At 39.4% G+C, this 60,948-nt stretch overlaps 2 long non-coding RNA genes across 3 annotated transcripts; one reads left to right on the top strand and one right to left on the bottom strand.

Annotated features, from left to right (window-relative positions):
• Positions 1-1,114: 1,114 nt before the first annotated feature.
• Positions 1,115-9,281, bottom strand: LOC135180748 (uncharacterized). Of its 2 annotated transcripts, XR_010304549.1 has the most exons (5): positions 9,208-9,281; positions 8,905-9,065; positions 4,477-4,578; positions 3,719-3,851; positions 1,115-1,247 (listed from the first exon to the last, which is right to left on the bottom strand). It is a non-coding gene; the product is annotated as an uncharacterized LOC135180748 (long non-coding RNA). The 2 variants fall into 2 exon arrangements; XR_010304550.1 differs by lacking the exons at positions 1,115-1,247; positions 4,477-4,578.
• Positions 9,282-32,034: 22,753 nt separating this feature from the next.
• Positions 32,035-38,272, top strand: LOC135180744 (uncharacterized). The gene is made up of 3 exons (XR_010304548.1): positions 32,035-32,069; positions 36,380-36,435; positions 38,018-38,272. It is a non-coding gene; the product is annotated as an uncharacterized LOC135180744 (long non-coding RNA).
• Positions 38,273-60,948: the final 22,676 nt, after the last annotated feature.

The raw sequence follows: 60,948 nt of genomic DNA, 5'->3' as shown, positions 1-60,948 counted from the left end.
AATAGGTGCTGAATTACAGGTCTTTATAGCCTCCAGAGCAGCACAGTGAATAGCTGCCTCAAAGATGTAATAAGCTACCAATGCCTAAATAATCATTACAGATACTCCATTAACAGCATCTAACTGTGTGGCTTTTAACCATACAAATTGTTTTTTGACAGCTTGTAACCTTTCCAAACAGTTTCCTTTGGGCATTGTACCACATTCACATCTCATTTTAACTTTTGCTTTGTATAATTTATTACTTTCTTTGGAGACACATAATGTATTCCAGTGAAATGGATAAATTCAAATGAAAGATTAAAAACAGAAGAAGAAGAAAAATCAATTGCTGTCTTAATCTGTGAAATCCTTGCTCTCTGGAAGATAACTAAAATCTGATGGAAGATACGGAAGATACCAGGGTGTTAAAAAAGGCTAAATGGGCTAGAATTCCTGGGGATATCTGTTTCACAACAAGCAACATCTTTTTCCTCAAATTATTTAAAGTAGGCCATAACCAACTAAATATTTTCTTTAATTAAAATTTTGTTTTAAAAAAAAAAGTAATAACATATATAAATAAAATATAAAGCATTTAAGGCTGGTCCTAAGAGCCACAGACTAACATAATAAATAACATGTTCTAAAAGAGTTTAATGATGTATTGCAATGGGATAAAGAATTAAGGAAGATCACAGGATCACATTAGGGGTTGGAAGGGACCTCTGGAGAGCTTCAAGTCCAGCCCCCTGCCACAGCAGGAACATAGAATCTAGAGCAGGTCACACAGGAACACATCGAGACAGGACTGGAAAGTCTCCAGAGAAGGAGACTCCACAACCTTTCTGGGCAGCCTGTTCCAGTGCTCTGCGACCCTTACAGTAAAGAAGTTTCTCCTCATGCTGAGGTGCAACTTCCTGTGCTGCAGTTTCCATCCCTTGCCCCTTGTGCTACCCCAGGGCACAAGTGAGCAGAGGCTGTCCCTGTCCCTTCTTTCCTGACCCCCAGCCCTCAGGTATTTATAGACATTGATCAGATCCCTTCTCAGCCTTCTCCTCTCCAGACTCTCAGCCCCAGGTCTCTCAGCCTTTCCTCATAAGGAAATCAGGACCCATGAATAAAGTACCTGCTTCATATTATTAAAACCATGTATTTTAGGGCTGTCCTGGAATAACAGCTGTGTTCTTCCATTTGGAATTTACTTCTGTCAGTTTCTTTTTCTGGTTTGATATCCTTTTCACTGTTCCTCTTCTGGCAGTTTTCTTCTTGTTTCCCAGACAAAAGAAAGAGTTAAACATGGGACAAGAACAGCCACTTGCAGATTACCTTCAGTTTTCTCTACACATTATTCTTATTGTAAAACTTTAAATGAAATTAAATGACTGCTAGGTCACCTAGAGGAGAGTAAATTAAACAGAGAATAAACAAAGTCTTTCACAATAAAGAAAAATGATGGAACACAGATTTTTCTCAGCATAACAAGGCATGGGATCTGGCTTGGGTACTTCACCACAATAGTCTAAATTAAGAACAGCGGAGAACAAGTTATAATCATACATGGTTAGGAAAAAAGAGTTTGTTTATAAACCATAAAAAATAGGTATTGCTATCAGTTGGAAAGCTGCAGTGTTCTGAGGTCAGTTTAAACAAAGTTTCCCTCACAAGACTTTCCCTTTCCCCGTTTGTCAGCCACATCCATCTTTTAACATCAGTTTTATCCTCACTTTAACCCACAGAAATTTCCGCTCTCCATATACAAAGCAGAGAAAAATATTACAGGGCTTTACAACTTGAAGGAGTGTGAGCGAAAAAGTATTACTGCAGTCATACGCTACACAAGGAGATCTGCAGCTCAGATTTGGACTGCATTTTGAGTTAATCTTCATTTCCTTGGAAAATAGATAAAAATATATATATTGCATGGGTTAAAATAATTTAAATTAATAAGGAAAGAATGAGAAAGAGGGAAAGAGGGAAAGAGGGAAAGAGGGAAAGGGGAAAGAGGGAAAGAGGGAAAGAGGGAAAGAGGGAAAGAGGGAAAGAGGGAAAGAGGGAAAGAGGGAAAGAGGGAAAGAGGGAAAGAGGGAGGCAGAAAGAGAGAGGGAGGACAAGAGAGAGGGAGGACAAGAGAGAGGGAGGACAAGAGAGAGGGAGGACAAGAGAGAGAAAGAAAAAGAAAAGGATAGAAAGGAGAGAAAGAAAGGAGAGAAAGAAAAAGAGAAAGGAGAGAATGGAGAGGGAGAAGGAGAGGGAGAAGGAGAGGGAGAAGGAGAGGGAGAAGGAGAGGGAGAAGGAGAGGGAGAAGGAGAGGGAGAAGGAGAGGGAGAAGGAGAGGGAGAAGGAGAGGGAGAAGGAGAGGGAGAAGGAGAGGGAGAAGGAAAAAGAAAGGAAAAGGATAGAAAGGAGAGAAAGAAAGAAGAGAAAGAAAAAGAGAAAGGAGAGAATGGAAAGACAGAAAGAAAGAGAGAAGGAAGGAAGGAAGGAAGGAAGGAAGGAAGGAAGGAAGGAAGGAAGGAAGGAAGGAAGGAAGGAAGGAAGGAAGGAAGGAAGGAAGGAAGGAAGGAAGGAAGGAAGGAAGGAAGGGAAATAAGAGAAAGGCTGTCAGTCATTGTCTACACATTTCAGCTTTTAGTTTGAGCTTTTTGTTTAAATTACAATTGAGTAGTGATTTTTAATTAATTCTAATATTGTACTTCCCACAGTCATGTTCTGACTTTGGTAAATTCAGCTCCCCCCTTGCACTGTTCAATTTCTAACTTCTCTGACCAAAAAGCATTGGCTCTTTCCTAATGTTTCTAAATAATGACAAATAAAATATTAATCCTGGAGTTTAGAAAGACCTAACTAACTTAAGGTCACTATTGACAAGAACAAAATAAGAGACAAGAGCAGAAAAAACCTGCACCAGTTAAGTAAATTTAGCAGTCTACAGGCAGTAGGAGGATTTCAGCACACTTATCTTTATTTGACTTCAATATTTAAACTATCTGACTTCCAGAAGCAGTTCTAAGGAGAGTGGTCAAATAAGACAGCCCAATCTCACTGTGAATTTTCTTCTTTCTCAAAATAATGAGATAATGTTTCCAAGACAGGGGGAAGGATGCTTAGAATTTTAGTCCACAATTAAACAGCACTGTAGAGAAACTTCTTCCAGTTTAATGTCATTTGTCAGGAACCTCTTTTGCTGTTATACAGAAGGAAATTATCTGAGGACCCTGGGACCTCTGAGGACGCATGAAATCCCACCTTTTTATTCATTCACCATACTATAAAGCCACATACAGACCTTCCTATTCTTTAAATATCCCCTATCAGTGGCACAATTTCAGACTTCCAACAACTGCTAACAAAAGCTTTGCACTTAGCAGTTAAAGTAATTTACACATTAACCAGCAACCATGAATAAATACCTGTAAAAAAATCACTGAGGCTGCTCAGAATAAGAAGGGTTATTTTGGTTTTAATCAGAATACTCCACAGATAGATACAGAATACAATGAATTGAAGTTAAACTTAAAAAGGAACTCAATAAATTTTAATAGCAGCCTTCTAGTACCTGAAGGAGGCTACAAGAAGGCTGCAGAGGGACTGTTTGCAAAGGGCTGCAGTGACAGGACAAGGGACAACAGCTTGGAATGAGAGCTTCAGCCATGTAGATGCAGATGCTTTTGACTGCCAGATCCTACAGAGTCTAATGGAAGTTGAATCCCAATTAGCACTGAGCTAAGAACCATACCTGACTTTTGCAGCTTCAAGTTCAGCACTGAGTTGATGCAGTTTAATGTGAAGATCTCTATTAGAAGTCTTTAACAGTCTTGTCAAATTCACACTCATCCTTTGCTGGTTTCTGAGCTAAACACCTTTACCATCTGCAATACAAACACTTTTGATGTGACTGTGAAAAAAAGTGTAGGTAAGTGTCTAACAACTACTGCTCATGTGACACTGTAAATAGATCCAAAGTTATTTAATGAAGAAAGTTGTCATCAATGTACCTGCACTGCTCTGTTCCAGTAAAGAGCTTATGTACCATTTGACTTCAGAGAATTCTGGGTTGGAAGGGACCTCTGAAGATCATCCAGCCCAACCCTCTCTGCAGTCATCAGGGACATCCTCAACTAGATCAGGGTGCTCAGAGCCCTGTTGATCCTCACAGTGAATATCATAAGGGATGGGGCCCCAACCACCTCCTCGGGCAACTTCACTGCACCTAAGAACTGGGGTGTTATCTAGCAAAGTTCCTACACAGATATACAAAATCTAACAAAATAAAGAAAAAAAAAAGTCTCAGTGCCCAAACTAACTGGGCTCTAATCTCCAACCTACAGCCTTAAATGGAAAGAGTACACAAAAATGCTAGACTGCTAAGAAAATAAATCTCTATCCCCTTTTTTTTTTTACCTCTTCCAGGTTTTCTATTGCACTACCTGATATTCCAACCTGCCTGCTTGCCTTTATATGTATCAAATGCTACTTGAATACAGTAAGCATCACATTCCCATAATGATTGACAGATGTCCAACCAGGTTCTTGTTACTGAAGAAGTCTGGAGCCAGGTGGGATCAGCAAAGCAGCTGCCAAAGACTATAGGCAAAACTGCAGGGAAGAACAACACAAATTCACAATTAGGAAGTCTCTGGAGTGTAGGGGAATGATTTTAGCCTCTGTAGATTGTTGAAGACCTGTTTTTGTTTAGGGAAGAAAAAAGCTCCATGCACTTTCAAGTTCCTGATCATTTTTTTCTGTCCTGTAACTGTTCTTTAGAACCCCTAGGCCACTGTATCAAGCTGCCATATGTCCCTCACGTTAGATAGTCTGGACCATTTCCATCAGCTGCGAGAAACTTTTAACACATCTGGTGTAGGCTTTTCTCATCATCTGCTGTAAGCCTCTGTGCTATTGACTAACAGTTCCTTCTGTTGGCCACTAGGCTATTGGTGAGCCCTAGTGAATCTCTCTTAGCAACTACAGCAGCCCTTCACAATATTTAATTAAATTAATATTTCTAGCCAGCATAAATCCTGTGATAAAGAAGTTTCAATTAGCCCTTCTCCGTTTTTTTCTCACTCCTTGCTCTTGTCCCTCCCTTCCATGAGTAAGACAAATTAATTTGAATGAAAACTAGACTGGGGGGGGGGGGGGGGGGGAAGAATAAAAAAATCACAGAATGTCAGGGGCTGGAAGGGACCTCAAAAGTTCATCCAGTCCAACCCTCCTGCCAGAGCACACAGGAACACATCCAGGCAGGGTTTGAGTAGCTCCACAACCCCTTTGGGCAGCCTGTTCCAGTGCTAAATCAGTTCATATAGTGGTTGATTTTATACAATTATGGTGTTAAGAAAACAGCCTGCCCCTGGGAAGAATGGCTGAGGATAGGGTCATGGTGCTTTTTTCTTTCACAACTATGGCAAATCATTCCAGCTCAAAATTTTAGCTGAACTGTAGCCTCAGGCTGTGATTCCACAAAAGTTTACATCAACCTGAAATGTCACCTTTGGAGTCCCCTCTTCCTTGACCTCATTCAAGCAATGAACTAGCAGGAAGCTGCCTTATGAAAGTAGACAAGACAAGTGAAAAATGCCTGTTGATTTTCTTTGCCTGTGCTAGTTCACCAGAAGATCACATGAGGATCAGTGTCAAATCAAACAGACAAAGGGTGAAGGGTTGTACTGAACAGTCTCAAATTGTGCCGGGGAAAGTATAGGCTGGGTGTTAGGAGGAAGTTCTTGCCAGAGAGAGTGATTGGCATTGGAATGGGCTGCCCAGGGAGGTGGTGGAGGCACCGTCCCTGGAGGTGTTCAAGAAGGGACTGGATGAGGCACTTAGTGCCATGGTCTAGTTGATTGGATAGGGCTGGGGGATAGGTTGGACTGGATGATCTTGGAGGTCTCTTCCAACCTGGTTGATTCTATGATTCTATTCTACGAAATCTCTAGGCTAAGGTGGGCAGGGCCACAAAAGTGCTGTCACAGCTTGGCTTCACAACCAACAGAACTGCTGCTCATTTTTTCTTTTGCTAGAAATTTTATCCCATCACTTCACTGAAGACCTACTCTGCTTTGGATTCTGTCACCTGTAAAACTTTCTTTAAAGAGACTTCAGGAGCATGACCACAGGGCCTTTGGTAAGATCTACTGTGCCTGTTTTAGATGGACAGTGATGAAATTTAGGTTCATCAACACAAACTGAAAAAAATAATTCAAAAAAGTATAATCAAAGTCCATTGTGCAAATGAAAAAGCATTTTCACCCCCAAATAAAAACCTCTACACATAACTACATTAAGTGGTATTTAGAGAAAAAAAACACAGATGGAATGGAATTTTCTCTATCAACAAGCAAAAAATACAGAGAATGGCTCGGGTTGGAAGGGACCTCAGAGATCACCTACTTCAACCTCCCTGCCACGGGCAGAGACACCTCTCAGTTAGACTTTGGTGCCCAAGGCTTCATCCAAATTTGCCTTAATTCCAGGGAGGAGGCATCCACAACTTCCCAGGGCAGCCTATCCAGAGTCTTACCATATTTGTATTGAAGAATTGACTAAGACCCAGTCTAAACCTACTCTCCTTCAGCTTCAAACCATTCTGGTGCTCCCTCTACCGCTCTTCTTTAGGCTCCCTTAAGTACTGGAAAGCAGCTATAAGTTCCATAAGTTCCTCCTGGAGTTTTCCCATCTCCATCCTGAACAACCTCAGCTCCCTCAGCCTATCCTCATAGTAGAAGAATTCCAACCCTTAGATCATCCTTGTGGCCCTCCTCTGGACTTATCTTCTGTGTTCTTACGATGGGGACATTGGAATTTGTGCAGTATTGGAGGTGAGATTTCACAAGAGAAGAGCCCAGTGGCAGAATCCCCTCTCTTTCCCTGCTGACCACACTTGTCTCAATTCAGGACTGCTGGCTCATGGGGAGCGTCTCATCAATCAATACACTCAAGTCTCTTTCTTCAGAGATACTCTAAACCCACTCTGACCCAGGCTGGATTTGTACCTGGGGCTGGCCTGACCCGACCCAGGTGCAAGACCCTGCACTTTGACTTGCTGTACCTCATACAATTGCACTGGCCCAATTCTCAAGCCTGTCAAGATCCTTGTGGGTGGATTCCTTCCCTCAAGTGAGTCCACCACAGCACACAGCTTGGTGTTATCAGAAACTTGCTGAGGATGCACCCAATGTCACTGTCCACCTTTTCTGCAGGGCTGCTCTCAATTTCCTCAGTCCCAAGACTGTACTGATATCTAGGATTGCCCCAACCTAGGTGCAGGACCTTACACTTTGCCTTACTGAACTTCATGACATGAGGAGACTCAGCCCACCTCTACAGCCTGTTCAGGTCCCTCTGGATGCCATCCCTGTCTTTATAAAGTATTACCCAGTAACTGACCTTACCTGATAAAGAGCAGCTCAGAACACTAATGAGGAAAGATTTATCAAGTAGGAAGAAAGAGGGGAAAAATAAAAGTGTACAAAATATTTTAATTTAGAAGTCCAGAGATTTTATTGTTCTGTTGACACATGTCTGAATTCCATAAAAGAATGGAGCAATTGTTCTTTCAAAAAGGTATTTTTTAAATACACAAATAAATCATCTAGCTTCAAAAGAATCACTGCTGTGAAACACAGACATTAAAGTACAATGACTGTGACTGGCAGTGGCTGGCTGGAGAGCAGCCCTGAGGAGAGGGACTTGGGGATGCTGGTGGACAAGAAGCTCAACATGAGCCAGCAATGTGCACTTGCAGCCTGGAGGGCCAAACAGATCTTGGGCTGCATCAGGAGAAGTGTGGCCAGCAGGTCCAGGGAGGTGATTCTCCCCCTCTACTCCGCTCTACTGAGACCCCACCTGGAGTACTACATCCAGTTCTGGAGCCCCCATTACATGAAGGATGTGGATGTGCTGGAGTGTGTCCAGAGAAGGGTCATGAGGATGCTCAGAGGGCTGCAGCAGCTCTGCTGTGAGGACAGACTGAAAGAGTTGGGGCTGTTCAGTCTTGAGAAGAGGAGGCTCCCAGGTGACCTTCTTGCGTCCTTCCAGGATCTGAAGGGGGTCTCCAAAAAAGCTGAGGAGGGACATTTTAGGCTGTCAGGGAATGGAGCAAAGCTGGAGGTGGGGAGAGTCAGCCTGGAAGTGAGGAGGAAGTTGTTGAGCATGAGAGTGGTGAGAGCCTGGAATGGGTTGCCCAGGGAGGTGGTTGAGGCCCCATTCCTGGAGGTGGTTTAAGGCCAGGCTGGATGAGGCTCTGGTCAGCCTGATCTAGGGTAGGGTATCCCTGCCCATGGCAGGGGCGTTGGAAATAGATGATCCTTGTGATCCCTTCCAACCCTGATTGATTCTATGATTCTATTTTATATATATATATATAAACATCTGTATATAATATAGATTATAATCATATGTTATATATTGTATGTATATATAATATATATATGTTAAATGAAATATACTATAATATTATACATAGGGATAACAATTAAGAATGGCATGACAGCAGTTCCACCATGGTTTAAATCAATCTGTGAACTCTGTTATTAACAGTCTGATTTATTACTCTCATAAACTATTTGTTTTTCTGAATTTCATTCAAGTCAGATTTCAGTTTTTCTGAATTTAAAAAGAAGTGTCTCTAAAAACCTTGGCCTGATCACCTATTACATAACAAAATACACTAATACCAGGAAGAAGAGAAAGAATCAATTCTTTTCCTCCCATCTTCTTCATATGCTTTTGTTTGCATCCTGATTATGAACACCTATCCATGCTTTCCATCACACGGCACTAATCAGCTGCCACCTGAGCATCCAGGTTCTTTTCTGTTTAAAACATGCAGCAGAAATCCTGCAAATAATTATCAAAACCTATCCAAAATGTTGATGCCTCCTTCAGCGTTTCTCGGACGTTCTGACAATGCATTCTACTCACCCAGCTCAGCTCAGGAGCTGACAGACAAGTCTCATCAGACCGCGTGTTTGCGAAGGAAACCTGCTTTCATCTGTCAGATCTGAGTTCTGCAGGATGGCAACACTGTTTTGTTCTGTTGTTTAATAACTTCAATAGTGCAGCTGACTGTAATCTCACAAATCCTGTTTTGTCAGAGGAAAAAAAAAAAAACAACAACAAATAAATTCACATAAAATTAGTCTTCAGATATTAGTTTCTCCCTAAAATCCTGCTTACTGCTTTTCTTTGTTAAAACAGAAGCTTGCAGACAAATGCATTGCTCACCTTCTTCCTGAAAGGAAAGAGAGAATGATGTGATGGCTCTCATACAGAACTTTATGCTTGATAATATCCTGTTTCATTTAAAATAGATTCAAAATTAATTCAAATTGTTATTCAAAACTCAGAATCAAGTTCTAGGTTTTCTCTCTCTTTTCATAAACAGAATTTATATCAAAATATCTATTTATTTTTTCTTTTCATAAACAGAACTTATATCAAAATATTGAATCATAGCTTTTTTATACACATAACTTATATCATATGTAACTATTTTAATACACAGAACTCCTATCAAAATATCTACTCATGTTTTTTTTCATACACATACCTTATAGCACATCTAACTTTTAAATACACAGAACTTCTACCAAAATATCTAATCCTGTTTTCCTTTTCATATACATACCGTATATCACATCTAACCTTTTTAATACACACAACTTCTACCAAAATATCTAATCCTGTTTTCCTTTCCATACACATACCTTATATCACATCTAACTTTTTTAATACACACAACTTCTACCAAAGTATCTAATTGTGTTTTCCTTTTCATACACATAACTTATATCACATCTAACTTTTTAATACATAGAACTTCTACCAAAATATCTAATCATGTTTTCTTTTTCATACACATAACTTATGTCATACTTAACATTTTTAATACACAGAACTTCTACCAAAATACCTAACCATGTTTTCCTTTTCATACACATAACTTATGTCATACTTAACATTTTTAATACACAGAACTTCTACCAAAATACCTAACCATGTTTTCCTTTTCATACACAGAACTTACACCATATTTAACTTTTTTAATACACAAAACTTCTACCAAAATATCTAATCAAGTTTTCCTTTTCATACACATAACTTACATAGCTCAATTTTTAATACACAGAATTTCTACCAAAATACCTAACCATGCTTTCCTTTTCATACACAGAACTTATACAGCTAAATTTTTAATACACACAACTTCTACCAAAGTATTTAATCCTGTTTTTCTTTTCATACACATAACTTATATCACATCTAACTTTTTTAATACACAGAACTGCTACCAAAATATCTAATCATGTTTTCCTTTTCATACACCTAACTTACATCACATCTAACTTTTTTAATACACAGAACTTCTATCAAAATATCTACTCCTGTTTTTTTCCATACACATAACTTATATAGCTAGATTTTTAATACACAACTTCTACCAAAATATCTAACCATGTTTTTCTTTTCATACACATAACTTATATAATTTCTAACATTTTTTAATACACAGAACTTCTACCAAAATACCTAACCATGTTTTCCTTTTTATACACATAACTTTTAGAGCTAAATTTTTAATACACAGAACTTCTAGTAAAATATCTAATCATGTTTTCTTTTCATATACATAACTTATATCATATCTAACATTCTTAATACACAGAACTTCTACCAAAATACCTAACCATGTTTTCCTTTTCATACACAGAACTTATACAGCTAAATTTTTAACACACCGAATTTCTATCAAAATATCTAACCATGTTTTTCTTTTCATACACATAACTTACACCATATCTAACTTTTTTAATACACAAAACTTCTACCAAAATATCTAATCATGTTTTTTTCATACACAGAACTTCTACCAAAATACCTAATCTTTTTATAAACAGAACTTATATCAAAATACCTAGTCATGATTTCCTTTAATAAAGAGAATTTACATCAACATTTCTAATCTCTTTTTTTTTCATTGACAGAACTTCTACCAAAATACCTCATCATTATTTTTCCATCAACAGAACTTATATCAAAATATCTGATCATGTACATTTCACTAATTATAAGTTTCTTCAATAAATACTCTTGCATGCATTACTCAAAAGATGCAATATCTTTACCTTCACTGCACAAAGGTCAAACCCAGAAAGTAAAGCATTCTCTTTTTTTTTTTAAATCACTTTATTTTAATAAGCTCATTAGTATCTAGCCAGGGTGCTGAGGAAAAAAAAACCATGGAGATTTCCCCCTGAAGCTGTTTGATGTGTTACCACCTTGCTTTAACCCATTTTTCATGGCTTCAATTCCTTCCTTAGAACCTGTATTTTGCATGTCGTGGAATTTTCTAGCAAGCTCAAGCAAACTGCCCTAGCTTTCAGTCTGTTATTGCCATATCTGACAGATATCTGGACTTTCAAGTGAAAACTCCTATCTAAATAGATCCCTGATGAGGTGACAGTCAAGGCTTAAGTCCTGTGAAGTCATCATTAAATGAACCAAACGATCCAAACATGCCAGCCTTTGCTTTTGAAACTTGTCACTGAGACTAACATGGACAGAACCTTTTAGCTAAGAGCAACTAATGAGAGCAACAAAAGAATACTGAAGGAGCCCCTTAATAATACCTGCAGATCACCAGAGATCTCCAAATGCAGCAGCATTTTTGCTGCATCAACTATCCAGCGTCAGTCTGGTCATGAGGTGTTTTGATTTCAACAGATGTTCTTGGGTTTCTTTACAGTCATAACCCAAAATTGCTCTATCTTCCACCTGGAGCAAGCACAGTATTCCAAAGACACTGGGAAGAGATTATAGGCTCTTAAGGGGTTATTCATTGTGTGCCGTACTGGTCCCAGCTGTTGGGAGATTTGAGTCTAACTCCCTCCTCTCTAAGTTTGGTGAAGGTGAGGTCTACATCACCTCACATCTCCAAGATTATTCCAGATACAAGGAATTCTGGGGAGTGCAATCTGTTAATTTGTGCTGACTGTCCTGTTCTCCTACACAGGTGAACGAAAGTGTTTCACTCATTAAGGAAGTACACAACTACCAGATCTCTTACTTGCCGCTTTAATTATGTCTGTAAACTGCCTCAAGCAGTGGGACATAAGGAGACAGTTACTGACAGATTTTTTTTTGGAACAGGATTCTGGGCAAAGATGAAGAGAATCTGAGACATCATTCATGTGATCCACTTAAGCATCTTTCTTCAGCATCATTCTGACATTCCTTTATTTATTTTTTGTTGCAATTGTACAAATCCCTGTGGAGCACAAAGCTCTCTCCAATTCATAAATTCTGGTGTCTTTCTGGGAAGTGGCCTGAAATTCCCCAACAGAGAGCAGCGTTTCTGAATGATGTGGCACCATCTATTCAGCTTCAGTTGCTAAAGGAAAAAGGTAAACATTCCCCCCACAAATTACACAACAAATTAGAGCTAAGTTGTCTGAGCAGTTTTGATGTTACAAGAAATAAATTTTAGCTGTCTTCACAAGATCTGTCACTCATTACAGTATCTTTGCCCAGTTCTAATATTCAGCAGAACTAAATTCTCAAGACTGCACTTACTTCTTTGTGTCTTGATCATCAATAATTACATGAAGTGACAGTTTTACATGATATACTGCATAGCTAACTACAAGCTTTTATGCAGTTTATACATAAATCCTTCCAAATCTAGAAGGTATTAATGTCTTGTTTAATCACTTTTTATCTTTGTTCTAGCTGTTGTACAATATCATGCTGATTGCTTTAAAATAATGTTTAATGAGTTATCTTCCGAGTTCTGTTTCAAACTTTTGAGTGTAGCTAATAGGCTGTGTCAAGCAGTTAGCACCAGCTGTAAGTAATATGTTCTGCTTCATACCTAGTTCATGCCTTGGATTGGAAAGCTAAACATGAGCAGGTTCCTTTTTTCAGAAGAGAGGTTTAAGTACAGAAATTAGCCCACACTCATAAAAGTGTACTGAGCAAAATCCAGAGTTTATTTCATTTCCTTTGCATGTCAATCTTCACCTTCCAGATGTAGTCCCTTCCCCTTGCAGTTTATGGCTCTTGCTTGGCCAGTAGCAGGACTCAAGGTATCTTACCAATTTCCACTTTCCAGTCTGCTACAATGTTGTAACAGAACATATGAAGGTATTTTCTGAGGGAACTGTAGAATGCCAAGAAATAGTACTGTAAGGATACAAAATGAATGTCATCCATCCATTTCAAGCCAAATTCATGCTGAGAAAAGGGAGATGACACCACAAATTCTAGAATGTGCACCTGCCTGAGGACATAGAGATACCTTTATGATTTAAAATATGAAGGCTGATTTTGTGCTGGTAACATACAAACATGACTAAAAGGAGCCTCTATTCTAGTTTTAACTCTGCCATGTTGAGTCTGAATGATCAAATCAATTGACAGCCGGAAGGAAACTGTGCACGTAGTTTAGTGTTTCTTTCTTTTTGGAAAAAATATTTTACTACATTTAAATCTTACTGCTCATTAGTAGTGACAACATGCAGTTTGGCTTCGAGTTGGACCTGATGATGGGGTCGGAGTGGCTGGAGAGCAGCCAGACGGGGAGCAATCAGGGGGTGCTGATTGATACCCGCCTGAACATGAGCCAGCAGTGTGCCCAGGTGGCCAAGAGAGCCAGTGGCATCCTGGCCTGCATCAGGAATGGTGTGGTCAGCAGGAGCAGGGAGGTCATTCTGCCCCTGTACTCTGTACTGGTTAGACCACACCTTGAGTACTGTGTTCAGTTCTGGGCCCCCCAGTTTAGGAAGGACATTGAGATGCTTGAGCGTGTCCAGAGAAGGGCGACGAGGCTGGTGAGAGGCCTTGAGCACAGCCCTACGAGGAGAGGCTGAGGGAGCTGGGATTGTTTAGCCTGGAGAAGAGGAGGCTCAGGGGTGACCTTATTGCTGGCTACAACTACCTGAGGGAAGGTGTAGCCAGGAGGAGGTTGCTCTCTTCTCTCAGGTGGCCAGCGCCAGAACAAGAGGACACAGCCTCAGGCTGCACCAGGGGAAATTTAGGCTGGAGGTGAGGAGAAAGTTCTTCACTGAGAGAGTCATTGGACACTGGAATGGGCTGCCTGGGGAGGTGGTGGAGTCACCATCCCTGGAGCTGTTCAGGGCAGGATTGGACGTGGCACTTGGTGCCATGGTCTGGGGTTGGGCTCTGTGGTAGAGGGTTGGATGTGGTGATCTGTGAGGTCTCTTCCAACCTTGGTGATACTGTGAAGAGGTTCCACCTCAACACAAGGGGGAACTTCTTTACTGTACAGGTCACAGAGTACTGGCACAGGCTTCCCAGAGAGGTCATGGAGTCTCCTTCTCTGGAGCCTTTCCGGGCCTGTCTGGATGTGTTCCAGATGTGATCTGTGTTAGATAGTATTGTCCTGCTCTGGCAGGGGGGTTGGACTCAATGATCATCTTGGGTCCCTTCCAACCCCTAACATTCTGTGATCCTGTGATGCTGCCAGCAGTGTGCTGGTGGGAAGGAGGCTGTGTGGAGGGGAGGTGAGCACCACACCCTGTGCTTGATCAGCTCAAGTTGCAAAAGAATCAGCTAGTTCTGCCCCCAGTGCAGAGCACTTGGAACTAGATGATCCTTGAGGTCCCTCCCAGCCCAGACAATTATGTGATCTTATATTAGAGAATCATCAAGCTCCTACCCTATCTAACCGGGGGGCCACCAGGCCCCCCGGCCTTTAGATCGCCACCACCAGTCACCCAGTGTGCACCATGAGGACTCACCAGTGATGATGGGAGGCGGATCCCTCTGCCCAGATGGGCAAGCTTGGGGCTTGCCTTTCCTGGGACTGTTTATAAAGGGCAGTGTGCTGGGAGATCTAAGTGGTCACACCTGGGGTGGGAGGAGACTCCAAGAGAGCCCAGGTGCTGTGTGTTTAGGGCTGGGAAAGGGGCAAAATGGGGTGGGTGAGGTGGAAAGGGGGCAGATACAGTGTTCCAGTGTCATCTGGTATAGGTGGTCCTGTTCTGGCAGGGGAATTGGACTTGATGATTTTTCAAGGCTTCCCAAAGTGGTTGTGGAGTCTCCTCTGGAGACTTTCAAGGCCTGTCTGGATGTGTTCCTCTGTGATCTGTGTTAGATAGTATTGTCCTGCTCTGGCAGGGGGGTTGGACTCGATGATCTCCTTGGGTCCCTTCCAACCCCTAACATCCTGTGATCCTGTGTGATCCTGTGATCCTTAGGGTTTCATGTTGGAAACTCATTTATATGAACAGATACCTTTGGCCTTAATTATGACTGAAAGCCTGAGTGGGATATAAAAGCAATTGCTTGTTCACCATTTAAAGATCCCTTCCTCCTGGCAGCTTAACTGGTATCTGGAGCTAAACTACAGCTCTGTGACCTGATGATGCCTCCCCAGCAGAGGGGGTCAGGAAAAGACTCATGGGTTAAAATCAAAACAGGTTTACTGAAACAAGAAAACTGATATCAATGCCAGTATGAAGTATATAAAGTTATACTCAGCCCAGCAAAGATACAGCAGTCACAATAAACAGGAAAAGAGTTCACAAGAGCAGGAGCCCAAGCTAAAGACTCCCCTCTTCTCAGTCAACTTTTCCCTAGGATACACCTACAGTTCAGCTGCTCTAGCTGACTCAAAACTGCTAATGGCCTGCAGCCCATGGCCAGCCTAGGATTCTGTTTCAGTGAAACCAGGATACAGCTTCAAGAGGGAAGCAAAGAATCAGATGAGCTTAAAGATTAAAGAAGTTCCTTGTGTCCACAGTTGATCTTTCAAGACAAGGAGAAGACCGCTAAGCTTTCATAGTTTGAAGTCAGAGAGGGGTGAGAATTTGAACTGGTTTCCAAAGCACTAGCTTTTGACCAACAATAAATCAATCTGAAAAAAGAAAATACTACAGGGTAGTCAGTCTTTTAAGTGTTCTGTATAACTTATAAAGCAATTCGATATAACTTACTCTAAGGATTCAATGACATTAGGTTATACACAGAAATACTAAGGTCTTGTCAACATAAAATGGTTTGTCTATTCAAAGGATGACACAAGGTATGAAGACCTTGTGTAAAACGATCTATGAGAGTACAGAAGAATGGGGGAAAGAAATCACCAAAGTAAATAATTGATACATAAACACAATTTTTTATCTGAATTACCATTGACAAATATCCTCCACATTCCAGGTTAATTTGAGGGAGAAATCAGGAGGGATTAACTGAGAGATGTAAAAACCTTAATATTTTCTCTTAACCGGTTTTCTTCTCAGATATTGTTATGTCCATATGATCTTTGAAGTCATAAAAGAATCATTTACAGAGGCACACAACAACACTGGCTGCACTAGGAAACCTTGTTCCAAAACATTTCAGTTCAGTAAGTTAATTGAAATCAATACAGATTCAATTTCCTATCAGAAATGAGCCCTACATGGACAAGTCTGAAATTAAGTAAAATTGGTCCTTTATCTCAGGGAACTACTGTTAATTGGGATCAGAATCCACTCATTGTCCTACAAGCAACTTTTGTATGAAGTCTGGATTAACACATATCACAAAATCAGTAAGAGTTTAAAATGCATCATCGATGGAATTAATAAGGTAATTAGTTAATGAATAGACAGGATCCTCTCATTTAAAGATTGACTTTATCACCTACAAGGGATACTTGATGCATACACTGTAAATACACAAACATACTGTTCATTATTTTTGATGCTGTATGATATAAATTGAGCATCATACTCTAATAACTATGTGTTAATGATGGTATTAGCACTTGATAATCACACTTTTTTAATGAGACTTTGTGCTTATTAATGGTGCCTGTAGAAATCTTTTGGTGAATAGAGTATCTCACAGCAATTCAGTGTAGCAGAGCACATTTCACCAAGGCTTTCCCAATTAAAACATGACACCAGGTTATTATTCACGTGTTTGATAGGGTGCTCAGGGAAAAAAATAATGGAATGGGAAGGGGGAAGGGAAGGGAATGGGAAGGGAAGGGAAGGAAAGGAAAGGAAAGGAAAGGAAAGGAAAGGAAAGGAAAGGAAAGGAAAGGAAAGGAAAGGAAAGGAAAGGAGAAAGGAGAAAGGAAAAAGGGAAAAGAGAAAGAAAGAAAGAAAGAAAGAAAGAAAGAAAGAAAGAAAGAAAGAAAGAAAGAAAGAAAGAAAGAAAGAAAGAAAGAAAGAAAGAAAGAAAGAAAGAAAGAAAGAAAGAAAGAAAGAAAGAAAGAAAGAAAGAAAGAAAGAAAGAAAGAAAGAAAGAAAGAAAGAAAGAAAGAAAGAAAGAAAGAAAGAAAGAAAGAAAGAAAGAAAGAAAGAAAGGAAGGAAATAATATCTACACCATGAACCTGCTGCATTGCTCTTAATTTAAAATAAAAATTCTTCAGCCAACACAAAATAAATTTCATACTGATAGAGAAAAAACTTGGTTTGGAGACTTAACAACGACTCTCCTGCAGGACCACTATTATGTTTGCATGGTAATCTTGCCCAGCTAGTGTTTTCTTAATGTCCTGGGGAGCCCGATCATTGTAAATTACCTGTGACATCTCATTAATCCTCTTTTTCCTCACAAACGCATAATTAATGGTAACATTGACAATAATACACAAATTAGCTAAGTGACGCTTTATGGTGTTGGTTTTGATTAACGTCAGGAACCCAAAAATGACATTAATGTAATGCAGATCCCAAAAGGCAACCCGCACTTTGACCTCAGACATACATTTTGTTTGCACCATCACAAAGATTAATCCTTCCCTGGATGAAGACAAGACAAAACTGGCCACTGGCACTGCGTGCTGGGCTGTCGCTACAAAACAAACTGCCTCAATTGCATTTGTTTAAGGAGGAAATCTTAATGCATAGAAAACAACGGCTTAGTGTCATTTCCCATTGTCTTGTTAGGACAAAGATAAATGAGGTACTGTCACGATTCAGATCAACTGCTTCTCTGCTAACTTCTATTATTTGCTTATTTTATGGACCAGTGTTTAATTAAAAGCATACCTGGATGAAGAACCGTGCCATAAATTTATTTAAAGTGCTTTCTCACTTAATAGATGCTATGGAAGGGATCAACTTGTGTTTAAACCATCCATGTGTTGTGAGGGATGCAGTTTGATGTTGCAGGTTAAAATAGGTAGTGTAAGAACGCTAAAAGGAAGAAGGAGCTTTAGCCTAGATTGAAGCAAAAGCATTAGAGGTCAAATTTCTCCCAGTAAATAAAAGACAAAGACCAACTGACTAGAGAATACATATTTATTTTTTCAGGACATGTAGATAGATTGATTGATAGATCGATATGTAAATGTATATATACATAGATATACACATAAACATGTATGCACACATCTACATACATGTATACACACACATACATATATGTGTGTATATATCTACATGTAGATGTGTGCATAGGTTTATATATATATGTGTATAAATTTGTATGTATGTGTGTATACATTTATATATATATGTGTATACATTTATATGTATATGTGTGCATACATTTACATATATATATATAAGTGTATAAATTTGTATGTATATGTGTGTATACATTTATATATATATATGTGTGTATACATTTATATGTATATGTGTGCATACATTTACATATATATATAAGTGTATAAATTTGTATGTATATGTGTGTATACATTTATATATATATACATATGTGTGTGTATACATTCATATATGTGTGTATACATTTATATGTATATGTGTGCATACGTTTACATATATATATAAGTGTATAAATTTGTATGTATATGTGTGTATACATTTATATATATATACATATGTGTGTGTATACATTCATATATGTGTGTATACATTTATATGTATATGTGTGCATAGGTTTATATATATATGTGTATAAATTTGTATGTATAGGTGTGTATACATTTTTATATATATACATATATGTGTGTATACATTCATATATGTGTGTATACATTTATATGTATATGTGTGCATAGGTTTTTATATATATATATACATATATATGTGTATATATGCATATCTATACAAATAAATATATACCTTGAAAAGATAAATGCACTCTGTAATCAGTTGATCTTTTTTTATATTTGTATGTACATATAAATGTAACTGAATATATATATATATATATATATATATATATATATATATATATATATAAAAAATACATATAGAACTAAATATCCACATAAATATAATTTTGATCTATGTACAAATATAACTGTATATATAAAAATATAATTGAATGTATCTATCTTGAAATAGCTAAAAGCTCCACTGCACTGTTTGCAGCCACATCATCACCTTAGAAACTAAGGTTAATTGTGATTATTTGCCTATAGAGAAATCCAAATATTTATCTTTTGGTGCAAAATGCATTAAACCACAGAGAGCCACCACGGTTTTGTAAGGTAGAGCAGCTTAAGTGTGTTAGATTTTGTTAGGTAAAATCTGTCCTAAAAAGTGTGAAGCAGTATTTAGTCTCCCCCTGGCAATAAAAGGCAACTCTGTCTTCAATTAATGGGATCATTTTTTCTTCAACATCCCTACTTTTGCACTGGTTCATTAATACAGGCAAACGAATAGGTGTGAGTTCTTCATGCACATGACAGAAAGGAGGAAGTGAAACAGTGCTGTACATCACCAAACTATTTTAACACCATAAATATAAACAGAAATTAGGAGTTCAAAACTGAAGAAGAGGAGATGCACCATCCAGATAAAAACTTTACGGCACATTTAATGTTTTCATTATAACAATGCATGTATAGCATTAAAAAAAAAAAATCACAAAGATTGTCATCCTTTTGCTTTTGGGTGTCTCATCTGCTGAATTTTAAACTGCAGTGGATATTTGAAATAATTCCTGCAGCTTGTTAACATTATATTTAAGTTTGATTTCTTGCTATTGTAAATTTTAAAGCATTTTATGCAAAGCATTCTGAACTTTCTCTGACTCTCAAGGATATTTTAAAACGTGGTGGAATTTAAGGGGCAAAAGGGAATCCCATAGAGGCCATATATTTACTCTAACTAACCCAGACATAAATCCAGATTACTGCAATAAATTATTTTTATGATTTGAACAGAGTAAGTACAGTATCACATTTGAAAGACATTTGAGCTTAATTCATATCTTAAAATTGACAAAGACAAACAATCGCAGCTACACCAACTGAAATGCACTGCTGTACACAGGATATACAAGCTAGACCCAGGAGCAGAGACAAATCTGTTCTTTATATCATCATTGTGGCATAAGGTCATTCAAAATGTAATTGTGCTTCTTTGTAAAGCATAAAAGATTGCCTGTTTGGAGCTGCAAATTTTAAATGGCTTTGTCTGTGTAGCAATCCTTTATCAGCTTGTATGAACCTAGTAACTCTTTTGTTTCAGACACAATTTTCTGGCAGATCACAGTAACCATTTGCTACTTTTACATTGCTGACTTAATATCTAGCCAGATACAACAAAACTCTCCTGAAATGTATGTCTGGAAAGAAACCAGCCCACTTTTAACCCTTGCAAGTTATCTCAATTTCCTCTTCACCACAGATATGATTAATATTACCCTATTAGCTTGACCAAGTCATTTTACTCTCTCAATTCCATGCCAGCCTTGTAGAAAGCATTCTGTCAAGAGCTACATTTATAGAAATTATTTGTTTCAATATTTAAGTGCTGCACATTGACTTTTAATACTTAAAAATGGTTGTACCAAACTGATTTTTAAAAGCCTATAGAAAGTGTGTACATATGAAGTGAGTCTGTAAGGAAACATCATTTTCTCATAACCCATCTAGCACTAGCACTTCAGCACTTCCAAGAAAGCCTATTCTAAGCCATAATCTGATCAGTGTTCCACCTGAAATTCCAGCTTGTTGTCATATATCTTGACATTTAAAATCTATTTGAAATCTGTAACTGAATGATATCTATGATTAAGGTATTTCCTTATTACCTGGTTTTACACTAACCTGATCCATACAACAGAAGGCCAAAAAAATAGGAACGTCAGGTTAGGTTTCCTTTGTAGTTTAACATCATCAAAATATTTCCATAAGAATGAAACAGCACATAAATTGGTTAAATACTAATTCATTTGTATTTCCTCAGTATTCTGCAGTTCATACAGATATTTGCCAAGAAACAGATACAAAATCTATAGGCTAAGACACACACTGAGACACTTCTACCCAGCTCCATTTAACATGGGCGCCTATAACTCAGTATTTCACCACAGGAGCATGACATTACCTTTTCAGAAACGATGCTCAGCATCCCATTGGCATCTTATAATATTTTTCTTCTGGATTTCAACAGCTTAAAACTTATTTTCCCTCAATTATTTCCTAGAGTGAAAGAAGAAAATAGTTCCCATTTACCTGTTGCTCTATGAAATACTGCACAATTACACAACCCCATAGTTACTTAGCCTAGCTGTGGGTTGACTAATTATTTAGATAAACATTTTTTTCACATTCATCTGCAGGTGTTTCAATTTGTTTGCTGTTTTTTTCTTAATAGTAGGTAAAAAAAACCTAACATCAAATCCAAACTACATGATACACACTGCCTGTTTTGGTTGGTTTGGGTTTTTTTTCCCTCATATTTGAGAGCAGAGGTAACAACCCTATTGAGACTGCATTTTATGAAGGGCTTTAATGAGATTTCTGACTATATTTTTTTTACCAATGCCAAATAAGCTTCAAAAGCAAATGTAAAATGTAATGCAAGTGACACATACTAAAAATAACCCTATAAATCTGTTCATTCTGTTTAGATAGTCTCCTGAGTTGTAAAAAGGGAGGCTGCTTAGCTTTATTAGATGGTTTGGAGAAAACTAATTTTGGGGGAAGTGGGTCACTAATAGTGTTCTTCTGCCTTAGTGATATACAGGGAAGGCTTCTATTTTCTAATTTTCTAAAGTATCTTCATAATAATTAGGCAAACTTATCCCAAGGAAATTCTTTAGACAGCCACAAATATCTAACCTCCTATTACAATAAATTTATATATATATATATATATATATATATATATATATAAATGTTACCTTTTAAACTAAGGCTATGATTCAGCTGCTTTTTGCAAAAGAAACCCAAAGTCACACAACATTTTCAGTCCGTCAGAGCAGTTCTGCACTCTGATACAAATCTGCTTCCAGAAGGATTGCTTTTAAGAATGTAAAGCACACAAAAATTTCTGAGAGAGCAAGCTTGGAAAGTTCTACATTTCAATTTAAGACGCTGCCCTCAGAAAACAAACTAAAATCAAAGAAGTGATTTTGCAAGCTGCACCACCACCAAATAAAAGGAAACAGATTTAAAACTTTCTTGTTTAATCTGGGATCTTTGAATCTTGATTTTCTACTCCTGAAAATATATATATACATATATCAAAGTGTTAACATTGGTTACACTTTGGTGTGTTTGTGCCCAATGCGACACCACTTTCAGGCTTTGTTTTAGGATATCTTAATTAAACCTAAGGATGGCTAACTAGATCTACACAGAACTGCCATCTGACTACTAGAGACAGCCAAGGCTGAAAAGCCAGCACCAATCCTTCTGGTCTTCTTAAGGAAATAAATTGTAACAATTGTTACACTCGGTTCTTTCTTATTTTCAAACCAAGGCATACAGCAGATAATGAACCATTTGAAGAAAATATGATGGCTGAAGGGTTTCTGCCTTCACTCCAGTTCAAGATAAAAGTGTAAAACAGCAGTTTTAGTGTGATAGTTATTATAACCATAATAGTCTAGTAGACAGCGCCAAGAAGTCATTAATGCAATATATATCTCTTTGATTCCTCAAATGCTGAGTTAATGGGCCAAATTTCACTATACCTTGTGCATGCAGTGCTGTCATATTTTTATGGCTGCAACTAAAAATAGTATGTGAGATATTACACAGACATTTCTTGTACTGACCTCTATTTTCTTAATCTTCTAAATTAAGGGAAAAAAAAACAACATAATCTTACAGTTTAAGTAAAAAAAAAAAAAGGCAGCTTAAAGGGGATCTCATTCTTTTAATTTTGAAAGTGTCTGTCTGTGTATCTGCACTGTTTGGACAAAAACAATAAAGTAGTTTTTTGCACCTTCCTTCAAATTTTCACTGGTTACACAAAATGATTCTATTTGGATTTTCAAATCTGGGGAAGAACTTGGCTCCTATGGTAAAAGTGACTTGGCACTATGCAACTACATGTGACAATTTGTACTACCTGGTCTTTTTTTTTTAATTTTATTTTTTTTTATCTCTATATAGTCATAAATTCAGATCAAGAAATATTCTAGCTCTTGTGTAACGTGAAATCTCTGAGCAGCATGGGTGAGCCAATTGCTGAAGCTCCTGACAGCTGGAATCGTAGTTGTCTGCTTATTGTTGCATACAAAATTCTAAAAAATAAGAGAAAAAAAAAACAACCAAACAAACAAAACCAAACAAAAAATCACCCCCATCATATCCAGATTAAAAACTGGATGAAAATGTTGTGTGCTGCTTACTGAATGTGAAGAAAGGAGCCATGCAACATGCACCCACAAGGAAGAAAAGGCAACTGCAACTGAAAGTAAACGCTATCAATTGTGTCTACCTACATAGATCACACAGAAAACTTCACAAGTCCATTTCCAATAGCTATCAGTTGAGATAGCTACTAATATGCTACTCCTCTGTAACATATTAATATTTGATGTAAAAGTGACACTGTGGGGTATAGCAAATTTGCTAACAATCTAATGGAAAGGCACCGTGAGTTTAAAGTGAAGCAAATAAAAGGGATAGCTGGAATGCATGCTCTAAGACTACTGATAACAGCTCTCTAACCTGTCACAAATTACATTTGAGCTACTGTAGGGGATGTATAGGCTCGTCACAGCTAATAACATTTTTCTTTCATCAGGTTTGTGTTAACATTCTGCAAATCTGAAATGTTTACTGTAATGAAGTAATGCATTATATAGATAGCATATGGTTTGCTGGCTTTGTTTATATCGGTTTTAAGATATCTGAAAAGACTGCTTGGACTAAAGAGCAATGTTATTGCTTCCACAGTCGGCTGATGGGTTGTTTAATAGTAATTTTAAACGTTTGTTAATGATAGTCTCAAGGAAACGGGGGGTGGTGGGGGTGGTGTTTAAAAAAAGCACAGAAGCAATGCGGGGTGGCAGTACCACAATAGTCACAAAGATGAAAATGCCACTAGGGGACAGTAGAAAGTCATAGAAAGAGGTTCTCTTGAAGAAAGCAGAACAAAAGACCTTTCTTTGTCAGAACAGAATTCACAAATAGGCATTTCTAAATAAAAATCGTTTCACGTGTGAAGGCTTTAAAAACTCTGCATTAAATAGAAAGGTGGGAGCTGGGAGACACATGCAGTAGTCTATTTTTAGGTCTTTTATATTGATGTTTTCAAATATGCATCACTTTCTCTTTCATAAGAATAAATTCAGGTGTGAAATAATTTATTTTCAGCACTTTCACAGTCTGTGAAGTTCTGAAAATCCTGAAGGTGTTCACCACTGCACAGTAATTCAAACAGAGAAACTGGGCTTTGTTGTGCTGTAAGTTTACCTGGCCACAGAATGATTAGATAATGCATGATACTGGGATATTTATTAAGCAGTACAAATAAATGGCTAGAATTTAAGGACTGATATACTCTAGGAAATGGTTAAGGGGGAAAAAAAAATCTGCTGTGTTATGGTCTACTATCAATATATGGACACACTCTTTTCTGATGACATCAAAGCTAACACTCAACAGCAGGGTAATGCTCTTCAAAAGTTCATCCTAGCTTCCAGTATTCATATGCTGGATTCCTGTAGAATAAAGCAAAGTGCAGCACTACTCTATCTGGGGAAGGGTAGCAAAATCAAAATGAAACGTTCTTTTTCTTCATTCAAAATATTAACAATGGACTACAAATAATGTCTCACAGGCTAGAAAGTTTCTGTCAGATATCAGTAGCTACAGAACTTTCATGGCTTATATGAAAATAGCCAAAGCTAATAAAACCTGAGGAATCTGCTGATCCTCCAGTTCACAAGAGTGCAGAAGGAAATGTGGATTTCAGAAGTACTTCACAGTTTTTCATTTCCAAGGCAATTCATTTAGGCCTTGAAATTATCTAGGTACTGGGAGCATCTAATTTGCAGCTGTGTATTTCACAATGCATAGGAGACTACCCCATAGCCATGTAGCACATTGTGAATCTTGGTTGTTGGGGTGGTTTTTTTTTGTTGTTGTTTCTCTCACACATTAAAACACATCAAGAGGTTTCAATTGTGGAAAGATCATTCCCATTCCAGAGTGCCAAAATGCAGATTTAAACCAGCAATGCAACTCTGCCTCCTCACAGCTTTATAATTGTAGTCATCTCATAGCAGTGTCATGAGCTTGACTATATAACAGATCTTGGACAACGATATAATTAAGGATTTGAGTGAAAATCATGAATCTAAGAAGTGTTGCCCTATAATAAGGGGTGGGACTGTTTTCAAATGGGAAACTTAACTGGCGTACCTTTATGTGTGTGCAGGAGAGAGTGAGGTTGCCTAATGAAGCAGTGTATGTGGAATAAACACATAGGACAGGTAGACAAACACCCTGCTTTTGAAAATAGAACTCTTGTACTATAACACATAGGGAAAGAAAAGAGAGAGAAGGAGGGGGAGGAGGAGGGGGAAGTCAGGAGAAGATGAAAGGAAGGGGGTGAAAAGAGAAGGCAGGGTAGAGGAGGAGGGGAGAAGACAGGGAAGGCAGAAGGGGGAGAGGGAGAGAGAATAAGAAAAAAGAGAATAATCTAAATAAATTCTAAATGTCCACAACAATTTGTATATGCACAAAGACAAAAAAAAATCCAACATAGGCTACAATTCATAGGCCAATGACATAGGCAGTGGCCAGTCTAGGGTTCCAAGCACATTTGCCAGACAGTACTGTAAACAGTTGTTTAATTTGTGTTGCATTTCAGTAACTGGCTTAATGAAGTGTCCCTCAAGGTAAGTTTGTGTATTCCATGGCTGAAAAACAAGGTCCTACCTTAAGCTGTTGTACTCTAAGAACAGTAATGTTTCCTATTAGATGGGATGAGTTTTCTTCTGAAAATTTGGGGGGGGAATGCTTTGAATGACATGGGTGAGATACTTCAAAATTAGGCAGTCACTTCTATTCATGCAACAGGGAGTTATTACATTTTCAGTCATTATAATGTCCTTGGAAACCCAGCTAACATGTTTACACTCAGGAGAAAAAAAAATACAAGCATTTGAAGGTCAAAAGGACTTCTAGGAAATGACCCAGGCAAAACAGTTCAGCCAGCAGTGGACTTCTCCAAGCACTTCCTCAAACTGTGGCAGTACGCAAACATGCTCTTAACTGCTCTGCTGAACAGCATAAACTTAGGATGCATTTCAAATTTGTAATTAAGCTCACTGGAGTGTTTTACTAAGCTAAAAATCAAATCCTAAAAGGCGAAGCCTTCTCAGGAGTAATTGTTGTCACTGACATCAGTCACTACATACATAAAAACATGGTCAGTAGAATACAGCCTGAAAGTAGAAGACACTCAATGGCAAAGTACCCTAAAATGCTTATAGTTCCCAGAATTTTAGGGTCACTTGACAGAAGTGATGCTTTAGCAGTACAAAGGTTCAAAGCACTAGCATCTTGTAAAAAGAACTAGTATCTGGGTAAAGAGTGAAATAATTATTTCAGGGTCAATAAATTTTCATATACTTGGTTTATTTTTTAAAAAATCAGATTCAGAGATGTTTCAAACAGGCTGCTGCTTGAAGCCTTCCATAATACTATCTTTGTGGGCTTCATTTGTGAGCTTTTTCACTGTATTGGACTTCCATGTCTTTAATCACTGGACGATTTCTACTGACTCTTCCCTTAGCTTCCCACAGTTAGTTTTTCAAATGCTCTCCACAGAAAGACAACTTTTTCCAATTGTCTCTCAAACGAGACTTTATTTTGGTGCCACACTTCCTTCCTGCTATTCTTAAAACTCATCCTTGAGCTGTTGTGTCCTTTCCCTGCCTTCCCTACCTTCCTACTTCAAACTTCTCACTGAAGTAATTGCTGTTTTTACTTTCAGTGTCACGTGGCTCTCTGATGCAATTTCTTTTCTTGCTCTTGATCTCTTGATTTTCTGTGCTTGCATAATTATAGAAAATCACATCATAATGCCATGACTTGCGATTTTGTATTCCCATATAGGTCAAATTTAGTTTTTCCTGAACCACAGAATTGTCAGGGTTGGAAGGGACCTCAAGGATCATTTAGATCTAATGCCAGTCCCATGGGCAGGGACACTTTCCACTAGATCAGGCGACCTTTAAAAACTTCCAGGACTCCCATTTGAAACACCTTAGAATTTGGTCCTTTGATGTGCTCCACTGTAAGTTAACTATCTCAGAAGGACTATTCCTTTACACATTCATTTAATGGTTTTTAACTGAGCTCTGAAATCCTGACACACTTTGTGCAAAGTGCAGGTCTGTCCATGTAAGAATCATTTTGAACGAGATGTTGTCGTCTGTCTTATTGTAAGAACAAACCAAATGGCTTTGCACACAATTGCTGGAAAGGCATGGTGTGCAAAAAAAATACTTTGAAAAGCATGGCAATACCAGATGTGAAAAAAGAAACTAAAAATCAAAGTTCTGGAATCAATGAAGGAACTTAGAAATACTTCCAAAAAAACCAAAACAAACCCATACAAATATATATATATATATATATATATATACACACACATACACATATATATATCTTCCATAAAATAAAACAGTAACACACATATATATAAATAAATGTGTGTGTTTATTTACTTAGTTTGTTTACAGTTTGTTACATGATTTATTATATTTATATAATTATTTCTATATCTGTTCATTTATATATCAGTAAAGAGATGTTATGTGTGTGTATATATATGTGTATATATATATATATATATATATATATATATGCTAGTTTTTTATTTCATGGAAAATACCTTGTTCCTCTGTACTAACTCAAGAAAATAATTGGGAGGGGGAATAGTGTAAATATGCTAAACCTGAAAGCTACTGATCTGTCATTTAATTCTAGCTACATGGAAAACAATGGGTAGCTCTGCTATAGCACCTGATTGATATTTCCAGAGTGTGAAAACCTCCACCATGAGATTAGGCTGATATTGCATATTCAAACACATACAATGATATATTTGTCATTGCTATTGACCTTTATCTCTCCAGTTTCCTGACAACCTTCTACAGTTATTGACATTACAAATACCAGCGACAACGTGCAGGGCAAAGTATAACCTTTCATTTACCTTCATGTCCCTCAAATGACTCACGTAGGTAGTTTCAACAAAAGCTGCAAACAATGATACTGTTGATTTTTTTTTCTTAACTTGCTAAAATGTTTTCCATTTTCCTCTTGTTCTCTGAAAATCATGCCAATAACTCACTACAAAGGAAACGATTTCAAATGAATACAGGTAATTAGAAGTGTCAAGAAATCAGCAGAGAGTAGGGTGTCTGCCATCATTTCTGTGGAAAGAGTGCCAGATTCCCTTTCAAAAAGGTCTTTGTCATTTTTTAATAGAAGGTAATTAATGTAGACTACAGTAAAGTGTACAGGATCCCAGTCACTTGTCTTTCTTCCCTTAGAAAGGGGACCAGAAAGATGTTTTGATTTTCAGAAACAATCTTCTGAGGTTATTTTAAAATGACTTTTAATTACAAGCAGAGTCTTTTTCAGCCCTTTCATGCTTTGAAAAGCAAGAAGAGGAAGAAATTGGAAAGGGCACACATTTTTAAGGGTGAAAAGGGAATAAAAAATCAAATTAAAAGTTTCATTTTAAAAAAGTCCAGAGCTAAGTAGTTGGTTTCAAAAGTGACAAGATGATTTCACATAACTGATAGTATCCACTGAGGAGAACAATAAAAACGTGGAAACCTACCCACTAGCAGCTCAACATTCAACTCTCTGAATACAGAAACATGAAAGGGCAAAGCTTTTGTAATGAAAATTACCAATGCAGTGATAAGAAAGTAATTATTTGGCTATTTTGATAACTGTAACTATGACAGACAAACACCAATCATCCTGTACAGAGCTGTACAAAATGTAAGAGTTCAAAGAAAATTGTGCACTTTAGGGAAGACTGTTTATTCCAAAATCTAGACAAAATAGGGGTTTGGTATGGGGGTGGGGGAGGTGTTAATGTTTACAGTAAAACAGAAAGTCAAATAATTAAGTTGACAGTGCACTGAGACAAGTAGGAGGGGCACAAGGATGATCACAGGGCTGGAGCACTTCTCCTATGAGGACAGGCTGAGAGAGTTGGATTTGTTCAGTTTGGAGAAGAGAATGCTCTGAGGAGACCTTATTGTGACCTTCCAGTGTCTGAAGGGGGTTAACAAGAAGCTGGGGAGGGACTTTTTAGGGTGTCAGGTAGTGATAGGACTGGGGGAACTGGATCCAAGCTAGAGGAGGGGAGATTTAGATTAGACCTTAAGAAGTTCTTCACCATAACGGTGGCAAGACACTAGCACAAGTTGCCCAGGGAGGTAGTGGAAGCCTGGAGGTTTTTAAGGCCAGGCTGGATGTGATTCTGGGCAACCTGACCTAGTGGAAAGTGTCCCTGCCCATGGCATGGGCATTGGAACAAGATGATCCTTCAGATCCGTTCCAGTCCTGGGAATTCTCTGATTCTGTGATTCTGTAACTTTCCCTAAGTTAATATCTCATGATAAAATGAAACAAGCAACCCTAATAAAATTTCTCTAACAACATATCTAATCAGCAGGGCACCCCTAGTATGCCACCAGCATGGATAACTACAGACCATTAATGCAGGCATAAAATAGTCCAGAACTTCTCTGATGCTAATGGCAACATTTTCCCTATTTTGCTTCATGTTTCCTATGACACCTTTGCCTCCCTTGACCCTTGATGACATAAAGAAGTAAACATTGAAATTAAGAGGTGAAAAATGTTTTCTCTCTTTCCACTATGGTGGACAGCAAAATTACATTTGTGTTGATACAGTGACATACATCAACAGAGTAGTTTTCTTTTGAACAGGATACTAAGTCTAGGTGGTTAAGAACTGTCGAGATACTGACATAAAAACCTTTTTTAATAATGAAAAAAAAAGGAATCTCAAAAATATGGAGACTGATAATTTGTGGAATGCTTTGGGTTTGAAGGGAGATTTAAAGGTCATATGATCCACTCCTCCTGCAATGACCAAAGTCATCCTCAACTAGATCAGATTCATGAGAAAGCACTGTCCAACCTGACTTGCAATGTTTCCAAGCATGAGACTTCTAACACTTCTCTTGCAATCTGTGCCAGTGTTTTGCCATCTTCATTGTAAAAAAAAAATCTAGTCTAACTCTCCTCTCATTTAGTTTAAAACCATCACTCCTTGTCCTGGCACAACAAATGCTCCTAAAAAGCATGTCCCTATCTTGCTTGTAGGGCCCCTTTTAATACTGGAACACTGCAGAAAGGTATCCCTGGAGTCATCTTTTCTCCAGGCTGAACAACCAGCTCACTCAGCTTTTCTGCATAGGAGTGGTGTTCCATCCTTCTGATCATTTCAGTGGTAATCTTCTGCCACTGAAACGGGTTCTGTCCTTGTGCTGTAGACTCCGGATCTGGACACAGTAGCCACTGGGGTCTCACCAGAGCACAGTAGATGAGAGTGAGCTTCCCCAACTCACTGTTACATGTACAAAGAAAATAATCACAGAATGTTAGAGGCTGAAAGAGACCTCCAGAGATCATCCAGTCCAATCCCCCTCAACAAAACCAGGAACACCCAGGGCAGTCCGCACAGCAACACATCCAGATAAGTTCTGAAAGTCTCCAGAGAAGGAGACTCGACAACCTCTCTGGACAAGCTGCTTCAGGGCTCCAGCACCCTCACTGTAAAGAAGTTTCTCCTCATGTTGAGGTGAATTTTTTTATGTTCAAGTTTGCATCTATTGTTTCCTGTTTTATTACTGCACACCACTGAAAACAGACTGGCCCCATCCACTTGACACCCACCCCTCAGATATTTATAGACAGATCCCTTCTCAGCCTTCTCCAGACTAAACAGTGCCAGGTCTCAGTCTCTTCTCATAGGGAAGATGCTCAAGACCTCTAATCATCCCATAGGCACTCCACTGGACTCTCTCCAGCAGACCCCTGTCTCTCTTGAACTGGGGAGCCCCACACTGGACACAGTATTGCAGGTGTTTCAGCAGTGGAGACCAGAAGGGGAGAAGAACCTCCCTAGACCTGCTGCCCACACCTTTCTTGGTGCACACCTGGATGGCATTGGCCCTTTTGACCACAAGTGCACATTGATATCCCATCGAGAACTTGCTGAAAGACCTCCTGCTTTGTGTATATATATTTATGCATATATATATATATATATATATATATATATATATATATATATATATATATATATATTTCTTTTCCCTATTTCTTAGGTTTCATCTTTATTTCCACTTTTTTTTTCCTCTCAAACAGATGTGACATCCTCTTCTTCAGCCAACACAATGAGCTGGTGAAGATGTCTGGTTAGTACTCCAAGCAGAAATGACAAAGGGTCGGTCACAAAAAGATTGGTTTCAATGTAAATACTACAGTCTGTTTTCATTTATTTTTTTTTAATCTCCCTTCTCCCTCATTTCCCTCCTCCCACCTCCATCTCCTATTTTCCCCCATCCTCCTCCTTTCCATCTTCCTCCTTTCCTCTCCATCTTCCTCCTTTTCTTTCCTTTTTCCTCTGTCTTCCTCTTTTCTGCTTCATCTCCATCATCTTCCTCCCTGTCTCTGTCCTTTCATTGCCACCTCCCCTTTTCCACCACTCCTATCCCTTTTTTTTTTTTTCCCCTTTCATCCCCCAAACTCAGAGCACCTGGGTTCAGTTGGAGTCTCCTCCCACCCCAGCTGTGGCCACTTTGCCCTCCCTGCCCACTCCCCTTTATAACTGGCCTCAGGAAAGGCAGAAGCCCTAAGCTTGCCCAACTGGGCAGAGGGATCCTCCTCCTTTCACCACTGGTGAGTACCCATGGTGCATACTGGGTGAATGGGAGTGGGTTCAAAGGCCGGGGGGCCTGGTGGCCCCCCGGTTAGGCAGGAATAGGTTTGTTGGTTACTGTAACATCACTCACAGGTGCTGGCTGGGTCTCCTTACTTGTGCTGAGCTCCTTTATGTGTTATCTTGGCTAGGCAAGAGTCTTGCTCCAGGCTCTGAGATGCATGCAAAAATGGTGATGGTAGAGTTGGAGCTGTTAAGACAGAGTGGAGGGTGGTGGTGGTGGCAAGCATGGACCAAGGACTGCTTTGGGAATATGGATTCAGGTCTTCAGTGTTTCCAGGGATGGGGCTTCCACCACATCTCTAGTTTGCCTGTTTGTTAGGGACCAGAAATATACATATGTGGTTCAGCATTGTTGGGGTAATTGTTTAGTATAAAGGAGGTTGCAACTTGATCCCCTGGGGTTGAGCAGGGGGCTTTGAGCTTGGGAGACCCTCTGGTACAACTTAGGACCCTAGGGACCCTAAACTCTGCTTTCCAGGCATTGCTTACTGTCCTTGCAGCCATAGACTACATGCATTGAGTACACTGTACCAGATATTCCAGTTGTATTTGGGGTTTTTGTCTGAGTTATTTGCAGGAATTTAAAAACCAAAACCACTGAAGTCCTCCCATTCTGGTGCTTTCCAAACGCCCATCCAAACGCCCATCAAAATTAATTCTTATGTGGGTTGCATATGCTGCAGCTTGTAGTCCTCAAAGTCTTAACCCAATTGACTCTCAAGGAACTGTAACAGTCTTTCATATAAAAACCTCCGAGATGAAAGACTTCTTTGGTTCCATGACTGCCTATCACATCGGCTTTCCTACCAAGCATGGGTACTAAGGGCTTGATCCTGCTGTTAGACACATGGTTAAGGGTTGCCCTCTCTTGAACAAAACAACCCTACTGCTTTGCACCCAGGTGCACACAGGAAGTAACTTCAAAGCATACACCATGGTTCATAAGCACACAGCAAGAAGCTACACTATCCTCTCATGTCATGTTCCTAATATCACTTTTTTCAGACAATTTGTGCTGTATGCACAGAAGGCACTTTTCCCTCAGACACTTTAACCTGATCCTTCCCCTTCTACTCAGAGTTCCTAAAGCTATCACTGCTTGAGTTGGAGAATTTGTTGGAGTTATATGACGGTTTGAAAGCTGTGCTGGAAATTAATAGTGTGTTACAATAAACACAGGGAATCATTCAAAAGCACAGAAACCAAAGGAGGAGGAGGAAGTGGGGGGAGACATCTTCTGAGGCTATGCAGCTATTGGATGTTTAGTTTGAAAGAATACACAGGTCAGAATGAGACTTCTGGCAGCATCTCCCTAAAAAATTAATCCCTGGTTCACAGTGGCCAGCAAATTTCAGCTCGTAAATCTCAACTCTCCCAAGTCCTCATTTTAAAATGGGGACATGTGGCTTGAAAACAGCTAATGGAACAAACCCTCCCAAAGTTTGAGCTCATTCCCAGCTGAGAGATCTCTGGACTACTCATGTTTTTATTAAAATTGGTAGAAAGTTTTATATTGTATTAGCTAAATCAGAGCAAACCAAAGAGAATCCAAACTTGCTTTTTTCCTCTCATGGGTATTGGCAGAGAAACTAGAGTACTCCTGTTTGCTGTCATCATAATGCCTTCCCCCTTAAGAAGAAAGCAGTGAGTGGTGACAAAGCACAGTGTATGTAAGAAAGACTATCAGAAATCTTAGCTTTGCATTTCCATCTGTACCTTTAGTAATAGGAGAAACTGGTAATAACATTGAACAACACTATTCATTTGTGCTACAAGGAGGTCATTAGTCTGCATTTTAAGGCAGCATAGTCATCTAAAAGGAAGAGGCTGACAATCTTCTGATTTATGTAAATCAAACCTAACTCATTCCATAGTCTGCATGTCACTGCCAACCAGAATTAAAGAGTAGTAACAAGTATAAAGAGCTCTCTGCTTCCTGGTTTGGAAAGCAGTTGATATATCCTAAGGTAGAAATTACCAAAGTCTTCAGGATATGCACATGTAGATTCACAGCTGTAGGAGCCTTCTTGTTGAAGATTGCTTCTGCCCTATGCTAAAATCAGTGGAAAGGCTCGTGCATTCCAAGGGGCATGAAGCTATTTTCTACAGCAATAAAATAAAGAAAAAAAGGTGCTACAAGAAATCTTCAAGGGTTGATGCTTCCTTTTCTGCTCTGAAGAATGAGAAACACTCTTCTTCATCAGTTATAACCTAACTCTTTTGAGTAAGAATGGCAAAGGTTGGAAAGAGTAGATCCATGTCTGTATTTCAATGTTAAGAGCAAGTTCAAACCTTTGCTCTCAGGACAAATCTGACAAAGCAGCAAGAATACTGTTCCAGGACAATACATTGCAGGGCACTGTAGCTGAGTATTAAACTTACTGACACAAAATGCTGCTAGGAGTTGAGACAGAACACTTGTAAGCCTACAAATTAAAAAAAAAGGTTCTTGTCCTGGGAAGCCATGAAATTAAACAGAGTAGTCAGACACTACTGAATAAATTCACTGAACAATCATCGCACTCCTATCTCTCAAAACAGGTGACAATTTGAATTTGGTTTATTGCTGGGCTACAGTTTAATAGCTTGGTAAAATCACTATAGAAAATACAGGAAAAAAGCCAACTATCTGTTGTAGTGATACCAGATAATTTCTTTAAAGAACATCAAAGTGAGCAGGTAGCCTAGCAAGTTCTCTACTATGGTTGTAGCTTTTCAATAAGCCACTGGCATAAAGTAATCCTAACTACAGCATAGCTGTTAAAGGTGTAACTCAAGTCAGTCACCAATGGTCTGATGTAAAAGACCATGTGCAAGTTTGGGGCACTGTTTTGTGACCTAACACTAAATAAGTTGCTTACATTGAAAACTGTCTCGGGATTATTCTGCCACTTTGCTGTGCTATGACTTCCCCCGGAGTACTGCATCCAGCTCTGGAGCCCTCACTACAGGAAGCACATGGACCTGATGGAACAGGTCTAGAGCAGGGCTATGAAAATGATCGGGGGTTGGAGTACCTCTGCTACAATGACAAGCTGAGGGAGCTGGGGTTGTTCAGTCTGCAGAAGAGAAGGCTGCAGGGACACCTAACAGCAGCCTCCCAGTACCTGAAGGGGGCTACAAGAAAGATAGAGACTGTTTGCAAAGGGCTGGAAGTGACAGGACAAGGGCAACGGCTTCAAAATAGAGAAGAGCAGATATGGATTGGATGTTAGAAACAGGCTCTTTACCTTAAGGGTGTTAGAACGTGTTGCCTAGAGAGGTGGTTGGGGCCCCTTTCTTGGATATAATCAAAGTGAGGCTTGACCAGGCTCTGGGCAACTTGATCTAGTGGACAATGCTCCTAATGACTGCAGACTGATTTGGACTAAGCGACCTTTGGAGGTCTCTTCCAATCCAAAGCACTCTGATTCTCTAATTCTCTCTGTGCTGGAACTCTTCTGCTGTGTGCAAGATAGTAAGTCCCCAAATGCAATACATCAGTAGTAGTACTAAGACATTTCATAATTGCAGGAAGTTGGACACGAGCTCTAGAAGCTGCTTCTTTGGGGCATGGAAATCACTGTTGCCAGCAGAACAGGTAGCACTGTTGTCTAGCCTGGAATTCAGAGTTGGGTTTCTGTCACTTCAGGTGAACATCTCATTTCTGAACTCTCTAATCTGTCTGCTGAACTAGTTAAAAGTTGAGTAGTTCACAGAGAAGCAAAAAAAAAAAAAAACCCAACTATCCCCTGCTCATGCTACTAGCTGAGAAGTTCAGCTTCCTTCACCTGGGAAATAGGTGACACCTTGGTTTAAACAGAGAGCAGGGAAACATGAAATGCTGGCCAGCAGAAAAAGGATCTTTTAAGACTTTTGTCAGTTTGATAGAAAAACCTGCTCTGGGCGTAAAATAATGCATCTGACCTAAATTTCATTACAATGGATATGCTTGAGGAAAAAGTTACTGTTGAACTGCATTTCTAGGTTGCCAGTCAAAACCACATTTAATCAAAATGGAAAAACAAAACCAAAAGAAAACCACAACAAAATGCATGAATGTCAAACTTAGCTCCATTCCTGGTCATCTCCAAGTATAACAAGAAGTAGAACTGAAGCTGGACTGTGCTAGTTAGAAGCAAGCTGGAATGTTTTGGTAAAAGAACTAGATAACAGGCAGTGGAATGAAAAACAACTGATGTCAACTTCTCTCACAGTTACGCTGAGAACTCTCGAAGAAGAAGTAAACTTTCTCCATTTTGTTCTTCCCTTCTACCTTTGCCTTCAGACCTGGTCACATCTCATTAACCTTGCTCCCTAACCTCTTGGCCGCAGAGAACTGGGGTAAGGTTGAGAGGGCCAGGGGAGGTGTTGGGGTGGTTTGAGAGCTCCTCCTGGGGACTCAGGTTTCTGGGAGGGGAGTTGTGCTTTTGTATTTGTTTATCCTTTGTATATTTCTGTATATAATTGTATATAACTGTATATATTGTAAATAGCTGCTTGTAAATTCTGCTAGCTGTAAATAAATTGCTTCATCTATATTCCCAGGGTCCATCTGAGTTAGCTGGGTACCTACAAAAGTGTGGGGGGGCAGGTAAGAGCCCAAACCATCACATGGACTCAAATTTATACCAAATTTCTACAAATGTATATAGGTTCTGCACCTTTTAGCATTTGCTTCCACTCTTGTCCATTCATTATTTATGGCACAGAATATTTTTTTAATTGAATTAGCAAGTTTTTTTAATATAAGAACACAATTCCACTTTCGTCCTGCCTTAGTGGGTTGGAGTAGATGAACCCCCAGGGTCCCTTCTGTCATTCTGTGATTCCTTTGGAAAATCAGTGTATACAATCAGCCAAGCATTTAATGATTATGACAAAGTGCAGGGATTTTTGCTTTTTTCATTAGCTTGCTAAGCTAAATATTTCAAGCAAATGCCATATAAATATTATATGAAATGTATACAACTTCTTCATGCCCAACCAAAAACATTCTAAGCTTTTCATTTCCAGAAGGTTTTTGGTTTTCATCCACTTAGAAGACTTCATGAATTACTAGCAAAGATAGCAGTGCTGTGATGATTTCCCTGCCAAGTAGTTCTGAAGAGTCACATTCACGTGGAAAATATCAGTGAGATTTGTAATGATAAATCTGTTTCTTTCACCAATAAAGCAGGTCTTTTCATGAAGTCCTTGTCAATACAGGCAAAGTATAATAAGACACTGTCTCAGTCTGGAGGAGAGAGACTTGCTCTTATATATTCCTGTGTTGAGAAGTTTAAGGCAAGAGCGAGGCCAAATATCAAATGAAAGGCTACCAAAAGATAACATGAATAGAACAGAGAGAGAGGAAAAGAGCGACAAACAGAATTGCCAAGGATGGAAAAGATCTCTGAGGTTATCAAATCCAGCCTATAACCTAACACCACCACATCAGCTAAACCAAGCCACAAAATGCCATATCCAATCTTCCGAAAGACCTCCAGGGACCCTGGACAGTCCATCCTGGTGCCTAATCACCTTTCCATGAAGTACTTCCTAATATCCAACCTAAACTTCCCCTGGTGCAGCTTCAGACCATGCCCTCTCAACTTGTCACAAGTTGCCTGGGTGAAGAGCCTGACCCACACCTGACTACAGCTTCCCTTCAGGTAGTTGTATAGATTGATAAGGTCCCTTCTAAGTTTCCTCTTCTTCAGGCTGAACACCCTGAGCTCACTCAGCCTCTCCTCACCAGATCTTCCTTCCAGCCTCCTCCCCAGTCTAATTGCTCTCCTCTGGCCCTGCTCCACCACCTCAATATGGATGAGGCCTTGAGCAACCTGTTCTAGTGGGAGGTGTCCCTGCCTATGGCTGGGGGGTTAGAACTGGATGATCTTTGAGGTCCCTTCCAACCTAAACCATTTGATGATCTCTGTTGCAGTGTGTGGGAATGCAAAGTGAAGAAGGATAATAAGTGGATGCTGACCTTGGTTCCCACCAGCTGCTGGCTACCTTATCTCAGAAAGGATAGATAACGGACACCTCATTAATGAGAAAAACAAGGTGTGATTTATGCTGATGGAGTGGGTTGTCCTTGACTAATTATGCTAATGTGTAGGTGTGTGCCTTGTGGCCCTGAGAGAGATATTGAGAGCTGAAATGATCAATAAAGGCCTCTGGCATAATTCACATTGAATCATCTGGAGTCTATGTGGCTTTGTCTTTGATCACACTGATCTATGTGCGCCTTGACCATGTTTCCCAGGGGAAGCTAATCAGGGTTCTGCAACACCTGAGCAAAAACAGGTGGGTTTGCAACAGCAGTGAGGGGTCTAGAGCTGCACAGAGTGCTTGAGGTGATGCCTCACCAGGGGCAGAATTTCATCCCTAGTCCTGCTGGCCACACTATTTCTGATATAAGCTAAGATGCTATTGGCCTTCTGTGTCACCTGGGCACACTGCTGGCTCATGTTCAAATGGAGAAAGAGAGAAGAGCTTGAAAGGGATTATATTACCATCAGTCAGAGAAGGGGAGAAGAGTCGTCTCTGGAGTCCAGGTCTTTTTCAGTTTGTGTTGCCCAGGGATGTTTCCAGTGAGTGATGTCCTCAGTGGAGTTCATCCTTAGAGCAGGCATCACACAGGTCCTTTCAGATAGCTTTTTTCAGTCCCAGTCTTAGATATGTGTCCAGGTATAGCCCTCAGGGAATTGTCCTGCGTGTTCTTGTGTGCTTGCTGTGGAGGGCCTCCAACCCTTCCTGTGCCTTTTACCTGTCCATACACCAAACACAACTCTGGGGATAATCTGTTGCGTAGACCAGAAGTGTTTTACACCATCCTTCTTTGCCATGGTAGCTGATACATAGGCATGACCTTGTCTTTGCTGCACATTCCAGGGGGTCTCCTACCACTCCCTCTTAGGGCAGTCACTTGGCTGGTGAGTGGGCCTTATCCTTTGTTGGGACATATCTCAGTTCCTGATAGAGTCTGTCCCAGCTTAGGGCCATGCACTGCCCAGGACTGGAGAACAGAAATTATATTTGCTCCCTTATGGAGAGTGAAGATGAGGATACTGCACACTGAACAGAAGTTAAAAGGGAGATTCTATTTACAGGTAGAGAAGGCAGTTAGACTGAATGCATTCACAGACTCGGCCAAGTCCATCAGACTAAAACCTCCTAGAATCCTCCACCTCTTCCACCATCAGCAGGCCTGAGAGTAGACCACAACTTCTCTCCCCACCTGAGGCCTACAAGGGCTCAGCAGTGGCATAACACAGCTCAAAATTCCCTGCCAGCTAGCAGCCATCTCCTGCATCCAAACCATGAGATAAGTAGGGATGCATGGAGAGGGAAGTGAAGGGATGAGAGACAAGGGAGGAGAAGAGGGCGAGATCAGCCAGGCACTGCCTTATAAACTGTGATGTCAGGCAGTGGAATAGAATAACAATGTTACAATGCCCCTGTCCATCCCCTGGGACTCTGTTTTTGGAGGACTTTGTCTCTGTGGTCTTCTTAAGACCACCCCACAATCACAAAGTGATTTGCATCCAGACAGGATTTCTACAGACACCATCAATGTTTCGAAGCAGTATGACATAAAAGTAGTTGGTCACAAAGGGGTGTTCTCTGAACTGCTTGCACTCATGCTTCCTAGGATCACTCAGAGTGAGCCACACAGGATGTGATGGTTTGGGTGTTCCCTGCACTCTGGAAAATCACCCAGACTAGGCTCAGTGGCTCTGGAAGTTGAATGAAGCTTTGTATTTATGGCTTAGCACAATATACAAGCAGATATTTACAGTATATACAGTTATATACAGAAATAGCCAAGGTAAAAAGTAATACAGAAACACAACTCCCCTCACAGAAACCTGAGTCCCCAGGAGGGGCTCTCAACTGCTTCTTCACCTTCCTCTCACTCCCTCTACCTTACCCCAGATCTTGCCTTATGTTTAAGGTAGTATGGAGGGTCGGCCAGGGGGTTAGGAAGCAGGTGGATTAGTCACAAAGATGGCAGGTTAGGTTGGAGAGAGAAATGCAGCCCACAAAGCCCAGAGAGCAACTGTGTTATCTATGTTTATATTCTTGCTCTTATACCTCTCATCAAGCCTATGAGTGAAGTAGACATCACCATTGTTTCCCTTTCACAGCCTGTAATCTAATTCTTCTCACCAAAACATTCTAGCCAGCTGCAAACTAGCACACAGGACCACCACACATCCAGGTGGGTTTGAAAGTCTCCAGAGAGTGAAACTCCCCAGCCTCTGTCTCGAGGAACCTGGTTTACTCAGAGGTGTCCCTTCCCATGGCAGGGGGGTTGGAACCAGATTATCTTTAGTATTCCAATCCAAATCATCCTATCAATCTATGAGTTGCATACACGAGGGCCACCAATGGAACTGTGCCTCAGCCAGAGCTTGACTGGCTGCCGATTCCAGTTATCTGCTGAGTTCAGCCACTGGCTGGTGTTTCTGGTGCAGGAAGTTGGGTATTCCTCGGAGAGGACATAGCAGGTAACTGAAGTTCAAGGGCCACAGCCTGTGAGCCCACAAGAACGCTGGAGAGGGACTGTTTCCAAAGGCCTGGAGTGAGGTGACAGTACAAGGGGCAATGGTTTGAAATGAGAGAAGAGCAGATTTCAATCGGATTTTAGGAACAAGTTCTGCACTGTGAGGGTTGTGAACACTGCAACACGTTGCCCAGGGAGGTAGTTGGGGCCCTATCCTTGGAGATATTCAAGGTGAGACTCAACAGGGCTATGAGCAACCTGATGTAGTAAAGGATGTCCCTGCTGACTGTAGGGGGGTTGGACTAAATGAGCTTTGGCGGTCCCTTCCAACCCAAACCATTATATGATTCTGCAATCCAATAATATAAAGCCTTTAATAATATGATTAATATCTAATAATAGAATAAAATCTAAACCTATCTTCAAATAGCAGTAAATAAAGTCTAACATACAAATTGGTATCTTAAAATGAATTTTTATCTCAGAGGTCTGTTCCCCTCAACGATTTTGTGAAATTCTGCAAAACAAATGCAACAGAAAGCAATTTACAACTTACAGAAGTCTGGTCTCATGGATCAAGAAGGATGAACTTTTCCAAACTTTATGGCAAAATAAATGAGTTAAGAATTTGAAGAGCAGGAAAGGGAAATTTTGCCTCCTACAGAGCTCATTGGTTCAGGTAAGCAGAGTACTGTACTTTAATATTTGTGCAACAAACCCAAGAAATAATTTTCTCTACATTCTTTTATAATTGTCAAATAAATACATTTTGGATCTCGTCACTTCTCTGCCACTTCACCTCTCCAGCAGTGATACTTTCTTTGCATTAACATAATTACTATGCAGTGTACTAAATGGGACTCATTTTAATGCTATATCGATAACGCCTGACCTCATAATAAATATTATGGTCCCTGGTTTTTAAATGTTGAATAGTGGTGCCTGGGTCAATGGAATATTAATAGGAGTCAATGACTTTCATGAATTGTTAATTAATTACTCTTGCTGTTTTGCACATTACACTGGTCATCAAAGAAACAACAATAATGCTTTTTTTTTTCCTCTACAAGAGGAATAACATGCAAAATGCTGAGCCAGAGCAAAGAGGTGCACCCAGATTGTTTCAATTGCATGGATGCTGGTAGGAGCTTTTTTCAACATTACTTAATATTATGGATTAACAGACTGCTCTGTTTTGAATTATACACACATACACACACACCCAAAAAAAAAGATATTCTGGCTAAGATACAATGTTAAGAATGTTTTGTAGTATGGCGAGACAGATGTATTACTGACACAAAATAAGCAAGTTTAGTTCAAGCTCTTTCACTTGAGGACTTTTCAACATGATCAGAGCTCTCTAATAGAGTTAGTCCTCTGTGCATATCTTCAGAACTTGCACTACTGCAAGGCAAAATCATATTTACATGGATGCAGCCTAAAATGTAGCAGCACCTGTTGACACTGAACATTACCATAACTACACAAGCAAGAAAAAAAACAACAGTCTCGCATAACCACAGAATATGGCTGGTTGGAAGACACCTCCGAGCTCATCCAGCCCAACCATCAAGGTCAGTGCTAAACCATCTTTCTAAGCTCCAGCTCCACAGGCTGCTTGAACACCTCCAAGGATAGTGACTCCACCACTGCCCGGGGCAGACAATTCCAGTATTTGAGAACCCTCTCTGTGAAGAAGTATTTCCTAATATCCAGCCTGAACCTCCCATGGTGCAGCTAGAAACCATTTATTCTGATCCTGTCAATTGTTTTCAAGAAGAGGCTGCCCCTGCTTTCCTCCAACTTCCCTTCAGATAGTTGCAGAGAGTGCTGAGATCTCCCCTCAGACTCCTCTGTGCTCTTACACAAGAACTGTATTGTCTATTTCACCACAACCTCTCTAGAGTGGTATAATTCTCTGGATAGAGTGAGGTTATGCTGGACTAAAATTCTTCAGGCTGGCCACTCAGAACTACAATTAATTGTACTTGCAGAATTAAGAAGTTACCCAGGAAAAGTACTTAATTCAATCTCGAGGAAACAACACCAAGAATGTGCTGAAGTTAACTACTTCATTGTCAGGAAGCATCAAAATTAAAGCTATCCAGGTGACATTAAGCACACTGTGGTATACTTCATAGATTTGTATAATTATTTAGGTTGGGAAAGACCCTTGAAACCAATGAGTCCAACTATAACCCTAACACTGCTGAGATCCACCAGTAAACCCTGTCCCTAACTGCCACGTCTATATGTCCTTTAAGTATCTATAGGGATGGTGACCCAACAGCTTCCCTGGGCAGCCTTCAGAACATTTTTGGTGAAAGTATTTTCCTAATGCCCAATCTAAACCTCTCCCAGTGCAACCTGAGGCCATTTCTTTCAACCTATCACTTATTAACTGGGAGAAGAGACCAACATACCCCTCTCTACAACGTTCTTTCAGGTCATTGTAAAGAGTGAGATCTTCTCTCAGCCTCCTTTCCTCTAGGCTAAGATCCTCAGCCGCTCCTCAAAAGAGGAGCTCTACATCTTTCCCCAGCTTCACTGCCCTTCTCTCGACATGGCTCCAGCACCTCAATGTCTTTCTTGTAGTGAGGGCCCAAAAAATGAACACAGTACTCCAGGAGTGACCTCACCAGTGGCAAGTGCACTTCCTTTGTGGTGCTGGTCACACTGTTCCTGATACACACAAGGATGCTGTTGGCTGTCTGGGCTACTTGGGCACACTGCTGCCTCCTATTCTGCCAGCTGTCAATCAACATCCTCAGGTCCACTTCTACAGGGCAGCTTTCCAACCACTCTTCCCCAAGCCTGTAGCGTTACACAGGATTGCTGTAACATAAGTATTGGGCTCAGAACTTGGCTCTGTGGAACCTCATACCATTTGCCTCAGCCCACTAGTCCAGCCTGCCCAGGTTCCCCTGCAGATCCTGCCTTCCTCCAAGCTGATCAACACTTTTCATCCAGCTTAGTGCTGTCTGCAAACTTACCAAGGATGCACTTGACCCCCTCAGCTAGAACACCGATAAAGGTATTAAGCAGAACTGTCTCCAGCGCTGAGCCCTGGGGAACATCACTTGTGACTGGCTACCTCATGGATTCAACTTTGCCCCCCACAAGTCTTTGGGCCTGGCTACACAGCCAATTTTCACTTACTTCAATGTCCTCACATTTTCTTTTCTTTAGTAAAAGTCACAGTAAAACACATATCTAAAGAATTTCATTTTTCCCCAAATTGCTGCCAAGCAAATGGTTTTTAATGCCATCATAACCCTCTTCATCATTCCTGACAGACAGCTAATACATTTTCTCCTTAAAGGCAGAATTATTAATATGTTTAATCCAAATTCAGTTGCTTCTGCACTGCTTGCTTACACTTCATGAGACAAGACAGTGACAAATCAGGTTCAGATATAGATGGTCTAACTCAAAGCCTGAGAAGTCTCATTGTCAATGTTTGTTGTTATATCTACCATCTAAACTTTCTGTAAAATCATCCTATTTTCACATTTCAGGGGAGTATATCTGTCTTTTTCTCACCATCACTACAATGCTTCCATTAGCACTTTGTATTTCAATGTGGTGAGGACTAATCATCAGTGCCTATGCAGTGCTGTTTTAAACTCTTCATTATGTTACAGGAATAATATCTAAACAGTATCAAAAGCACGATTACGAGTGCAGTGATATAAACATAAGTGTTTTATCTCTAGCAGCTCATTCAAGAGCACTCAAGACAGCACAACAAATTTGGATTTGAAATACCTACTTTTTGTTCTTTAACTACACAACATTAAAATGGATGAAAAAGTTTTGATTGAAAATGTATTTTCAGGATCACAGAATCACAAAATATAAGCAGTTGGAAGGGACCTCCAGAGATCATCAAGTCCAAAGCACCTAGGGCAGGTCACACAGGAGTGCATCCAGGTGGGTTTGAATTCTCCAGAGAAGGAGACTCCACAGCCTCTCTGGGCAGTCTGTTTCAGTGCTCCATCACCCTCACTATACATAAGTGTCTCCTTGTGTTGATGTGGAACCTCCTGTGTTCTATCTTGTGCCCACTGATCCTTGTCCTATCACTGGGCACCACCAAAAAAAGCCTGGCACCTTCATCTTTGGACTCACCCCTCAGATATTTATAGGCACTGATCAGATCCCCTCTCAGCCTTCTTTTCTCAAGACTAAACAGACCCGGGTCTCTCAGCCTTTCTTCTCAAGACTAACACAAGAAAAACAAGAAACACAGCTCACAGAATGTGCACAACACAGAACAACATCTTCACATGTGTATAAGCAACACATTTAATAGAACAGTGACTTTCAGAGCTATGCCATAAATAAGTCCAGCATACACACTTTTGGCACACATTTAGCCAAGACTCAGTGGATAATGCACAACTAAAAAGGATTATAGGAAGATTTTTGCATCAAGAAGTGCATGAAGATCAATGTTGGACAATGGTCCCTTTTCCTCTGAATGGGCACTATAATCTATACAGAAAGCTCAGCTTTGTGTAGTAACTGTTTTCAAAGCAGACAGAGAGCAGCCGTCTAACAAGGCTCAAATTAATTTTGACTTGGTCTTGTAACACTGCAAAGCAATGGAATATTTCTGTTCAGACTTTCAGCAAGTCATTTCACTCTTACAGACATTTTCAGCCAACTGCAAATCTCAGAACATTTCAACTAACCCAAAAAAACCCAGAAAATTTATAAACTCTTGTGAAAATAAACTACAGCGGTCACTGGTATTTGATGAGAATTTATTACTCTGCTAAAGCCTAAGGAGAGCTTTGCAGTTGTTGAGTCATACCTCTGCTCCATTTACATGCATTTAATGATTTTTAGACAAAAGTATGGGCAAAGAGGAGAAAGAATGAAAATGCCTACTCTGTGGCTACTATGAGGTTTTTCAGAAACTAATCTGAAAGTATCTTACTCTAGCCTGATTTTTTTAAGCTAAAACACATCAGAGTGAAGAAAGAAAATCTACTCCACTAGCAACACATTATCCAATCACAGCACATCTGCCTTTCTCCTGTGATGACAGGGAGGCACAGATGTTTTTTAATATCCATAAACCAATATGCTAACTATAAAAACAAAGGAACACAGACAATCTACTGCCAGTAATTCTATTAATCTAAGATAAAAAACAAAGAAGAAAACAGAAGGAATCGCTTTCTTCAAACAAACTTCTTTCTGCTTGTAAATCAGAGTACTAAAAAAGAAATAAATACACATGTATCCTAGTGATCTAACACCCATCCCAAGCTAGCCCCATCTTGTGTCACTGCCTAAGTCATGCAAATTACACCAGAACTGCCAGTTGACTAAGATTAATGACACTGCGCCAGCTTCTTTGTTTCTCTCTGCGGCCGTTTAGTGTGAAATACTATCCAAAAACATTATCTATCCTCTATTAATCCCACAAATTTGTTCACACCATGCACATTGTTTAGGGCAATTTACAACAGGAACATACTGAGCACAATTGCATTTAATTACTTGGGTTCTAATTACATTCATTAAAGGCTAATAAAATAAATGAAACAGCTTTAAAAGCTTCTGCAAAACACATGGGTCTTGTCTCCCTCATGAAGCATACTGTAAAGGTTTGATGTGAAACCTAGATTTCAACATCTATGTCTGCCTATTATGTATCTGTGATATGCACAAAGACACTGAATACACATTTATTTTTATTTATATATGAACCATATGCACATCAATCCTGAATGATCCTGAATACTGCTGATGCTTACTTATATTGCTAGTCATGAAGATGCCAGGCGCTCCAAACTACTTTTTAATGTGGTATGTTGAGACGGAGGAATATCAGTTTTTAACATTCCAAGCCAGTTCTTTTAACTGTTTCCACCTGCACTACAGGGTTATTCCCCCAGTTTCTCTCATCTTATATCTGCATTATAAAAGATATAAACTGACACCAGAAAGAGAGGAAGACAGCAAGAAAGGGAAGAAGGAAAGAGATGGGGAAACCACATCACTTTATTTGGTATCCAGTCTTAAAAATATTTTGTTAAGGCTCATTTCTGACATTCATCTGAGAATCTGATTTTCCTTTCCTTTGTAGCTATTTACATTTTAAAAAACCACATTCTGCACACTAGGCAGCCTAAATAAATCCCCCGTGGTGGTTTAAAACGCAGCTTGTTAATAACACAATTTTCTAATTCTTACATTTCTATTCTATTTCCATTGTGTTTTGAATGCAGTTTATGGCAAGAGACAGAGAGCCTGGAACACAGTGCTGACAACTGTGCCAGAGAGAATTCAGCGCTGGGCTATTTAGAAGAGAAATGCTTATGGTGAGGTCCTCTCCTTACAACTATTTGTTGTTCTTCTTCGATGTACAAGATCTTAGTAATCAGTGAAAGAAACAAAAGTTCTACTTTCACCCTATATACTTATGTGGTCTGAAGATTCAGTTTGACACTTGGAAATTGAAATCCCTCAAGTGTTCTGCATCACAAATACAATGGTAACCAAACCTATCTGCCAACACTTAAAAAAGTATAGAAACTTACCTTTTTTTTTTTCCATGCAGAAATGGAAATTTAAGGAAAAAAAACTTTCAGGATTAGCATTCAAGTATTGCAGAATTTTATTAAATATTTTAATGCACTCAGAAATTTGGGGCAGCTTCTAGAAATTAAATTGAGTCCATCCAATGTATCCTCCTCTTATAATAAACATTCCCTGGCTAGTAATTACTTAATTTAATATATTTTTTAACGATTTCAGGGGTTTAGTGGATCACTGAGAAAATACTTATACTTTACCTTAAAATAACATTTTTCACATTTTCTCTTTGAAATATTGTTTACAAGAAGCATGCTTTGGGCAGTTTAACTGAGAGTAATGAAATGACCATGGCCTCCCTGCTCTGCTTCACGAAGTTCACCTTAAAATGATGCCACTTTGCCACAAACACATCTTAAACTGTTTCTTATTATGGACACAGGAACAATTTCTTTTGCAAACCACTAAAAGCAAAGCGATGAAGAAGCACACGTATGAATCCCTCATTCAGATATATAAGCCCCTCATTCGTGAATCAACATTTGCTTTGGAGAAGGGAGGAGGGGCACCATCCTGCACAACAAAGCAGCAGCTCAATGCAGCTGCCATCTGGCTTCCTCCTGCAGTTCACTTCCCATAGCAAACAAGATCCATAGTTTAAGGAGTGTTGGGGAAGGGAGAGGGGCTGCAGTTTTAACCTCACAGCTTTATGATGGGGCATTTTTCCACTCTATAAAAACCTCTCTTAATATAGGAGAATGGAAGGCTCAGGAAATTGTTAGTAGGATAGAAAGCCTTTCACTTCTGTGCTTCTGGTTCAGATCCACATCAACTCAGTGGTAACCAGATATAACCAGCACCTAAAGGACTTTTTAATGAAGTAAGTTAGCTGATCTCAGTACAATACCTAGTGAGCAAGCATCCACATCACTAAAAGCAACACCAAATACAATACGCTCTACTGTGCATCAATTGCTTCTCACCAGGAGCAGCCAAGAACATTTCAGTCATTAAAAATAAACAAACCATTTTACTCACCAGACAAGAAAGAGTGCTAAAAGCATGACATAGTCAGTGAGGGGTCTGACGAGAGATGTGCTTCATAAATGAAGAAATGTGTCAACTTCTGGGTTATGTTCTAACGTCCATTGTCCTCGGATACTGGCAATGGTAATCTGAGCAGAAATCAATTAACAGTTTAGTTTTGCAGTAGCTAAAGACTCAAAGTGATGGATGTGAATAGTCTCTTTTTACTGTATGCTATGTAATAGTGTGCATTCACCATTTTGCTGCATTTCTAAAACAGTAATAAGTCTAAAGAGTCAGGCTGTGCACTTTGCTGTTCTATCCAAGAGGACTATAACATAAATGATGATAAAGGTTCTAGTTTAAGCAAGTGAGCTAAAACCTGATTGTAAACAAGGATCCAAAACCTTTCCCATTAAATTATCATTAATATCAATGGTAGCCCTAAAACATTTCCTTGAAATCAATGGAGTTTTTTCCACTCCTTCAGCAGGATCTGACTTTATACACATTCATGTTGAGGTATTCAACCAGGTATATGAACAGCTCACAGCACGATGAAAATTAGGACAACTTCTTCCCATATCTGAAAAGCAGCATCCAGTGTAAAGTCCAAAGAAAATAAAAATCAAACATTCACATTACTGGAAAGGTCAAATGCTGTTCTAATACCACACAACTAAATGGATAATATCCATTAGACTGACCAGTGAAAAACACCAACAAAATGAATAAATACAACCCAAAAGCTAATGGCCTCAATCCCTTGCAGCCCCTTGACCCTTATTACTACAGCTGCTGGTGTAGGAAAGGATTAAAGGGGGCTAGAAATCATTGGGTTAACATACAAGGGCTCAGAAATTTGACCTTGGTTACTTACAACATATATCCTCTACTAAAAATGAGTATATGAGGAGAATTAGAAACAGAGCTAGCAAAGGTCAGCCTGAGTGCAGATAAACTAAGAAAGAGGAGGCTTGAAAGGCAAAAAGGTTTTCTTTCTCCCACAGCACTTCGTTGCAAGCAAGATGGTGTAGGGACAGAAGCAGGATTAGAGCGGCTGGCACTGTTAAACACGCTCGATAAACTTCTGGGAGCACAAACCCTTCTTCATGTCTTAAACAGAAGGAACTGTTTTCAAAGTTAAATAAAATAATGGCTACTCACCATTAGATATTTACCACCAGGTTATCAGGGGCATGAATAACGTCCTCATCACTATGACCAGAACACCAATTTTTCCTCACTAATTGCAATCATAAATTCAACAATCACAACTCTTTTGTCGACCTGGCTCTGAAACACTCCTATACTAAGATCCTAAATAATTAATAACTAAAATAATTACCAGCTTTGATGTTGACCTTAAGATAGTAATGTACAAGCTAGATTGCACAGAAAAGGAGACCGATAACTTCAGAATAGACTCAAGCCCATCCGAAATGCACACATATAGATAAGGCACCCTCAGGTGCCATCCAATTTACGTGGAAGATAAATGTTGTGCTGCCATCCAAAGAGCTATCAACTACCAAAAGAATACTTTAAGTCAAGAAATCCACTTCTATTAAAAAGTTATGATTATTTGAAAGAGATATCTGAGCATCAGAGATAGAACAACAGCTTTCTGATAACATTACACTTGGTACTTAAACAGAAAATCTTTAACCAAATAAAAGCAATTCTAGAAGAAGATGCTGCTTTGAAGATGTCTTCCAAGAATTGCCTTGCCCTTCTAACAGTCTCTATCCTTAGAAAACTCACTATCAGAAACATTCTAGGTACAGTCCAGAGATATGGAATGGATGAATCATAGAATGATTTGTGTAGGAAGGGACCTACAAATGTCATCTACTTCAACCCCCTCTGCAGTCAGCAGGGACATCCTCCTCTACATCAGCTTGCTGAGAGCCTTATCAAGTCCGATCTTGAATATCCACAGGGATGGGACCTCAGCCACCTCCCTGGGCAACCAGTTCCAGTATTCCACCACCCTCACAGTAACAAACTTGTTTCTAACATCCAATCTAAATCTCTTCTTCTCTCATTTTAAGTAATTTCCTCTCATCCTGTCCCTGAAGGTGCTTGCAAACAGTCCCTCTGTAGCCTTCTTGTAGCCCCCTTCAGGTACTGTCAGGCTGCTATCGGGTCTGCCTGGAGCATTTTCTTCTCCAGACTGAACACCTCCAGCTCCCTCAGCCTGTCCTCACAGCAGAGGTGCTCCAGCCCACTGCTCATTTTTGTGGCACTCTTCTAGACTTCCTCCATCAGGTGTATCTCCTTCATATTTGAGGGTGCCAGAGCCAGATAAAGATGATTGAATTGATGCATACCTGCTCTTTCTGAGCAAGTGTCCTCAACTTTTCTTGTGCTGTTGGTTCTTTTTCACACACAAAAAGGAGAATGCTATGTCTGCAAAACTAATCTTTCCATATATTCCAACTGGTCTAAGAAAGTTAATACATCACAGACCTCTTCCTGTATTTCTTTCTAGTCAAGTCTGTTAATCACCAAAATAAAAATGTGTGCAAATTAAAAGGCAAATTATGGCATAATAAAACTTTGGATTTGTTCTGGTTCCAGGGTTCTGAAATTTATGGAACTATTTTCTGTATTTTAAAAGGGTTTTTTAAACATAACCAGTAAGATTTTGAATGCTCTGAATCTGAATAATTACTGATTTTTAGCTTTTTTTCTTGTAGAAAAAAAAAACAGTTAGTGAAGAGGAGTTCAGGATTCAAGCAAGCCTGGACAAGCCTGGCAAGAAGACCCAAGGTGTATTTTCTGCTTTTTTTTCATTATTAATTTCTTGCTCAAAGCAAGTCAAATACTATGGAAGATGTCAATTTTGATCCATCAGTAGATCTAAGCATTTAAAATAAAATGTAAAATGGATAAGAACAGTTAACTCTTCGAAGAACAGGGATTAGATTTCACTGAGCCTGACATAAACTAAGGAAACTCTGTAGGGGAAACTATCTAGGTTTTTTCTCTCTGCAGCACGTATTCACAAGGCAGCTCCAGTATCTTGTTCACTTTACAGGCAGAAACATAATTGTCCAGTTCAGATTTTATAATGGCTTAGCTTCATACAGGTCTTTTCCCTACATCACTGTTTATTGCCCATTCACGTTTTCATAAGTATCTATTGTGCCACCTTTGTTTTCTAGACCAAGCAAGCTAAGCTCTTAACTTTCCTCAGGGCTCCACCTTACCGTGTTCAGCTGCACTCATTTCAGTGGAACTAATCCTTATTGAAAGCAGTTAACCAGACATACACCACCATATTCCAGGTGATATTCAGATATTCCAAACTTGCTGATTTTAATATATATATATATATATATATATATATATATATAAAAAATTTATATATATATATATATAAAATTTATATATATATATATATATATATATATATATATATATATATATATATATATATAATTAATATATATATATCAATATCAGACCCATATGAACATCCAGGTCTTTATATGTGTACAGTTAAAAAAAAAATAAAGTGCAATTTACAGCAGAAATTCTTATTTTTGCCTCATATAACAGACTGTCAGTCCATTTTGTATTACTCCATGCTTCAAGGTAGGTTAATTTTGCATGAAAGCCTCTCTCATCTGCCCTAACACCTACACCACTTGGTTTTTAGCATTTATTTTTTTTTTTTGTGCTAGTGTCATTAATGAAAATACTAAATTAGCTCCCAAAATGAAGAATATTATTCTAGGACCTATTAACTTCCTTCCCAGTGACATCTAGTGTTCTCCTTAGACATTTAAAAATCCTATTTTATTCATGCCTTCATTACATGACTAGTTACATTTCAGACAACATCACAGCCTATAAATTTAGTGATAATATACTGGAAAAAAATGTTAGCCATCAAAAAAAAAAAAAAGTAACTGGATTCTGACATTAACAGTCACATTTCTTCTCCACTCTATATCTGGGAAGCTACTTTTCCCTGGTCACACAAGTCCTAGTAGGATTTCTCTCTTTAATAATATTTCGGGACTCTGAATGTATCTAGTATATCTAAATACATACTGGACCCCTGGGTGAGATTCCAGTAGGATCTTGTTTAACAGCTCTTCCAGAAGTGCAGCAGCATTTGCAACTCTCTCTAAAAGACAAAACTTTGTAGCTTCTGTTACTGTAGCAATACTACAAAGGCTTTTCAAAATCACAACAGAAAAGGAGGTAGATTTGCTTGGCTTTAGAAGACAAAAAGTGGGTATCCCTCTGAACTAGAATGCATTTGCAGGAAAACAAATGCATACTGTGTTAAATGTTGCCTCAGTGTTAATACACGGCCTGGTGTTCCCATCACAGAAAGCACACAGCTGCTGGAGTGAGTCCAGAGGAGGCCACAAAAATGATCCAAGGGTTGGAGTACCTCTGCTGTGAGGACAGGCTGATGGAGCTGGGGATGTTAAGCCTGGAGAAAGCTCTGTGGAGGGACCTTAGAGCTGCCTGCCAATATCTGAAGGAATCCTACAGGAAAGCTGCAGAGGGACTTTTCATCAGGGTGTCTAGAGACAGGACAAGGGAGAATGCTTTGAAGCTGAGAGAGAGTAGCTATACAGTGGATTTTAGGAAGTAATTAGTCAGTACAAGGGTGGTGAGACTCTGGAGCAGGCTGCCCAGGGACACTATGGATGCCTTCCCCCTGGCGCTGTTCAAGGCCAGGTTGGATGGGTGCTTGAGCAGCTGAGTCTAGTTAAGAGGTGTCCCTCCATGGCAGGGAGGTTGAAGGAGATGATCTCTGAGGTCCCTTCCAACCTGAGCCATTCTAAAATGCATGATTCATTGTCAAAAGACAGAAAAACACACATAATGCACTTCTCAGTTGCCTGCAGGTAGAGAGCAACATATTTCTTTTCCCACAAAGAAAGCCAGAACAGAATCTTCAAAATAAATTAATCAATTTGTCTAATTCAAATAACTTGGTAAGAGGCCTAAAAGATTCATAACCAGAAATAGGTTTTTAAAGAGATAAATAATATTGAATCTAGGAATAAAATATTATGCTGCTATATCAGAAACACAAAGCACACTGAAAATCAGGTAACTTGAAAGCTAAAGTAGCAAGTTTAAAAGCCCTACCAAGTAGCTTTTGGATTACTGCCTTTTTGGACCATATCCCATAGACATTTTTTGGCCAATTTTCATGGGCTGTTACAATTAAGTCAGAACCTCCACACTTAATCACAGAGAACAACAGCACAAGTCTCATTTTTTCAGTTCATATTAATTCTGCAGTGAAGGCACAAAAATTAAGAGCTAACTAGCTGTTACTGACTGAATTGGTATTGAAATGTACTAAAACGCACAATTAACCTTTTTACTGCTGATTAAACTCAGAGGTTTTAGGGAAAGCAAGAAGTACACAGATATTTCTTTCATTCCCTATTTTTATGTCTACTTATGCATGGTCAAAAAGTATGACAACAGGTAAGAAATATCTTCTCTCTCCATCTCTTTCTCTAATGCAGCCAGAGAAGCTCCCAAGCTGTCTCAATAGTTTCGTTATCTTTGTATCAGTTTTAAGCAAGTTGAAAGTTTAACCCTTTGGATCTGACATGACATTAAAAAATAGTTAACAAGAAATTGGCTTGGAGCAAGCACAGCAACACAACCTCTAAAAGGCAGCTGCATCTGCACCCCAAAACTGTACTGGATTAACTCTCCCACTGAGTTGTAAATCTTTTATTAAATGGAGCCTAATATGCTGCTTGTCCTTAATGGACTAGAAAACACATGAATTGCACAAACATTTTGCAGGACTGAAGCTATAAAACACAGCATTACTGTACTTAGTAATGGTGAATACTCCTTTAGAAGCAGCACACAAATACATGACTTCGAGGCTGGTTTACAGATAGCTCGCTCTGATAAGATAGGGCTTGGCTACAAATTCACTAATCTAAACCAAGCTGTAGCATACCTGTGGTGTCCTACAAGCACTAATTGATAATATTTCCCAATTATAAACTTCCCTTTGTTCTCCTGAGTGCAGTAAATGAAGACATGGAAGTGGATGAGATCTCATTTTGGATAAGACCCTCCTCCTTGTTAAAATATTACTTCACAGCTAGTTATGTATCACCATTGATATAATAATCACAGCTGTCTTACTTGTGCATTCCTTTCCTGCCTGCCCTTCAGCTATGATTTTACAGCTTGGACTAGAAAAGGTTTTACAAGAGAAGTGGCAGCATTATTTAGAAGACAAATGTAATATTGTTTTTCCAAACTCATCAAACACCATAACTCTCATTCAGAGAACTATATTCTTGTTTACATTCCCACTCTGTGAAATTATTGATTTAGAGCCAAGTTTATTAGTAAAGATTACTACACGTGGTAATGGTTACAGGTAAGTGGCAGTGTTAACCATGAGGAGACTGCCAAGGAATGCTTGACTTGCAAGTACTGCATATAAGCTACAGCATTATACTCTCACCAGGTTTGTGTGAATCATGCTTTGATTAGTGATTCTATAAATAGTGATTCTATAAATAGTGTAAATTAGTAGGGTTTGATTGAAGCAGTTTCCTTTTCATTGTTCTGCCCTTCACTTCAATAAACAGGAATATCATAATTACTACTTAACATTTCCTTCGCCAATCTTCTTTTCTGTGGCATTTCATCGTCAAGAACAATGACAGGAATGAGATGAAATAACCAACGAGATATATGCAAAACTTTGGGCTTTGCAGTTTTAAAATTTACCAGTGTGTTGGGTGGTTTTTTTCCCCAGTATATTCGGATTTTTCTCCTTCTAATTTTTTTTCCAGTTTTGGAATACAAATTTCATTAGATGAACCTGTGTAGTTTCATAGTGAAAATTATGGAGTGAAAAAAAATCAACTTTGCACATTTTTTCATTCTATAAAACCTTAAACAAACCTACATTTTGGCATGGAGATTAATCCCAGATGTTTGCAAACAGTTTCTCTACAGCCTTCCTGCAGTCCCTTTTGCGATACTGGCAGGATGCTGTTAGGTCTCCCTAGAGCCTTCTCTTCTCCAAACTGAACAACCCCAGCTCCCTCAGCCTGTCTTCATAGCAGAGGTGTTGCAGACCTCTGATAATTTTGATGGCCCTTCTCTCGACTGGCTCCACCAGGTCTATGTCCCTCCTGTGTTGAGGGCTCCAGAGCTGAACACACTACTCCAAGTGAGGTCTTACCACAATTTAGAATCATTTTGAATGAAACTGCTTAAAGAGCAAAGCAAGAGTCAAGCTTTACAGATCTAACAGGCATACTAGCAAATATATTTTTTACAGTATCTGAATTTAAAATATGGGAACAATCAACTTATTTTGAAAACTGTTTTTTTCCTCAATGGCATCATCTAGCAAACTATTTTATTGCTTTGCGCAGTCTCACCAACTTGCCAGGGAAGACAAGATGCATACTACAGCCATGTGACATGGCAGTACTCTACATTTTAACTTAACTCTTAGGTACTACTTAACCTCATTTTCCTTTTTCCTGTCCAAAGCAACAGTAAGGATAACCAAGAGATACAGACCTCATGACTATGTAAAAGGTCAGCAAGGTTTAAACATACTGGGTTCTACTCATGAATATTTGACTACTAGGAGTATATTTACTAGGAGTATCTTTAAACCCTAAAATCATCACCTCAATAGGCAGGAAAATATTCTGACTGAATATATAAAATACATAGTTCCAGAGTTTAATATCTCCAAGTATGTGCTTAAATGCCAAACTCAAATATCACAGAGTGGTAATAATTCTTCTTTTAACCATTCCTTACATTATAAAGGTAAGTTACTACATCACTATTAGTTATACAATGAACTTGCTTACATCATCTTGACTCCAATTACACGATTTTGGATTCACACCAGAGTATTTCAAGAGCCTGGTTCCATACATTTCTTATTACTATGTAGCACCTTCCTGTAGTTTATAGGCAGAAAGGGCAAACTAGTTTTATTACAGGGGAACAGGTGACCTAGTTCAAGGCTGCCTAAGTTCATAGGAAAATGTTTTTTTCTCTTTTATAATTAAAAGGGAAAGTGATTTGATGTGCAAAGAAGTCATAAATGGATACTACTCTATAAAACTACTCTATAAAAGTACATATTTTTATATTTCACTTATTTAGTGGCTCAAATAACCCAGCTGTATCATATTCTCTCTCAATTCTTCAATTCAAAAATACCAAATTTGAACAAGTAGCTATGTGATTCCAGAGAGAATGCTATAATATAAACCATTAATAATTTCCTTTCTGAAAAAGGAGGGAGGTGGGAAGAGCCTAGAAAACAATTTCATACACTTACATGTTTTGCAGGCTGTTGGGTTAAGCAGGTTTGTTTTTTTTTTTTCCCTAAATTGGTATGGCTTGAGTTAGATTTAAAATCGGTTCCCAGAGGAGGCTGATAAATGGATTAAAGTAGAACATAAATTCCCTATGTCACCCAGTCCCTTAAACCCTGATGTCAGTAACATGCCTAATCATTCCATTACTATAAACGTCAAATATGTTTTACATGTGTTAGAAAGAGTGAATGGGTATCAGAAGAAATTGAAGGCTCAAGAAACTGTAATGCTTTATAAACATGGATGCAAAAATGTCTAAAATATTAAAGTGCTAACAACCATCAATCATCCTGGGATGCATCAATAAAAGTGTGTCCAGCACATCTAGGGAGGTTCTTCTCCCCTAGTACACTGCCCTAGCAAGACCACACCTGAAATACTGTGACAAGTTTTGGGCTCTCCAGTTCAAGAGACAGGGACCTGCTGGAGAGTCCAGCAGAGAGCAATGAGGCTGACTGGGGGACTTGAGCATCTCCCCTATGGAGAGAAACTGAGAGCCTGGGAGTTGTTTAGTCTAGAGAAGTCTGAGAGGGGAACCAATCAATGTGTACAAATATCTGAGGGGTGGATGTCAAGTGGTTGGGGCCAATCTCTTTTCACTGGTCAGCAGCAATAAAACAAGGAGCAACACCTACAAACTGGACCATAGAAGGCTTCACCTCAACATGAGAAAATTCTTTACAGTGAAGGTAACAGAGCCCTGGAACAGGCTGCCCAGAGAGGTTGTGGAGTCTCCTCTGGAGACTTTCAAAACCCATCTGGTTGCAGCCCTGTGCAAACTACCCTGGGTGATCCTGCCTTGGCAGGGAGGTTAGACTCGATAATCTCTGGAGGTCCCTTCCAACATCTACAGTTCTGTGACTCTGTGATCAGTATTTTATATTCTTATATCCTTAGAATTTGTACACTTAGCCCCTTACCATGAGACATAGGCCAGTGTATCCATTCCACTACACCTACTGCTGCTTTCCCTTAACGGTGCTACTTCTGTGAGCTACCACAACAAACTGAGGAGTTTATAAAGGCAGAATGCAAACTTGCAGTGTGAATTTTTTTTTTTTTTTTAGCAGGTAATCTGAGAAATTGTACACAAGAATCTTTCTTATAAAGTATGAGAATTCTTGTTTGAAAGGAAATGCCTCAGGTGAAGCAGTGCTTGCACAGGATTTTAAACAAGATGGTTTAAAGAACAGAGAAGAAAATATGAAAATCCTGTCAGAAAAATGACTTGGCATCATAGAACCATAAAATTGTCAGGGTTGGAAGAGACCTCAAGGATCATCCAGTTCCATCCCCACTGCCATGGGCAGGAACACTTTACATTAGATCAGGTTGCTCAAAGCCCCATCCAGCCTGGCCTTAAAGACCTCCGAGGCTTCCATCACCTCCCTGGGCAACCTGTCCCAGTGTCTCATCACCCTTATGGTGAAGATTGTTTTCCTAACATCCAGTCTGAATCTACTCACTTCTAGTTTTGCTCCATTACCCTTAGTCCTATTACTACCTGACACCATAAAAAGTCCCTCACCAGCTTTCCTGTAGGCTCCCTTCAGACACTGGAACACCACACTAAGTCCTGCTCAGAGCTGTCTCTTCTCCAGACTGAACAGCCCCAGCTCTCTCAGTCTGTCTTCAGTCTGACTTACAGGAAAGGACTGAACTCGCTGGGCCTGTACACACTACCAAACAAAACTGGGAGAAGAGGATCAGCACTGCAATAATTCTGAAAGCAGTCCAAAAGCCAGTCATTTATCATTCTCCTCTTCCTAAAATGTACACAGAGGAAAGTAAGTGGTTTCCATTTTCTATCTGTAGGCTTTGAATTGAAGAACAGAAATATGATTACCAAGCTGAAGTGAAGTCAATTACTGTAATGTTACCAATGGAGACTATGAAATCCTCATTATGGGGGTTTACAATAACACATCAGAAATATTTTCATATGAGACAGAGCAGCTATATTCAACACCATCAAACATCTAATCTGGTTGACTACACAACAATCATTAAAATGGTATTACAGTTCTTTAATGGTGAAAATACTTAATACGTGATGAGAAGTTAGAATCCTCAAGCAATAAAGCCTCAAGAATTGTAGAATATAATCAGGGAAAGAAACCTCAGGTATTGAATACAACTCCCTTGGTGTAAGGTGACAATAGAAATTTCACTAGTAGAAAAGAAACCAAAACAAACCAATCTTCATCTACTTCTATGTCCCTCCCAGAAGCATATCCCCTAAAAATTGCTACACGCTGAAGAGCTCCAGACTACAAATAATACAGCCCTAATTTTCAGCTCGGATAATCATACACAACTCCCACTGAAGCCAAACAGCACCGGTGAGTCATCTTCAGCTGCACAGGCAAACCTTTGCTGCTTTCTTTTCATTGTGTGGGAATCAAAGGAGGTGGACAAGGGAAAAAAAAAAAAAAAAAAAAAAAAAAAAAAAAAAAAAAAAAAAAAAAAACGACCACAAGACCACACAACCCTACAAATATAAGTTTCTGTTGTTAGAGACTGGAGTTAGCATTAATCTGTTGTCTCTTTCACGATTCATGCTTAGGCAGAATTTGTTCCTCTTTCACAGATTCTGTTAGAAAGCATAGAATCATAGAATCAGTCAGGGTTGGAAGGGACCACAAGGACCAGCTAGTTCCAAACCCCCTGCCATGGACAGAGACACCCTACCCTAGATCAGGCTGACCAGAGCCTCATCCAGCCTGGCCTTAAACACCTCCAGGGATGAGGCCTCAACAACCTCCCTGGACAACCCATTCCAGGCTCTCACCACTCTCATGCCAAACAACTTTCTCCTCACGTCCGGCCTGAACCTACCCATCTCCAGCTTTGCTCCGTTCCCCCTAGTGCTGTCACTCCCTGATAGCCTGAAAAGTCCCTCCCCAGCTTTTCTGTAGGCCCCCTTCAGATACTGAAAGGCCACAGTAAGGTCACCTGGGAGCCTCCTCTTCTCCAGACTGAACAGCCTCAACCCTTTCAGTCTATCCTCATAGGAAGGGTGCTCATCCCAGTGGCACTTCTCTGGACACACTCCAGCACATCCACATCCTTTTTGTAATGGGGGCCCCAGAACTGGACGCAGTGCCCCAGGTGGGGTCTCACCAGAGCAGAGTAGAAAGCAATAAAGCCCAACAGCAGAGCTGCTTTCACCTTCCGTTTACCTTTCAAACTGAAATGCTTTTAGCTACAAGAAAAGTGAAACAGACTAACGAATTAGCAAGGTTGGATGTGGCACTTGGTGCCATGGTCTAGCCTTGGGCACTGTGGTAAAGGGTTGGACTTGATGATCTGTGAGGTCTCTTCCAACCTTGGTGATACTGTGATACTGTGATGTTTCCAACAAGTTAATGAAAACAATCAGACAATTCAGCAGAGCCTCCCTGTCTCTCAACAATGCTTGGGCAATATACTGCAGAGTACAAAATCCTTGTATTTAGCAAAAATAAAAAAGAGATACTGGGAACAATACATTCTATCACAAAGTGTGGGGTGGTTTCTTTTAATTTCACTGGAATAGTCATATGTTAAATGGCTTAATTTTAATATATTCACGTTGCAACATTACTGTTCCAGTGTCAAACACTGAGAAATTTGGGAATTATACTCTCCATTTTGGTCTACAACCTTGCTTCAGTTCTGTTCATTTGTATTACAAATTGGTTCTTAAATTCTAATCTTTCCCTCCTCTGTCCTGCATACACAGAAAAGAGCACACCTCTTCAGTACTTCCTTTAAGCCTTTAAACTGACAGTTTGGCCTCAGTTACTCCTTATTCCATGCTGTCCTCTTCATGTATACAATGAATATTCTTACTTCTGTAATGGAGCTCATCACCACAGTAGTTTATTGCACAAGCATTATCATGAAGATGTATACTAGCAAATGTATTTCCAATACATCTTCTCCTCTGTCATGAAGGACATGGACCTGATTAAGCAGGTCCAGAAGAGAGCCATGAAAATGATCAGGGGCTTGAAACACCTCTGCTATGAGGGCAGACTGAGGGAGCTAGGGGTGTTAAGCCTGAAGAAGAAAAGGCTCTGGGGAAATCTAACAGCAGCCTGCCAGGACCTGAAGAGGACTACAAGAAGGCTACCGAAGGACTGTTTGCAAAGGCCTGCAGGGACAAGATGAGGGCAATGGTTCAAAATGAGAAAGGAGATTTAGATTGGATGTTAAGAACAAGTTCTACATCACGAGGGTGGTGGAACACTGGAATAGGTTGATCAGGAAGGTAGCTGAGGCCCCATGATTGGAGTTATTCAAGGTCATGGTCAAGAAAGCTCTGGGCAACCTGATCTAGTGGAGGATGCTCCTGCTCACTGCAGGGGAGCTGGACTAGATGACCTTTGGAGGTCTCTTGCAACCCAAATCATTCTA

Source organism: Pogoniulus pusillus, chromosome 1 (genome assembly GCF_015220805.1).
Source record: "Pogoniulus pusillus isolate bPogPus1 chromosome 1, bPogPus1.pri, whole genome shotgun sequence".
Taxonomy (NCBI): domain Eukaryota; kingdom Metazoa; phylum Chordata; class Aves; order Piciformes; family Lybiidae; genus Pogoniulus; species Pogoniulus pusillus.
The sequence above is the reverse complement of the archived record's forward strand: the minus strand, read 5'-3'. Positions and strand labels throughout refer to the sequence as shown.